This window comes from Impatiens glandulifera, chromosome 1 (genome assembly GCF_907164915.1).
Source record: "Impatiens glandulifera chromosome 1, dImpGla2.1, whole genome shotgun sequence".
NCBI lineage: Eukaryota > Viridiplantae > Streptophyta > Magnoliopsida > Ericales > Balsaminaceae > Impatiens > Impatiens glandulifera.
Genome location: NC_061862.1, coordinates 146,630,764 through 146,702,852, shown reverse-complemented (window position 1 = coordinate 146,702,852; position 72,089 = coordinate 146,630,764). Strand labels below are relative to the sequence as shown.

The 72,089-nt window shown below is 34.0% G+C and overlaps 2 protein-coding genes across 6 annotated transcripts; one reads left to right on the top strand and one right to left on the bottom strand.

The window, feature by feature from the left end:
• Nucleotides 1-32,454: 32,454 nt before the first annotated feature.
• Nucleotides 32,455-33,296, top strand: LOC124913092. Its single transcript, XM_047453716.1, has 3 exons — nucleotides 32,455-32,846; nucleotides 32,927-33,007; nucleotides 33,190-33,296. The coding sequence occupies exons 1-3, from the start codon at nucleotides 32,484-32,486 to the stop codon at nucleotides 33,241-33,243; spliced, it is 498 nt and encodes a 165-aa protein (XP_047309672.1). The 5' UTR covers nucleotides 32,455-32,483; the 3' UTR covers nucleotides 33,244-33,296.
• A 12,097-nt stretch (nucleotides 33,297-45,393) lies between these two features.
• Nucleotides 45,394-51,722, bottom strand: LOC124920044 (histone-lysine N-methyltransferase, H3 lysine-79 specific-like). Of its 5 annotated transcripts, none has more exons than XR_007097623.1 (5): nucleotides 51,511-51,722; nucleotides 50,066-50,190; nucleotides 48,594-49,983; nucleotides 46,779-46,807; nucleotides 45,394-46,408 (listed from the first exon to the last, which is right to left on the bottom strand). XR_007097623.1 is itself a non-coding variant. In XM_047460434.1 (4 exons), exons 2-3 carry the CDS (start codon nucleotides 50,092-50,094, stop codon nucleotides 48,621-48,623), a joined length of 1,392 nt encoding a protein of 463 aa, XP_047316390.1. In that variant the 5' UTR covers nucleotides 50,095-50,190; nucleotides 51,562-51,722; the 3' UTR covers nucleotides 45,394-46,408; nucleotides 48,594-48,620. The 5 variants fall into 5 exon arrangements, 2 of the variants coding, with proteins under 2 accessions (XP_047316390.1, XP_047316389.1); XR_007097624.1 differs by having other exon boundaries at nucleotides 50,066-50,203; nucleotides 51,562-51,722; XR_007097622.1 differs by having other exon boundaries at nucleotides 51,562-51,722.
• Between the last annotated feature and the right edge of the window lie 20,367 nt (nucleotides 51,723-72,089).

The following is a 72,089-nucleotide window of genomic DNA, read 5'->3' as shown; positions in this document are numbered from 1 at the left end:
TAATCCAATATAAACTAATCATCTTCTAACTTTAAGTCGAACACGTTTTTCACACGTTTAATACGTTTTTAATATTTTAAACACGTTTTCACACTTATAGCACGTTTTCACACGTTTAACACATTTTCATGTTTTTGGCACGTTTAACACTTTTTTAACATGTATAACGTATTTTCACACTAATAACACGTTTTTCACGTTTTTGTCATGTTTAACACGTTTTTGACATGTTTAATACGTTTAACGTGTTTTTGACAAGTTTAATATGTTTTTTTTACATTTTTGACACGTTTAACACGTATTTAACACGTTCACACGTTTTTGATAAGTTTACCACGGTTTTCACGTTTTTGGCACGTTTAACACATTTTTGACATTTTAACACATTTTTGATATATTTAACATGTTTTTCACACGTTTAAAACATTTTTCACACGTTTAACATGTTTTTCACGTTTTTGGTATATTTAACACGTTTTTGACATTTTTGACACGTTTTTCACACGTGAACACGTTTTTCATATTTTTGGCACGTTTAGCACGTTTTTGACATGTTGAACACGTTTAACACGTTTTGGCTCATTTAACACATTTTCAGTACATTTAACACGTTTTTCACGTTTTTGGCACGTTTAACATGTTTTTGACATTTTAACACATTTAACACGTTTGACACGTTTTTGCACATTTAATATATTTTTGACATGTTTAACATGTTTTTGTATGTTGACACGTTTTAATAAGTTTTAACACGTTTTTGGCATGTTTAACACGTTTTTCACATTTTGGCACGTCAAACGTGTGAAAAATGTATTAAACGTGTAAAAAATATAAAAAACATGTTAAACGTGTCAAAAACGTGTTAAACGTGTCAAAATGTGCCAAAAACGTGGAAACATGGAAAACATGGAAAACATGTCAAACGTGTCAAAACGTGTTAAATGTGCCAAAAACGTGAAAACATGTGAAAAACATTTTAAACGTGTTAAGAATGTGAAAAACGTGAAAAAACATGTTAAACGTGTCAAAACATGTTAATCGTGCCAAAAACGTGAAAAATTTGTCAAAATGTGTTAAATGTGTCATAATCGTGAAAAACGTATCAAACATATCAAAACATGAAAACAGTGTCCAACGTGTCAAAATATGTTAAACGTGCCAAAAAATGTTAAACGTGTCAAAAACGTGTGAAAAACGTATTCAACATGTCGAAAACGTGAAAAACGTGTTAAACGTGTTAAACGTGTCAAAACGTGTTAAACGTGCCAAAAACGTGAAAACGTGTGTAAACGTGTAAACATGTCAAAAATGTGAAAAACATATTAAACGTGTTAAACGTGCCAAAAACGTGAAAAACGTGTCAAAATGTGTCATAATCATGAAAACATGTCAAATGTGTCAAAAACGTGTTAAACGTATCAAAAATGTGTTGAACATGCCAAAAACATGAAAAATGTGTTCAACTTGTCAAAAATGTATTAAACGTGCCAAAAACGTGTTAAACGCGTCAAAAACGTATTAAAAATGTCAAAACGTGAAAAACGTGTTAAAAATGTCAAAAATGTGGAAAACATATCAAACGAATAAAAATGTGTTAAATGAGTCATATACATGTTAAATGAGAAAATAAAATAAAATAATTTGGGTTACCCAACCCATACTCAACCCAACCCATACCCAACCCATATTAATAAATAATATGGGTTGAATTATAGGTTGGGTAAATTTAATTTGGGTTGAATATGGGTTGGGTAATACGGGTTGGGTTTACCCGTTTGCTCATCCCTAGCCAAAGTGCACTACACTTGTGCAAGAATTCCGTGTTCCATGACAGAACAAAACACGTGGATATTAAACACCGTTTCATTCGAGAGAAGATAGCAGAATGGGTGGTTTCAATCAGTAAGGTTAAAACATAAAATAACCCAGCTGATGTTGGAATGAAGGTACTACCTCTAAGTAAATTCAGACATTGTTTGGATTTGCTTAGAGTTCAAGAGACTTAGTGCAATGAAGGCTTCGAGCAATGAAGTGATGAACGTATTCGATTTCACTAGAACAAGAGAATAACCTTTCAACCCAAGGTGAAGATTGTTGATATTGAGTTGATGGGTCATTCCCAATTAAATAAGATCAATTAAATAAAGTGTCCAAGGCTTAAGTTTGTTAAGTTAGTTAGGATAAGTTGCTTATATATAGATAAGTATCACACAAGATAGTTAGAGATTTTATATATGCATGAGTGATATATATAAAGAACAAGGGTGTAATTGAAACGTTTGATTGTGATAGTGAAATTGAATTCCTAACCGAACTCGACGGAAACGTAGACCATTTTTGGGTCGAACTCTGATATCAAATCTTGTATTGTTTTACTCTTTGTGGTTTTTGCTGTTATATTTTTCAGTTCTTTGATTGATTAGGAGGGAAATTCCCTACCTATAGTAAATTAAAAAAAAGATGATGACGACGATGGAACCAAATAAATAAATATATATAAGGTCCAACTAGACTTAGACGGCTAGTAATTAATGTCCAAACATCTCTTTGCAGGAGCATACTAACAGATCTTCAGGATTCTCATATGACTAACCCATATGTATGCCGACTTCAAGAAATAGAATCTTATACATATTTAATCGAGTAACAGATTATGTGTCAAGAATCAGGAACCGATGAATCAGGGATAAAATTGAGATACCCACCGAGTTTGTGGTCAGATGGTAAAATGAAAATGAATATACCAATTGACATACTTAATTCCAATACCATTTAAGGCGTTTTAACTTGTAATTGTATTTGAAGTCTTGTTTAGGGTTATTTGAAAAGAATAATGTGAATCAAACAAGGATGGAGAGATGGGTCCTATGGCACCTGGCTGGCATACATGTCTGTTTGTGAAGGTTTGTTTGTGATTGATGATCATGAAAGAGCCACGCCAAGAAAAGCAAAAAAGCCCAAAAATGTGACCTACAAATAATCTTATCAAATATGTGTAGGGTTAATAACTAAATTGTCCGATTCCAACAAAAACAGTTGGAAAAAGTTAAAAGAACTGTCCAAATGCAAAAATCATTTGTTTATGAACCTAGAAATATCTGATCTGTTGGCCACTCAATCGACCATATATTTATAATCAAAATAGAATTCAATATCAGACGAGACAACATAAACGGAGAAGGATGTGATAAGGTGTTTCTCCATCTTTCATGCATAGACTACACATCGACACCTAATCTTACTCGCAGGCGTAGTAGTGGCTATGAGGTTTGGGTACCCTAAGCACGAAAAAAATAAATTTGTTATTATTATTTTTATTTCATTAGGTATATTTTTTGTTATGTTTAATAAATATAATATCATTATTAAAAAATCATATTCTAATTGATTAAATATTATGTTATAACATATAATTTGACTGGTTAGAGTTCAACCTTTATTAGTGTACTTTTGTTTCTTATTTTGGGTGATCCTGATTGAGCTATTTTTCAACTCTAAGAATTGAGTTCCTTCTAATCCATTTCAAGAGACTATTGTGTTGTTCCAGATACACATGAAACTCTCCGAAGTTTGGAGGCCATCAACAGAAAAATCAATTTTTTTACTATTTTTTATAGTATATTAAAAATATTAATAATTTTATATTATAATTAAAACAACTAATTTTGTTTAGTTGGTTAAATATCTATTTATATATAATAATGTTTAATTTTTAAAGTGTCCGGATTGTCATGGTCGTAAATTGTGGTTAATTTAGATGTATATGTGAGAGTAAATTGATAATTGGGTCGGGTCGTGAGTTGACTCGCCCACCCATAAGCTTGAAAAATTAAATAAAATGTGATATACACAAGTTTTGAATTTGTAACCTCAGAATATAAGTTTAACATTTTAACCAATTAAGCTAATATCACTTTATATTTTAAAATCAACTTCAAAATTGATGAACGTATAACATTTCTAATAATATAACTTCAACATTTTAAATAATTAAACTAATAATATTTTAAATTCGTTTATATAATTTATTTTATATATATATATATATAACATTCTATATATATAATAGTTAGTCATATCAATTATATATTTATACATAAATTTTTAAAAAGAAATCAACAATCTTAAATGGTGTAATAGTTAAGTGTTCATTCTACATAATAAAGATCGAGGGTTCGAATCTCACTCGGTGCAAATTTATAATAATTATAAAGTGGGATTAAAGAATATATGTTGATTGGTTTACGTAAGTGAGTGAGAATAATATTGTTGTTTGTCGAAAATGAGTTGATAAAGCTCGGTGAAGAAGAGGTGGTTGAGTAATATAGAATATGTTGGCTAACGAAAGTGACTTGGTAAGTGGGTTAAAATAAGATTATTGGTTTCTTTTTAATAAGGAATATGTTGCTTGATTGACGAAAATGAGTCGGTAAATAGGTGAGGATATAAAATTGTTATTTTATTTTTAACCGTATTAATGTACGGAAATCTCGCTAGTAAGGCCTGGTTTGGATTGAGGTTTTTTACAAAATCTAGAAGGAGAAAAAAATAATGATTTCGAAAAGGTGATAATTATATTTTTAAAAAAGACTTAAAGGGTATTGATATATAAATAAAATAAAAAGTAATGATTTAAAATAGGAGTATTTTATTATTTTGATTAATGAAATGAGTAATATGATTGTTGAGAAGTGATTGATTAGAAAATTAATTTTGTTTGAGTTTTTAAAATAATTCAAAGAGAACCGGGCTTGTAATAGTTTCTCTTATATTCCATTCTTGTTAAGGTATTTTTTTTATTAAATGGCTGCATAATATATCTTACCCTAGAACCGGCCTGCAAAAATATCAACTTGTCTTACCCTATAACCATCCTGCAAATATATCAACCGAGATACGCCTATGGACATATGATTTTTTAATGTTTAAAGAAAATTAGTAGTTAAGAAATAACATTAACAATGCATGAAAACATTTGTCACAATAGTTTTTAATTCAGTCTCCAAGACCTTTAGCGACACTTTGTAAAACACCGTCGCTCTATGCATTTGATACTGCCCTGAATGACTTTTAGCGACGTCAAAGAGTTGACCCATATCTTGCTTAAATTAAGCAATTAGGACCTCTTCTACATATTAAAAATTACATCTTATTTCCTTTGGATAAAACTGGTCAAGACTGGTAACATTAGCACTGAATTGGTGAATTAGAGGAATACTACTTTTGGATAAGTTAGTATGGTTATTTTTTAGGCATTTTTTTGTAACAAATCTAAGAATACGTTAATTTGTGACATATATAATAAGAGGGTTTGTCATCATATAATAGATAAATAATAGTCATATTCTTTACCTGTAAAGGGTTCTAACATGTGAGGATATTAATCTATATATAACATCTATCTTAGTTGCCACAACCTAACTAGGCCTAAAAGATGCCAATGAAGTTTTCATTTAACACACATTATAAATCTTGAAGAAATACATAATTTCTCCTTGATATGCAATTTTGTAGATGCATTCACACTATTTCTGTAGGTGACCCTAAAATCTAATAAAAAGATTTCCAAATTGAAAAAAAAAAGAGAAATGAAAGGTATAAACAGTAACTTTTCAATTTCTACACCTCTTTTAGAAGGAGAAAAAGAATACTTCACCATATTTGTTTCAAATTTGAAATTGTGATAGAAATGTAAGTATCTTTCTTAAAATCTTATAACTTTATGAATATACAAATATTCTTAAAATTTAAGAAAGTATTTAACAATTTACTTAAACAATTTAACTCTTAAGAACATCTTAAAATTTTAGAGATTATAAATTATTTTAATTTTATGATTATTTCCAATTTGATAAAATAAAATATATTTATATTTATAAATTAATTTTTTTATTAGTTATTTAAATAAATAATTAATGTATTTTATATTGTAATTATTATTTTTAATGTAATTTTTTTTTATTATATTTAGATTATTTTATCTTTAATAATATATATAAATAATGATAACATATTACATTTTTTAAGTAAACTATTACAATTTAAACTATATTATCAATTTTACTGGACCTTTTCAGATATGGGTTATTTTAATAAATTGGGAGGTTTAAATTTATTTATTTATTTTTTTTTTGTTAAAAGACTTAAAATGTATTAATATATAACGATAAAATAAAAAATAATAATTTAAAATAAAATATATATAAAATATTAGTTAATAAAATAAGTGATGTAATAAAAAAAAAAAAGAGAATGTAATTATGTAATAATATTTTTTAAATTTAAGTTATTGAAATTACTAAACTGCCAAGTTTATAAGTGGTTTAATAATTTAAATTGATTGTGTTTGATCAAATAATTATATTTGTGGCTCCATTTATATTATTATTTTTTTAGTAGAAATAAAAATATTAATTGTGATCAAATCTAGTCTTGATGGCTGTAAAACCCTTCTCGCCCGTGATTGTTGTTTTCTTTTTCAGTTTATAAAATTCAATTCCTTCTAACGTATAATATAATATATTTATAAGATATTATCATAATATTATAAATTGTGATAATATTAATATTATATTATTTAATTTTTTTATAGGTTAATTATAATGTTTATATAATAGACATAATCTATGTAATCATAAATAATAATTCAATATAATATTTCTCTCTTTAGTTTAACATGGTATCAGAACATTGTTATCGTTCTTGAGTTAATCAAGTGATAGTCTTCCACTACCTCCATCAATGGTTACCCTAGCCATTGATGAAGACTCTAATCATTTAGTATTAATATTTTTTTTGGTGGTCTTAAGCAGTTTATCTGGGGTTTTAGATTTCATTTGAGTATATTTGTTTTCGTTTAATTGGATTGTGGTAGTTTGGTGTAAATGAGTTTGGTTGTTTTTGTTTAGTTGGATTGTGGTAGTTTTGTTCTTAGGTTGATTTGGTTGAATTAGCTGATTTAGAAGAATGTTGGTTTTATTATTAGTCTTGGTGGAGAGGAAATCAGAAGTGAGTTTTTGAATCTTGGTTTGATTGGTTTTGGTTTGGTATTTCCCTATATTTGTAAAATTTGGTTTGATTGGTTTTGGTTTTGGTTGTTGTTGAGAATAGAGAGTTGAATTTGGTTTGAGTTTTCCCTAAGTTTGTAAAGTTTGGTTTGGTTGCTGTGGGTTGTTGATTTCAGTTTGGTTTTTGGAGAAGTTTGTGAAACTTGGTTTGATTGGTTTTGGTTTGTTTGTTAATTTTGATTGGTCTGAATCGAAGAATAACTGTTATTTTAGTGGATGATAAATGGATTGGCAGAAGAGAAGAGAAGGAAGAGAAGAAGATTAAGAATTAAGAGTAACTTCTTATTGTTCGCGCTCTCGTTTTCTAACTATGAAACTCTCAATGTTTATTGTTATTACACCGTGAGTTTTAGTAGGGATGTTAGAGTATAATATAATATATTTGTAAGATATATTATCACAATATTATAAATTATGATAATATCAACATTATATTATTTAATTTTCTTATATGTCAATTATAATAGACATAATCTATGTAACCATAAACAACAATTCAACACAATCTTTCTCTCTTTAGTTTAACACTCTCAAATGCATCCATCTTCTTCTCCGCCGACACTTCTCGATTATCTTCTAACAATGGCGAACGGTAAGTCTCGTCTATTCACTACATTTACATCTTTTCATATCTGAAATCTGTGATTTCTCCACTGCAATCCAGCTTAATTGATCGGAATGAGAAAATGGGAAAACATAGATTCTCGATTGTGAAGTGAGAAAATGGGGAATTTATCAAGTTCATTCCTTTCTGGATTTGATAATGCTTTATCAGATCTATTTGGCTCTCCTCTAGATTTTCTTTCAGAAAAGTTGCAGGTATTTACTTTTGGATCTAATTAAACAAACCTTTTTTATTTCTTCAATTAAGGTAAAATCAATTGATTATCGTTTTCAACTCAGTATGTGGAACAACATGAGATTTCATCTATTACATAGAGAATTTCTGTATTAGTCATTTGGTGAAGCTAGCTGTTGCATCTGTTCTTGTCTATCTTGTGTGAGTTTTCAAAATCTAGCCATAGTTGATAGTTGATACTCCATTGATGAATTACTAATCCGAGTTTAAAAATTCTGCAGCCCTGTTATTCTTCTATCTGACTTATAAGCTTGGAATTTTTCATTGCCCTGTATGGACTTGTTGTAGAATTGTATGGGGATGTTTTTCAATGTTTTTCTTTTGTGTAGAGTATTCTTGCACTTCCGTTTGTCGTAGTTTGCATAGGGTTAAACGTGTTCGTAGAAGATGAAGACACGTGAGGGATACTGAAGAGGATGAAGAAGAGATGGAAGTATGAGGATTTTCTGATCTCGATGGGAGAAGATCATTGTCACATCGAGATTGATAAGGATATAAGAGAGACCGGTTTAAGAGATCCTTAGGAGTAATTAGCAATCATCGGATCCGGATCCGTGTTGGGATTGACGGGAATTCTAATAGAAGGAAGAGGAGATATTACACGGGGTATAATTATGATGATGATAGTTGTGTTACAGTATCTTGTACGTCGAAGTTTGCCCGAAAAGGTGGGACGAGGAAAGGTAGATTTGTTTCCAGAAATGAAAAGATAGAACAAATTATTTATTTTGTGCTTGACTCATTTGTGTTATACAAACATATATAGTTTATTTTGCTCAATTTGTTGGAATGAAATTCAAATAAATATAAAGTATAAAGACTTAATTGTATATTTATAATAAGTATAGATGTGTTGTTTTTTATTGGATTTATTGGATTTATGTCAAATGATATGGTATTTTTTTTAATTGAACTTTAAATATATGATTTCTTAAATAAAGACTTATTTTTGTCGCTTTGAGTTATTTTCATTAATTAATAGTGATCCTTAATAATCTGTTATATTAATTTTGCGTAATGAATTAATGCAAAAAATTGTAATAAATATATTTTGTGTTTAAACATAATTTTCTATCAATTATCTTTCTTATTGAATAATAAGCAAAAACGAATAAACTGAATATAAGTTAAATCAGTCGTACCATAAGTTTATAAATTTTACTATAGTTATTTATAATAAGTATGAACAATCTCTCGGGTAATGGCTAGGCTAGGTGAGAAAGTCGAGCCGCGAGAAAGGGAGGTTTGTCAAACCGACTCAAAGTTATCTATAGACAACTCAATCATCGCATAACAATACACGACCTTTCTCGTTAAAAAAATTGGTTGGGTTAACAAATCCAGCAAAATAGTTATAAGAAGATGATTACAAACTGTCAACTTGAAAAAAAATATGATAAGATTGGGCGGATCATTAACTCCACCAATTAGGGCTGTATTTAATTGGAAAAACAAACAAGTCCTAGAGAGGCAGAAGTAAATCAAAGGACATGTGCACATGAGATTTCAGTGTCTTAGGACCAGAGATAGTGAGTCTGATTGAGACCCTACAATTTATTTATTTTTCTTTCCAAACTTCAGCTAGAAAACAGAATATATTAAAAATATTAAAATAACTTTCATTTTCTTTTGAAAAAAAAAAATTCTATTATATAATAATATTTTATTAAGTCTTTTGTAACTTTGGAACAAGCCTAAAACATTAAAGCTGCCATAACTTTGGTGGGTGCTGGCCTATTCTTATTTCAATCAAATAAAAATCCTGCAATTTAAACAAAAACATACAACTTTTATAAGCAAAAGACCGGACAAAAAGTGGGAGCCAAAAACAGTCGATGTCTTCAATTTTTTTTATAAGTGAAAGACAGAGATGCCTCGCTCAAGAGAAACAAAACATATAAGCATCAAAATGATCAAACTTTCCAAAACATGGCTATGAAATATTGAAATACCATGCTAGCTTCTTATCATTTTAAACTTGAGACCCAAAACAACTAATTTGAATACTTATTGATCAAAGTCAATGTTTTCATAACCAATATGATTCACTTCTAAATGGTAAAATAGAAAACCAAATCATGACGCGACGAACAACAATAATAAAAGAAATTTCAATTTGAAGCCCAATAATGGTTAATGTATATGTATTGAATATCGAAGAATACATGACAATCATTATATAGCATTGAGATAATCATTATATAACATACAAGTATTTGAAAATATTGTTTTCAACTTTATTTGAATGAGTCAATGAGTGCAAGTACAATGAAAATTTTCTAACTTTCTTTGAATGTGCATTTGGATTTAATCTTGTTTGTCAATATATGCATAGAATAACACATTTTTGAATGGTATCTTAAAAATTATCATACAAAAGTATTAGGATTAAATATAGTGACGGAAATAAAGTGACAATTATAATGTAGTAGTATAGAAATTTTTGTTAGAGTTTCTCTCTTTCATCCCCATTGTATTCACCATAACAATTAGAGTTCTATCTCATTTCTTTGATTCTTCACTCCTCATCTCAATATAATTCTTTTAACTTTTTATGTTCTAGATTTTGAGTTTAAGCATTGATTGTCAGCAAATTTAAAGTTGTTGGCATTTATTGTCTTTTATTAAATTATGGCTTATTTAATTATTAATGAGCTTGGGCCTGTATGTATAAATAATTTAGGGTATCTAGGCTAATTACTCTTTTATAAGGTTGTTTGTAAAGGTTGATATACAACACTTAAGACTCTTAAGACTTTTCCTCTTTATCAAATATTATTGTCCTTCTCTATTTTTTAGAGTTTCATTTCTTCATAACGTAATGTTCTTAGAAGATCCAATAATCAGAACCAATATTTGATATTATAGCCTATCTAACGAACATGTAGTCAAAATCAACTAGAGATGCGACAAAAATGAAGATTGGAAGAGAAGGGAACGTGGCGCTCTCCTATCCGTTACTCACGAAGAGTAACTACTCGGTGTGGGAGTTAAAGATGCGAGTAAACCTACAAATACAAGGAGTGTGGGAAGCCGTGATGTTCGACGAGGTCGACGAACGTAAGGATAGAATGGATCTTGCTGCCATCTATCAAGCTCTCCCCGAGGACATCCTTCTCATGGTGGCCGAGAAGAATTATGCCAAGCTAGCGTGGGAGAAGTTAAAGCCAATGCAAACTTTGAAGACAAAATTCGAGGCGATTCGCATTAAGAATGGGGAATCGGATGATGATTTCGTCATAAAATTGACATCCATCGTGACTAGTATCCGCTCGTTGGGAGAGAAGGTGGAGGAGATCTCCGTCGTCAAGAAGTTCTTTAGAGCCGTACCATAAACATACATGCAGATCGTTACAACGATCAAGAAATTTGGTGACCTCAATATATGATCATCGAGGAGATCGTCGGTCGTTTTAAAATTCACGAGGAGAGACTTCGCGGCTACGAAGACCAAAAGGAGGAGCACCTATTTCTCATGGATGATGAATGAATGTCACAAATGAAGAAAAATGGAGAAGCCGATTTTTTTCTAGATCGTCGAGTCACAGCGAAAACAATGGAGATAACCTAGGTCATGGTAAAGGGCGAGGTCGTGGAGAAAGCTCACATCGACAAGAAGACACCAATCCCCACAAAGACAAGTGCACAATGAAGTGTTATGCTTGTCAAAAGTATGGGCACTACGCGTCTCAGTTCCTTAACAAAAGATCTGACAATGAGGCAAACCTCACTAGATTTTATGACGAGGAGCCATCATTAATGTTTGTTGAGGTAGTGACGAATGATTTGTCCGAAGATGATGAGGCAAATTTCACTAGCTTCTATGACGAGAAGCCAATATTAATGTTTGCTGAGGGAGTGATAAATGTTTTTTCCGAAGACGAGGAGACAAACCTTGAAGATTTTGTGCAAGAACCGTCCAAGGAGGAACTAGAGGTGGCGTTGCTCAATGAAGAGAAAGTCATAGAGAAACTCCTCACAAGTGACTATTAGTGTACTCACACCGATGTGTGGTACCTTGACAATGGAGCAAACAACCATATGATGGGTCATCGAGAGAAGCTCGATGAGATCGATGAGAAAATTACCGGAAATATGAAGTTCAAAGACAAAAGCAAGGCACACAAGTTTCTTGATCCAACATGTGGAAAAATCTGTGTGAGTAGAGATGCCATATTCGAACAGGAGAAGAAGTGAGAGTGGTGCAACGACAACAATAAGCTCGTACAAAATTCCGTAGAGTTTTGAATCCTATGAGATGTCTATGCGGAGGCACCACTAGTAGAGATGGATTGTGATGAATTATTGTTGCTCACCACCGACGAGCCAATAACATATCACGAGGCGGTAGTCAAAGAGCCGTGGTATAAAGACATTAAGAAAAAGCTCGAGTCCATAAGGAAGAACAAGACATGGGAGCTCATCGAATTACCACCCAGTCATAAGACCATTGGGTTAAAGTGGGTTTTCAAGTTGAAAAGAGATGGAGAAGGAAACATTTTCAATCACAAAGTGAGATTGGTAGGAAAAGGCTATGTGCAGAAGCAAGGTGTTGATTTTGAGGAGACCTTTACACCGGTGGCGAAACTTGACACAATCAGACTAATTATTGCCATTGCAGCTCACCGTGGATGGGAGATTCACCACTTAGATGTCAAATAAGCATCTCTCAATGGTGACATCAAAGAAGAAGTCTATGTCGCTCAACCTGAAGGCTTCATCATCAAGAATAAAGAGCACAAGGTGTACAAGTTATACAAGGCTCTCTACAAACTACGTCAAACACCAAGGGCGTGGAACACTTGCCTCAACAAAAGAATGATAATCTCGGCTTCGTGAAATGTTCTCAAGAATAGGTTGTGTACATTAGAAACTATGGAGAAGAGTACTCATTGTTGGAGTAAACAATTACCACTTGATCGTGACAAGATCAAGCATTAAGGGTGTTAAAGAGTTCAAAAAACAGATGAAGAAGGAGTTCAAGATGAGTGATCTCGGGCTACTCTCATACTATCTTGGTATCGAGCTGGACTAGAAGAAAGATATCATTGAGGTGAAGCAGGCATCTTATGCGAAGAATGTGTTGGAATAGTTTGCAATGGAGGATTGCAACTCGAGCAAATATCTGATGGAAGCAAAGTTGCAGCTCGGAAAGGATGTGGAAGGAAGATTAGTGGATTCGAAGGAGTATAGGCGTATTATCGGGTGTCTCAGGTACTTGGCACACACTCGACCCGATATCTCTTACGCAGTTGGTATAGTGAGTCGATACATAGAGAAACCTACCACTCTACACCAATAGGCAATAAAACACATTCTTCATTATGTGAATGTAACGACGATATATGTGATTTAGGTAAGAAGGGGACGAGAAGTTGAATAACTCATTGGTTTTACTGATAGTGACCTAGCTAGTGACACAGACGATAGAAAAGGCATCGGAGGGATGAGTTTTTATCTCAACGGGAATTTTATCACTTGGAAATCTCAAAAGCAGCGAATTGTTGCTTTATTTTCATGTGAGGTAGAGTTTATGACAACTACTACAACATTTTGTCAATGACTTTGGCTGAGAAACTTGTTGAGCGAGGTTTTCGGATGTGAGACGAGACTGATAACTCTTTATGTCGACAACAAGTCCGCAATAACATTAATAAAGAATGAGGTGTTTCATGGACACAGACATCGACACTCGATTCCACTTCATTCGTGAATGTGTCGAGAACCGACATATTGTTGTAGTGTTCGTAAGCACTAAAGAGAAACGTTTAAACATTCTCACTAAGGTACTAACAATAGTCAAATCCACGGATATGCAAGAGCTACTTGGTATGAAGAATCTCGAACCAAATCAAGCTTACGGGAGAGATTGTGAGTTTAAGCATTGATTGTCAACAAATTGAAAGTTGTTGGCCTTTATTGTCTTTTATTAAATTATGGCTTATTTAATTATTAATGGGCTTGGGCCTGTATGTATAAATAATTTATATTTTTTAAGCTAATTATTGTTTTAAAAGGGTTATTTGTAAAGGTTGATATACAACACTTAAGACTCTTAAGACTTTTCCTCTTTAACAAATATTATTGTCCTTCTCTATTTTCAAGAGTTTCATTTCTTCATAACTGTTCTTAGAAGATACAATAATCAGAACCAATAAAGATTTATACCTAATTCTACTTCAAGATATAACACATTATTAGATTTATGTTGAATTATTTACCTACACAAGGTCTAATCGTGTTTGGCCTTTGATAAGTAATGTGAGTAAATACATGCGTAATCCGAAGAACAAAACATTCATGAATGATGTATTAAAAATTCTTAGATATCTAAAGAGTTATCCTTAAAAAAAAGTAGTTGCATTGATGCTATTTAGAAATGTCGAGTCTTTTATCTCATTTAAAAGATAGACCGTCTATATCAGGTTACTTATCTTTTGTGAAACTAAATGTGCATTGTGAGATATTGTGCTTGGTTAAAATTGATTATACAAGATTGAGTTATTTACATTGAAAAAAATTCGATTATATTTTGACAATATATATATATATATATATATATATATATATAATAATCTAACTTAAACGTGATCGATTTAACCAAAATATGTTTTTCAAAACAGGTATGTTCCATATTTTTAGACAACAGGCATGTTTGACATTTATGTGCCAACTTGAAGATTGTTTTATTTAATTTGTAACATTTAGAGAAGATGCTCTATCATATGCAATTAAGAAATATTAGTGTAATGCCCTCGCATTGCAAGGATAAATAAATTCACATTTATAAAATTGAAATAGACAATACTCACCTTTTTGTCGTCGTCATCATCATTCTCTTTGTCATCAATATCTATGGTCTGAACATGAGGGGCTCTAATAGTTGAGACAGCCTAGTTGTCGTCTTCTTTCTCTCATTCATCGTTGTTTCGTTATTCATCAAAAAAAGAAAGAAATAATAACAAATTTGATAAAGAGATTTTGTGTATGTGGTTTATATACACATGTTAATTAAGTTTAGAATTAATACGTTGTGTCTAGAGTAGTTTAGTCTTTGTGGCCTAATTTACTACTCTATAAATATCATGTAATATTTTCCCCCAAAAATATAATGTAATATAGGGTTTTAACCTTAAGAGTGAAATAATAGTATTTGACGACACTCTCAAAGACGTGGGCAATTTGGCTGAACCTCGTTATATGTTTTGTTCTTTTTTTTCTTTATATAATGTTATTAGTTTATATGGTTACTCGAATTAACAATTAGTATTAGAGAGTCATTAAGATTTAACATAAACTAATTAGAGAGAAAGATGTTGTGCTCCGCGCGTTTGAGTTCTGATCTCAAAAGAGATTGGTAACGATGGTGGAGAAGAAATAGTAAAGCTTGCTTGACTAGTCAAAGTTTCCAGACGAAGACAGATTTCAACAGCGGTAACAAAAAGTAGACATCTTCTTTGTTAGTCTTTGAAAAGCTGAAAAACAGGGTTTTCAATTTTCTCTCTATTGTTGGAAATAGATAATCGCAATTCGAAGGAAAGAGAAAGTGTTAGATAAATTCATACCGGTTCAAATAAACCTAACTTAAACAAACTTCCTATGCAGGAACAAGGAACCGGACCGGATGAATAAGAAAACCAACTGAAGTAACCGAACCGGTCAAGCTACCAAACCGATCGAGTATACTTAGAACATGACCGAACAAAGGAAGGATCGGCCAAAGCTCAAAACCGGAACCATCAAACAGCCGATCAATCCACAAGACAAGCATAACCGGAAGAAGTCCGGTTACCTCTATCAAAAGACATTAGGCCAAGTCAAGTGGCCGACCTGCACAAGAAGACACTTTGGGTATCTGTTGAGAATGATACCAAAGGAACAGACTGAATACTTCCACATCCATGCAAGTCTGAGGAAAGACTGTAGGCTGCAGAAAATAGTACTACCAGATCCTTCTACTTCGGGATAAGCCAGAAAGGAGATCTTCAAAGTACAGACAACTGTCCAAACAGACAGCGCCTACATCGAGTAAAAGACAAACCCGGCAGGTGTGCCTTACAGACCGGCAGGTCTGAAACAGGATGTCAGGTCTGAGATTGACCGTCAGGTCTGAGGAGAAGACCGCAGGTCTGAGATTGACCGTCAAGTCTGAGGAGAAGACCGCAGGTCTGAGATACTGAATCACTGCACCTCTGATCAGCCAATCAGATTCAAGGCAGTGAAATATGACCGTTGGCATATTTCACCTATAAAAGGAGGCAGTTGAAGAAAAGTAAATGCAGTCACCAGAGTTGAAAAAGTGAGACACATAGCTGAGACAAAAGGCATCTACTACAAGTGATAACAGTGTCCTATTCTAGAAAGCCTAAGTGCTGAAAGTTAAAGTTTGTTCTACAATTTCGGTGTAAATTGTAAGAGTGTTATCGAGCAGGAAATAAGTCTCGATCGGATTGTATTTGTATTCCTTAGTGAATATCCTTCTCGCGGTTTCGAGAGGAAGGGGTGACGTAGGAGCTTTATCTCCGAACATCCATAAAATCTATTGTGTTGTTTACTTTCTGCAGGCTTTGATATAAAACCAACTAATCTAACAATACCGCTCCAAACCTAATCTACATTAACTATACCGAATATCCAGGTTATCAAAACCGACCCTCCATCTCCAAACACTCATCATCCGAAACCGATTCCGCCTATCACACAAGCATACCGCTTCAACCTGAAAGCAAATCTCTTCCGCGCTTGAACCTAGTTCAAGGGTTTGTGACAGGTTGTGTAGTATTGAAACCCCGGTGTTAATCTCTAACAGGATTAACCACCACCCTACGAGTGAGAACCGCTAACCGGTCCAACCCCCGGTCCACCAGCGGCGATCTAGATCCTAACAATTGGTATCAGATCGTGGACAGAAACACATACTGCAAGATCAGAGATTGCAAAACCGCGAAGGAGACTTGGAACACGGTCATCCAAATCTTTGAGGGAAATGAAAGAACAAAGGAGAACAAAATAATGGTAGCCACACAAAGGTTTGAGAGCATCAAAATGAAACCAGGGGAAACTATGAAGGAATACAGTGACAGGTTCACTGGTGTATTAGATGAGTTAGCAAATCTGGGCAAGAAGTACGACAACAAAGAGGTCATCATGAAGGTTTTGAGATCTCTTCCAAGTGCTTGGGACATAAAGACGATGGTCATGAGAGAATCAAAGAGCCTACGTAAGATGAAATTATACGACGTATTCGAAGATCTCAAGGCATATGAGTTCGAGATGAATTCCAGAACTGAAGAGGAAGTCTCGGCCTCGACGTCAACCAGAGCATTGATCACATCTACGGAACCGGCTGCACCTGGTTCTGCCCCTATACCTACACCTGCATCGGTACCGACTCCTGCACCTACACCGATCAGAACCGCCGAACAGTTTACTGAGGACGCCATGGCAATGCTTGCACAGAAGTTTGGGAGGTTCATGAAAAGGAGCCAACCGACAAACAACTACTATGGTGACAAATCCAATGTAAGATGCTATAACTGTAACTGTATGGGACATTTTAAGTGGGAATGCAGGAAACCAAGGAGAGATACACAGAAACCAGAATACCAAAATAACCGAAATAACTATCAACAAACCGGTGAAGGAAGTGAGGTACCGAAAGCACTGATAGCCGACGATGGAGGAAGTCTATGGGCTCACAGTGACAGTGACGATGACCTCACATGTCTCATGGCAAATGAGGAACAGGTATTTGACTCTCCTAGTGAAGAATTTACTAAAGATGAATTATACAATGCATTAAATGACATGGTAGAAGAATATAAGAACCTATTGACCATGTTACCTAAGAACCTCAACATCAAAACCGATCTCATAGTACCTATCCCAGTAGAACCAGAGATACCCATCATAACCGAACCGGAGGTCATACAATCTGATGATATCCATACCCTAGAAACCGAATTAGACTCTAAGATCGAACAACCTAGTGAGCCGACTAGAGAACTAACCGAGAAAGAGAATGCCCGATTTCAATATACGATGGCCGCCTATAGGAGATCTAGCGATATAGTAAAGAATTTGAATAAAGAATACAGGCATCCTCATTGTAAGAATGGCCTAGGATACACAGAGAACAGATCTAAAAACCGAAAATCCATATGGAAAGCAAAGCTTACAAAAGGAAACCTTCCCTTTATAAAATTCCTTAAGAGCACCTGTACAGCTGAAGAAGAGGAGACCGCATACTATAGGGAAGAAAAGCTAAAATACGATTATGTTGGCCCAACCGATTCATGGCTTGACCTTGAGAAAAGGAAAGCAGAAATCCTCAAATATAAGAAAGATTTCCCTGAACCACGAAGATCAAACTATAGATCATCAAACCAAAGATCATCACCATTTAGGTCATCTGTAGGGAAACCGAAATACACCAGACCAAGTGTCAAAAGAACAGTTAAAACTTTAGCAAAGAAGACCGTTCGATTTATCAAGGTTTGGGTACCTAAGGGACTAATCGCATGTGGACCCAAGTAAATGTGGGTACCAAATAGTTGTAAATATGTACATTTTGCAGGACCCAAAGAAACGGCTAGGAAACTCCGAATGGTTCTTGGACAGCGGTTGCTCCAGACACATGACCGGAAATAGCAATCTGCTAACCGACATTAGATCAGTAACCGGTGCTCCTATCACCTTCGGTGACAACTCTAAAGGTAAAACCGTGGGCAAGGGTAAGATTGTCCATGGTAACCTAACTATTGATAATGTACTTCTAGTTGAAAACCTACGTTTTAATCTACTTAGCATTAGTCAGATGTGTGATGCTGGATACACGGTAGAATTCCTTAAACATGCATGCTTAGTTAAGAACTCTCAAGGGATAGTACTGCTAACCGGAAATAGGATAGGTAACATCTACAAGGTAGACTGGAAAACTAGAGTAGAACACCCTATATGCATGATAGCTAAGACTGATCAAACCTGGCTATGGCACAAAAGACTAAACCATCTAAACATGAAAACCTTAAACTACATTCGTGGTAAGAAATTAGTTGAAGGCATCCCGGATATAGTATTTAACCAGGATAAGGTTTGTTCAGCATGCCAAATGGGTAAACAAACTAGGTCATCATTTAAAAGCAAAGGAAATCTCCAATCCAGCCGATGCCTAGATCTTCTTCACATGGATCTATTTGGACCAATTCAGGTCATAAGCCTAGGAGGTATGCTTTATACCATGGTAGTTATTGATAATTACTCTAGATATACATGGGTAATATTCTTACCATCTAAACGTGAAACGGTATCAAACCTGATCAACCTTCTTAAGCGTTTGCAAAATGAAAAATCAACTCGTATTAATTGCATTCGAAGTGATAGAGGTACCGAATTTACAAACAGCACGTTAACTGCATATCTTGATGAATCCGGCATTAGACACGAGTTGTCTAGTGCTAGGACTCCTCAACAAAATGGTCTGGCCGAGAGAAGAAACCGGACTCTCAAGGAAGCCGCACGGTCCATGATAGCCGACTCCGGCATTGCTCAGAAATATTGGGCTGAAGCTATCAACACTGCATGCCATACACAAAACCGGTCCTTGATTAACAGATTTCACAACAAAACACCATATGAGGTTTATTTTAACAGAGTTCCTAAACTTAAATACCTCAGGATTTTCGGTTGTAAATGTTATATTCATAATAATGGTAAAACCCAACTCACCGCTTTTGATGCAAAGACCGACACCGGCATTATGCTAGGATACTCGTCAGTAAGTAAAGCATATAGAGTATATAACAATAGAACTGCAACCATGGAGGAAACAATTCACGTTGTTTTCGATGAATCGGTTGAAAGCAACACTGCTTCATGCTTTGATCTACACAACAGACTGGAAAATAACGATATTCATTCTGATAGCGAAGATGAGACCCCGGTCTTCAGGCGGTTTGTCCATGACCTAATGGGTAATATTGATACCCAGCCGGATCAAGCTGTTCCAAGGCATATGAGTTCGAGATGAAAATATATGATTTGATTCTCTCTCGTACCGTCTCATTTTTAGATCTAATTTTTCAATCTATAAAAAAATAGAGATTTAAAGATATATTTTAAAAAAAATGAGACGGTACGAGAGAGAATCAAATCAAAAAGCTTAAAGTTTCCTTGATTTCCTATTTGTTTGTCAAAATAAGCAAAAGGCTTATTTGATTCCAAATTTCAACAGTTTTTAAGGCTTTGTTTAACTTTGGTTTTGAACTTGTTTTATTTTTGTTGGAGTTTGTTGAGATGTCTTTATGTACCAGATTCGAAGTTGGAAACTTTAATGGAACGAGTAATTTCAGTATGTGGCAGGCGAGAGTTAAAGATCTATTGACGCAACAAGGAATATTTAAAGCCTTGTGTGCTGAAAAACCAATAGGAATAAAGTACGAAGATTGAAAAGAAATTCAATAACGGGCATTGGGGACCATACGACTTTGTATGACAGATGAAATTATGTATCATGTGATTAATTTGCAATATCCAGTTGATATATGAAAAAGTTAGAATATTAGTTTATGTCCAGATTATTGACGACCAAGTTGTATTTAAAGCAGATGTTTGTTGATTCGAGTAACCACGTAAACTAATAACAATAGAGAAAAAAAACACAAGATATAACAAGATTCGGCTAAACTGCCTACGTCCTCGGGAGTGACGTCAAATATATTATTTCACTCTTAGGGTTAAACCCTATATTACATGGTATTTATAGAGTAATATATTTGATCACAAAGACTAAATTACTCTAGGCTCAACCCATTAACTCTAAACTTAATTAACATGTGTATATAAGTCACATACGTAATAATCTCCACATTGACGAATATTCCATCTCATAGGAGATGAATCATATATCTCCACCTTCGAGAAATTCAAGCCTTCTTAAAAGATAATAGTATATAGTTTCAGACACTCCAAGTGGATTGGCCTACCCCCAATCCTTTAGCAGCTTGAGACATTTAACAAGCCCAAACAACGTCTAAACTTATCGATAGTGACTGACTTCATCAATATATCAACTGTATTTTCACTATTATGAGCCTTTTGTAACAACATCTCACCAGATACGATCAATTCTCTGATATTGTGAAATCTCATATCTATATACTTCGTTCTAGTATGGTACACCTAATTTTTTGACAAATAAATGGCGCTTTGACTGTCACAAAGTAACTGAACTCTACCTTGCTCAATACCCAGTTCCTTTACTAGCCCATTAAGACACAACACTTTTTTAGAAGCTTTAGCTACTTTCATATATTCCGCTTCAGTTATTGATAGTGCCACGATAGATTGAAGTGTTGATTTCTAACATTAGGAAGTAGTCGAATGGATCTTAAAGTATCTGAAAGGCACTTTAAGTTATGGTATTATTTTTGGTGGTCAACGAGTTGATTATGTAGTTGATGGATTTGTGGATTCAGACTATGCTAATGATATATATGATAGAAGGTCTACAATTAGGTTTGCGTTTAATCTTTGTGGAGGACCTATATGTTGGAAATCAATACGTCAGCCTATCGTGGCACTATCAACAACTGAAGTATAATATATGACAATAGCTGAAGCTGCTAAAAAAGTGTTCTCAAACATTCCCCAAAACCCGCTCAAAACGGGTATGTTCCATATTCTTACACATTCTAGGCATGTTTGACATTTATGTACCAACTTGATGGAATGTTAAAATTAAGATATTTTACTAAATTTGAAAAATAACAATTCGAAGATCGTTTTATTTGATTTATATCATTTAGAGATGATGCACTATCACATGCACAATTAAGAAGTATTAGTGTAATGCCCTCGTGTTGCAAGGGTAAATAAAATTCACATTTATAAAATTGAAATAGACAATACTCATCTCTTTATCGTCATTATCATCATTTTCATTTCATTGCCTTCGTCATTATTTTCGTCGTTAACATCTATAGTTTGAACATGAGGGACTTCAATGGTTGAGACAGCCCAATGGTCGTCTTCCTCCTCTCATTCATCGATATTTTTGTTATTCATCAAAAAAGTGAGAAAGGATGACAAATTTGATAAGGAGACATTTATTTAACTTTTTTCTCATCAACTCACCGACCTCTTCCTCTTCGATCTATTACCCACATTTCTCGGTCAACCAACAATATCATTTCTTACCTAATAGACCTATCATATTACTAATCTTGTGCTCACTTCAACACCAAACCAACTTAAAAGTACCTACATCTTTTACCCTCATTTTTGTCAAACTAACCTCTCATCATATCACTAACTCTTTACCCCAATTATTTAGTAAATTAATAGTCTCATTCATATATTTAATCACCAATATTTTTATTCTCTAATAAACCTCTCATTACTAATGTCGTGAGCAAACAAGCTTTCACATGTCTCTTATCTCTCGCCAAACCAACCACCAAAATCTCAATTGACTTCTCCATCTCGTGACCTCACACTTTCAGACGCTCTTATCCTCCCAAAAATCAACCACAATTCCCAATCAACCTATAATCTCGTGACCTCACACTTTAGTCAATCAACATCTCATTCACATATATTTTTAATTACCAATCTCAATCGACCTCTAATCTCGTGACCTTACGATCATTTTTTATCGGCCTCCTATTACTCAACAAACCAACTACCAAAATATCAATCTTATCAACCTCTTATCTCTTAGTAAACCAACCACCAATCATAATCGACCTCTTATCTCGTGACATCACTACTTCCACATTTCATTGATCCCTCGACAAACCAACCATCAAAATCACAATCAACCTTTAATCTCATGACTTTACGATCATTTGTTATTGGTTTTTTATCCCTCGGTAAATCAACCACCAATTCCAATTAACCTCTCATCCTATGACCTCATTACTTTCACACACCTCTTATCTCTCTTCAAACCAAGCACAAATCCCAATGAACCTCTCCATCTCGTGACATCACACTTTCATACAACTCATATTCCTCAGAAACCAGCATCAACTATCAATCTCAATCACATTTTCACATGCCTCTCTTATTCCTCGACAAACCAACCACCGAATTGAATTAATCTCCCATTCAACCCGACCTTACAATCATTTATTATTGGTATCTTTATCCCTTGGAAAACAAACCATCAACCTGAATGTTACCGACTATTTATCTCTCAGTAAACTAACCACCAATCACAATCACACTTTCATACGACTCTTATCCCTCGGTAAACCAACCAACAATCTCAATCAACCACTAATTTTGTAATCTCACAATTCTTTGTTCTCGGCCTCTTATCTCTCGACAAACCACATCTCAATCACACTTTCACATGTCTCATATCTCTTGGCAAACCAACCATTAATCTTAATCGATCTCTAATCTTGTGACCTTATGATACCTTATTACTAGTCTCTTATCCCTCGGAAAACCAACCACCAATTCCAATTGACCTCTTATCTCGTGACCTCATTACTTTAACACACATCTTATCTCTTGTCCAACCAAGCACCAATCCCAATGAACCTCTCCATCCCATGACATCACACTTTCACATAACTCATATCCCTCGGCAAACCAACCACAACCATCAATTCTAATCATACTTTCATACGCCTCTTTTATCCTTTGACAAACCAAGCATCGACTTGAATTAATATCCCATTTGACCTCTAATTTTGTGACCTTACAATCATTTGATATCGGTCTAATTATACCTCGGGTAAACCAACCACCAATCCCAATGTTACAAGCCTCTCATCCCTCGTCAAACTAATCACCAATCACAATCACACTTTCACATGCCTCTTATACCTCAGTAAACCAACCAACAATTAGAATCGACCTCTAATTTTGTAACCTCACAATTCTTTATTATCGTCCTCTCATCCCTCGACAAACCACATCTCAATCACACTTTCACACGTATCTTAGCTCTTGGTAATACAACCATTAATCTCAATTGACCTCTAATTTCGTGACCTTACAATCTTTTGTTATTGACCTCTAATCTCTCGACAAACCAACCACTAATTACAATTAACCTATTATCTCATGACCTCATTACTTTCGCACATATCTTATCTTTCATCAAACCAACCACCAGTCCCAATAAACATCTACATCCCATGACATCACACTTTCACACGCCTCATATACCTCGGTAAACCAACCACAACCATCAATCTCAATCACACTTTCACACTCCTCTCTTATCCCTTCGTTAACCAACTACTGAATTGAATCGATCTCCCATTTAACCTTTAATTTCGTGACCTTACGATCATTTGTTATCGGTTTCTTTATCCATTGACAAACAATCACCAATCCTAATGTTACAGACCTCTTATCCCTCGACAAACTAACCACCAATTACAATCACACTTTCAAACGCCTCTTATCTATCGAAAAATCAACCAACAATCTTAATCGACCTCTAATCTCGTAACCTCACAATCCTTTGTTATTGGTCTCTTATCCCTCGACAAACCACATCTTAATCATATTTTCACACGTCTCTTATCTCTTGGAAAACCAACCATCAATTTCAATCGACCTCTAATCTCGTGACCTTATGATCCTTTATTACTGGCCTCTTATCTCTTGGTAAACAAATCACTAAATGCAATTGACCTCTCATCTCGTGATCCATTATTTTCACACACATCTTATCTCTTGTCAATCCAACCACTAATCCCATTGAACCTCTCCATCTGTGATATCACACTTTCACACGACTTATATCCCTTAGGAAACCAACAACCAATCATCAATTTCAATCACACTTTCACATGCCTCTCTTATCCCTCGGCAAACCAACCACCGACCTAAATAGATCTCCCATTCGACCTCTAATTTATTCATCTCATGATCATTTGTTATTAGTCTCTTTATCCCTCGACAAACCAATCACCAATCCCAATGTTACCAACCTCTTATTCTCGACAAACCACATCTCAATCATACTTTCACACGTCTCTTATCTATTGGCAAACTAACCATCAATCTCATTCGACCTTTAACCTCGTGACCTCACACTTTGGTCAATAAAATATTTAATTCATTTTAATATCTAATTTTTTACCAACCTCTTATCCCTCTACAAACTAACCAACAATCACAATCTTATCAACCACCGATCCCAATCATATTTTCACATGTCTCTTATCTTTTGACAAACCAACCACCAATCTCAATCATTCTTTAACTATTGACATCACACTTTGGTCAATCAAATATTTAATTAATATATTTTAACACTAATACTATCTCATCTCGTGAGCATTTTGTACTCAACCATCTCATCATTTTTGTCTTCACTTCCACAAATTAACATTATTATTCAAATATTTAACCACCATTGTTTATTCATAATTTTTTTATAATAGTTTGAAGGTTGCGTCTAGTGGAATTTAAACATTAGTTTTTATTATTTATCATAAACACTTTAACCAATAAATCACTTAATATTATTATTTATATTTATAATTATAAGTATGAATATATAATTATTTATATGACTATTAATTCAAAAAACACCACTAAATTCAAATTAAAAATTCTCATTCTTAATATTAAAAGGATCTAAACTTATAAAAACTAATAAAAATAATTAAAATGTTGCAAGTGTTAGTAATCTTGTCTTGAAATATTTACAGAAAATATATAATAGAACGATGTTACAAAGAAATTAAATAAAATACAATTTATATATATATGAAGAATAAAATCACTGAATTTGATGATTGATTCGAAGCATGTGTTAGACACATTTCCTTTAAAACAGTTTAATGATCTCCTCTTGTGCTAGAGTTTATCGTAGATGGTTGTCTCTCAGGGTACAACGAATCTAGTAGTGATTCATCACTAGAATCACTACACAACGAATATGAAAAGTATTTGAATCCTTATCGACGGGGTCAAAAGAGAAATGTAGAGAGAATTATCTCTTCGAATTATAGAGAGAAAAAGGGAGTGAGATTATATGATGTAAGATTATGTGTATTATATAAGAGAGTAGGGATATATGTTAAATAGATAAACTATAATAAAAATAAATTCATCCATTAATTATTGATCCAACTGGTGGTTTGACTGTCTTTTCATTACCCTTACATTTTCTCATCATTGAGAAAAGCCATGTTATATAATATATATGGATAGCAATCAATTCATTAATGTTAAAATGACGATTAACAACATTAAATTCATTCAATTTATTAATTGATCTTCAAACTATTAAATGTTAATTAAACAAATTAACATTTACATTTGGATTAAATTTCACTCAATAATTCACGTTTAAATTTCATATGAATTTTATTTGATTTTATTACTCATAGTGGAATTTATATAATTAATTTAAAATTCCAACAGCAAATATGTACATAAAAAATATATGGTTGAATATGAAACATAAAAGTTATATACCTTAGTTGAGTATAGTCTTACCTCATAAAGTACATGTTTTAAGTTTAAAACTTATATATTTCATTTTTAATCTTATTTTTTAGTGAACTATTTCAAATTTATGGGCGGGTCAACCCGCGACCTGACCCAAATATTCATTTATTTTCACATATATATTCAAATTAACCACATCTCTACCTCTCAAACATAGAAAACTTTGTTTAAACATTACTATTATGTTTAGAAGTAAACATTGATTACTAGGACTCCATCAATAAACAAAAAAAGAAAATTATCTTCAAAATTAATGGACTAGATGTTAATTAAGAAGATTGTTAAATCATATATTCCTACACATTAATTATGAAAGATGTGACACATAGGATAAGGAATCTTAAGTTAGGTTCATTTTTAATATTTTGCATTATATATTTATAACCGCCTATTTGTTGGGCCTTGTTGGTCCACCCAATTAGGTACTTAATTAAACAAGCAAACCATAATATGTTATTCATTCTATCACTTATCGAGAGAGAGCATATTTTATTAAGAAGAGAAGAAACAGAGAAGAAGAAACAGAGAAAGAAGAAGAGAAGGAGGTAATAGAGATCTCCTTATATTTATCACATTCAAGTTCTAATTTCTTGTTGTCTTATATCTAGACTAGCTTGGGTCTGAATGAAATTGGTTTTCTCTATGTGTATACCTCAACTTTATGTTTAATATTGAGAAGAAAAATTTATATCTGTTTCCTACTTATAGTGAAATTTGCTAGTTGGTCCCGTAGTTTTTTTATCCTCCAAGTTTAGAGGGTTTTCCACGTAAATCTAGTGTTGTTTTATTGTGTGTTTGAACTCCTATTTTAGATTTGGATAACCTGTGCATTTACCCATCTCACATCAATTGATTACAATATAAAAGTAATCTTCGTCACAAAATTTCTAACAAGTGGTATCAGAGCTGTTATGTTTATTTTTTTAAGAGTGCTTTTGTAGGTTGAGATGGAAGGCAGTAGCACAATGATCAGGTTGGTAAATAATAACTAGCAGATTTAATAGAGGATATCATTTACTGTAAAGATTTATATGAGTCGGTTGAAGGAGAGATAGTGCGAAGCCAAAAGACATGTCTAACATTAATTGGACAAAATTGAACCGGAAATTAGTCGGCACAATTAGATAGTGGTTTGATGATAGTGTATACCACCATGTAACAAGTGAGAAGAGTGCCCATGAATTTTGGAAGAAGCTGGAGTCATTGTATGAGTATAAAATAATAAGTAACAAAGCGTTTCTGATTTTAAAAGTTAGTAAATCTGAAATTCAAAGAAGGTACATGTGTTGATGAGCATTTAAATGAGTTTTAGAGCATGATTAATCAATTGTCAGTGATGGAGATGACATTAGAAGATGATCTACAAGACTTATTTCTCTTGGGATCATTGTCCGACAGTTGGGAGACCTTGCTTATGACAATTAGTAATGCATCTCCGAATATCATGCTTACTATGAGTATAGTTACTAGAAACTTGTTCAATGAGGAGACAAGAAGGAAGGCAACTAATACAAATAGTGCACATGCCCTAGTCACAGAGAATAGGGGAAGAATTGAATACCGACAATAATCAAGAGGTCATAGAAAGTTCAGAGGCAGATCAAAATCTAAGGGAAGACAGTGTTATTACTATGGTAAAGAAGGTCACATGAAGAAAAATTGTAAAGCCTGAAAAAGACTACATAATGAAGGCAAAAATCAGAAGAAAGATGTTGAGAACAGAAATACCACAGCCACAGTAACTACAGATGATGTAGTGATTCTTTCTTATGAGAATGAACAATATCTATATGTAGAAGTTCACCAAGGAGTTGAGTGGACAGTTGATATAGGTGTTTTCTATCATGATATACCGAATAGAGAGTTCTTCATGCAACTTACAAGGCTGAAGATCTTGGTACAGTGAAGATGGGTAATACTAGTCACTCAAGTATTATGGGTATTGGTGATATTTATTTGCAGACAGAGTTGGGACATTAGTTAATACTAAAATATGTATGACATATTCCTAATTTGCATCTAAACTTGATATCATGTGATTCATTGGACAAAGATGGATTTAAGCATTACCTTAATGGTGGAGAGTGGAAGCTCAATAAGGGATCAATAATTGTAGCAAAAGGGAATGGACTGAATGCAATACAAGCTGAAAGCTCTCTAAATCTGTGGTATCAACGTCTCGGTCACATGAGTGAGAAAGGGCTGCGAATTTTGGCAAGGAAGCTTCACATCCCCTCAACCAAAGACAAGGTTCTGGATCTATTCGACTACTGCCCATTTGGTAAGCAACTTAGAGTTTCTTTTAGTCAAACATCATAAAGGAAACATAATGTGTTGGACTTAGTTTATTTTAATGTGCGTGGTCCTTTTGAGGAGGAGTCATTGGGTGGCAATTGATATTTTATAACATTTATTAATTATGAATCTAGAAAGGTGTGGGTTTATTTTATGAGAATGAAAGACCATGTATTTAATTACTTTCAAGAGTTCCATGTCATGGTAGAAAGAGAGACATAAAATAAGTTAAAATGTCTTTGCTCTGATAAAGGGGGAGAGTATACCTCCAAGAAGTTTAAAGCATATTGTGTAAAATATGGAATTCGGCGTGAGAAGACAGTGTCTGGAACTCCACAACACAATGGTGTGGCTGAGAGAATGAATCGCACCATTGTAGATTAAGGTGAGATGCATGTTGAAGATGACAAAATTTCTAAAACAGTTTTGGGTAGAAGTAATTCTTACAGCTTGTTATCTCATAAACAAGTCACCCTCTATTTCTTTGAAGTTTGAAATACCAAAAAGAGTATGGTATAAGAAAAATATTTCATACTCGCATCTAAGGGTATTTGGATGCAAAGCCTATGTGCACATTCCAAAGGAACAAAGATCCAAGTTGGATGATAAAGCAGTTTCATGTATTTTCCTTGGATATGGAAATGAGGAATTTGGGTACAAATTATGGGACCTTGAAAAGAAGAGAATTTTCAGGTGTAGAGATGTTGTGTTCTTTGAAGGTCAGAACGGGATAAATTCGGAAATCAACGAGAAGTCATGGAAAGTTGATGAGTCCATAGAACTTATACCAATTTCTTCACATATACGGTCAACAATAATAAATGAAGATGAACATAATGAAGAAACCATAGAGGAAACCTCTAACATGAATGATAGTAATGATGATGAGACTGTTTATGATGATCCTGAGCAGGGGGAGCAACATCATCAAGAGGAGCCAAAAGAGCTCCCAGTAAGAAAGTCTGAAAGAGAGAACCAACCTTCTAAAAGATACCCTTCTTCATAGTATATCTTATTGATAAAAGAATGAGATCCAAAAAGTTTCCATGAGGCACAAATTCATAAAGACAAAGCTAAGTGGCAGAATGCAATGTTAGATGAGATGAAGTCATTGCGAAAAATGGGCTCATATGAGTTGGTGGATATTCCTAAGGGCCGATAGGTATTGAGAAACAAATTAGTGTTCAAGATAAAGAGAGATGAAAATGGAGAAATTATGAAGTACAAAACCTGACTGGTTGTAAAGGGATTTGGACAGAAACAGGGCATCGACTTTAAGGAGATTTTCTCACTAGTGATAAATATGACTTCCATTCGTATAATGTTAGGTCTTATAGCTAGCTTAGATCTTGATCTTGAGCAACTTGATGTAAATACTGTATTTTTTCATGGTAACTTGTAAGAAGAGATCTACATGGTGCAACCAGAGGAATTTAAAGTGAAAGAAAAAGAGAATATTGTTTGCAAATTGAAGAAGAGTCTATACGGTTTGAAACAAGCTCCGAGACAATGGTACAAGAAATTTGACTATTTTATGATGAGTCATGGGTACTAGAGAATCAAGTCAGATTTGTGTGTTTACTTTAAAAGATTTTTTAATGGAAAGTTTTTAATCCTTTACTTTATGTTGATAATATGTTGATTGTAGGACATAATGCTCAAATAATAGCTATTTTGAAGAAGGAGATGTCCAAGACATTTGACATGAAGGACATGGGTCAAACACGTTACATATTGGGCATCCAGATTACTCGTGATAGAAAAGCCAAGAAACTTTGGTTGTCACAAGAGAAATACATTGAAAGGGTGCTTGAGAGATTCAACATGCAAGGAGAAAATGAAGTAAGTTGTTCACTTCCTAGCCATTTGAAATTGAGCAAAAAAATGTGTCCATTAATAGAGAAAGAAAAGGATGAAATGGTAAATGTGTTATACTCCTCAGTTGTAGGGAGTTTAATGTATGCAATGGTTTGTACTAGGCTAGATAAAATGCATGCAGTCGGTTTGGTAAGTATATTCCTCTCTAATCTAGGAAAACAACATTGAGAAGTAGTAAAGTGGAATCTTATATATCTAAGAGGCACTTTCAAATTGTGTTTTAATTTTGGAAATGATGAAACTATGTTAGAAGGTTACACAGATACTGATATGACTAGAGACCTGGATCACATAAAATCAACTGCGGGATATGTGTTTACTTTTGTAGGGGAGCCATGTCATGGAAATCTAAGTTGCAGAAATATGTGGTGTTGTCAACAACAGACGCAGAATACATTGCAACAACTGAAGTTGGTAAGGAGTTATTATGGGTGATTAGATTTTTCCTAGAGTTTGGTATGCAACAAGAAGATGCAATTATTTTTTGTGATAGTCAGAGTGTCATAGATTTGAGCAAAAATGTTACATATCAATCCAGAACTAAGCATATTGATGTAAGATTTCATTGGTTAAGAGATGTAATAAAAAAACCAGTAGATGAAGCTGAAGAAAATTCACACGGATAAGAACCCGTCTGACATGTTTACAAAGATAGTTCCAAAAGATAAGTTCGAGATTTGTTGTCGGTATTAATACCAAGTGATGACTTGAAGATCGATGTGCCTCTCTCTGTGGGCTGGAGGGGGAGATTGTTGGGCCTTGTTGGTCCAGCCTAATGAGGCACTTAATTAAACAAACAAATCCTAAGATGTTATTCATTCTATCACTTCTAGAGAGAGAACATATTCTGCTAAGAAGAGAAGAAACATAAAAAAAGAAACGGAGAAAGAAGAAGAGAATGAGGTAATAGAGATCTCCTTACATTTATCACATTCAGGTTCCAATTTTTTGTTGTCTTATGTTTTAACTAACTTGGGTCTGAATAAAATTGATTTTTTCGGTGTGTATACCTCAACTTTAGGTTTAAAGCTGAGAAGAACATTTATATTCATTTCTTGTTTATAGTGAAATTTGCTAGTTGGTTTCGTGGTTTTTTACCCTCTAGGTTGGGAGGATTTTCCACGTAAATCAAGTGTTGTTTTAATGTGTTTGATCTATTATTTTAGATTTGGATAACTTGTGTATTTACCTATCTCACATCGATTGATTACAATATAAAAATATTATTCGTTACCAAATTCCCAACACTATTAACCCTCAAATCACCTTTAATAACTCATTATCATATTCTAAACCAATAAAGTTATTTTCGAAAATAACCCATAAATCAACAAACATTTTGCCGTTTTTTGTTTACTTAACCTAGTTTTTAACGGTTTCTATAATTTTGTTTAATGTTCGAAACTACTGACTGACGTAAAACAAACTCGTGTAATTCCTCGATAAAGAAAGAAGTCGGGGTCATGGACACAGGAAGACAACTGGCAATTATTGATATTATTCATCAATGAAATGAAAGCACTATCTATATTATTATTATTATTATTATAACCTTACAATAAATAATAATAATAATAATAATAAATGAAATCGAAGACATCATAGTAACGGACAAAAATCATTTATTGATATTAAGTGGGATCTCTCTCATTTGTTGCCTTTCCCTCCCAGTTTTATAATAAATAAAATAATTTATAAATTAAACTCCCCCTCATCCCTACCAACATCAACAAATTAAATATATACAAGTCTAAATCACTATTTTTTTTCTGCATGTTGTTTATTATAACTCTGTACAGCTCTAATTGAAACATAAAACTTTCAATATTTTTCTTCTCTTTTAGGAAATGAATCTTTCAAGTTCAAAACACAACAGTGAGAGTGAATCAGGTTGGACAATGTACTTAGATCATCAATCTTCAATCTGTTCTTCATATGATCAACATCATGATCATGATCAATACCCATCAGCAATTAGTAATGGAAGATGGAATTATGAAAACAATGAAGAATTGGATCTGTCCATGGTTTCTGATGCTTCATCAATGCCTAATCCTTATTATTATAGTCTCCAAGAGGAGAATGAAGATCAAGATTGTTGCAGATTCAACTCATGTGAGAAATCTTCAAGAAATCAACCAAAGAAAGATATCATCAAGAGGATGAAGATGAAAGATAAGATGTTTTATAATAATAATTATCAATCTCTTGATGATACTGCAAGTTCCCATCCAATTAGCCATAATCTTTCAATTCATGAGGTAAGTTATATATTAATATTATATTTCATCTTAATTATTTGTTCTTGGTCAATAACTTAATTAATTTGATTTTTTTTCAGCATGAAGCTATATACAGCAGTAACAATGCTTCATCTGAATTATATTCCATGGAATCAAATGCAAGAAAACAGACTTTTAAGGTCAGTCAACATTTAGAGCTTGTTTGATATTGTTCTTTTTTTAAGATTTTTACCTCAAACCCAAAATTTTCCTAAAATAAAGATTTTATTCAAATCCCAGATCAAACCCAGATCAAACAAGTTCTTAATTTCTTGATCAAGTTCATGATGAGAAAGATTCAATTTTTATGTATATTTTGTAGGGAAAATCATCAACATCTGTGAAGAAAAGTTACTCCAGGTCCTCTCTCAAATGAGAGATAGGATATAGAAGCTGGTGGGTCATTTAATTTTCCATTTATTAGCCATAATTAAGTACTCTCTCAAACCAAACTTGTAACTTTCATTTTGAACTATCTTTGGTGGTTAACTGGTTTGATTCAAAATTGTAAATTTGTTTGTCAATGATGATGATGTATAAACATTTATTATGATGTTTGGTTTTGAAAAGGAAAAGGGAGAGAGAGAAAGAATGTTATCCTTTTTATGGTAAGAAATTAGTATATTATAATTGAGTGCATCTATTTGAAGTTTGACGACAAATGCTGCCTTTGATACTCTCAAAGAATATGAATGAATGAATATCCACATCCTTCTTATTATGTTATGTTTGTTTGATAGTCTAATTTGTCATTTTCACTTTTAAGGACCATCTCAATTTTAAATTTACTCTTAATTATTGATCTTTTTTCTTTTCTTTTTTTTAACTAAAACACAAAAACTAAGGAAAAACAAATATTGTTGTTATAAGGAATACTCATTATCCAATTTAAATTTAAATTAGAGCATATCTAGTGTGAATCGAATTTGAGAGGGCCTCGATTAGCTTATAAGATAAGGTCTCGTGTATTTAAGACGTGACATTTTATGAGTTTTTCATTGTCATTGGCAGGGATGTCACGATTAAGGGCATGTTTGATTTTTTAAATAACGATTTTGCTAGCCACATCAAATATAGAAAGAAGTTGAATGCGAGGGAGTTCTCGTGATAGGGTGTTGATCATGGTGTAGAATAATGAGGTGGTATCATCTAACTATGATGTTATGCGGTGACAAAATATGAATGATTTTCATGTGAGACATTATTAGAGAATTTCAAACCGATACCAATACCAAACTCAAAACCTTTTTACCCTCCAACCGATACCAATACCCAAACCCAAAATGAGTTTTTCTGATTCTCCCTCTTCTGCAAACGCATACGTTCATGAATCACAAAACTTTTTTTTTTAAATTTAACCCCTAATTTTAATTTATGTTATACATTAAACTTATTTATATAATTTATTGTTTTAATTTATTTATATAATTTAATTAATTTATATAACATAAATTTATAAAAATGTTCAAAAATAATTATAATAATGTTCAAAAAAAATTATAATAATGTTCAAAATAATTATAATAATGTTCAAAAATAATAATAATGTTTAAAAAAATTATAATATTATTAAAAAAATTATAATAATGTTAAAAAATTATAATAATAATAATAAACAATGTTTAATGATGTTTAATTTTTTAATAAGGTTTGTTTTATCAAAAAGTATTAAAATATTGTGGTGTAATTTATAACATTTTAAAATATATAGGGTGATATTAAAAAGTTATAAAAGTTGATGTAAGAAAGAATATTATAAGAATATTCTTTTGGATTTGAGAATGAGTCTTTAGGATGGAAAAGAATTACTATTTTATGTGACATTTACACAAAAATGAGTTTGAAAATGGGTTTTTCGATTAGAGATGGTTGTCTAGTATGATTTATGTTGGAAGAAGATGTGAGAATCTAAGATTCCTTCAATGACTTTATTCTTGGTCGGAGTGCTATTTATTAATGATGAGATTTTAATAGACAAAATGAAAAAAATATATTATGGTTAGTCGTGGCAAGATGCACCATACGAATGTTGAATCGATGTTTCATATTTTTTGCATTGTTGTGGGGTGACGAATATTTAGAGTTTTCTTTAAAATATGACTAAAATTTAGTGCATGGATGATGCCCGAGTATCTCACAATATTTTGAGATGTTTGGATTGAGGCGGCAAATATGACGAGTCTAAATCGTTCGTTCATCATCATCCTATTATCATTTGGTAAACTACCTCTAGAAATGAATCGATCAATTTGTATCATCTAACAAAGTTTTTGAGATTTGTTCTAGAAAGCACAATTTCTTTTTTCAAATGTATACAAAAGTATAGGTATTTTGAAGGAATATTCCTATTAAATTCTTCGATTTCTTCCGAAAACAGATGGTTAATCATCGATTTTAGAGTTCATTATTCTTCTTAAAGACTAATTGCTCTAATAAATATAATTAATCTAATATATTGGAACCAAATCGATAACTTACCGGATTCATTTTACTAGTTTATTGGTTAACCGGTTCTAATGGTTCCGGTTAACAGATTTTTTACCAGTTAAACGATTCAATTTTCGGTTGAACTTTTTTCTAGCGGTTTAATCGGAAATCGGTAATAATTAATCATATATATATTTATATTAGTTATTTTCTAAATATTAGATATATTATAAATAATATTTAATAATATATTAGTTATTTTACAATTTTAAATTACAATTTTTATAGAATTGTTTTTAAAAAAATCTAATTTATATAGTTATTTGTTTAAAAAATGGAGACATTTAAAATATATTATATTGTTGCAATAATATAATATATAATAAGATAATTCTAAATATATCTAAGAAATATTATTATAATATATTATAACAATAATATAATATAGATAAAAATGGAGAAAAACATAAAATTACAATACAAGCAAGGAATTTGAAAAAAAAAACATTTAATAAATTTAATATTTAATTAAAAAAATTGAATTACGGGTTCACGGTTAACCGACCGGTACTAACCGAAACCAATAAAACCAAAACCGGTAAAACCATCGAGTGGAACAAGGCTCTCACCTTCAAACATTTGTGGGTTTTGGAGCGCAATCATGAGTCACTATGGATCAAATGGAGCGTAATTAAAAAAATTGAATTACGGGTTCACGATTAACCGACCGGTACTAACTGAAACCAATAAAACCAAAACCGGTAAAACCATCGAGTGGAACAAGGCTCTCACCTTCAAACATTTGTGGGTTTTGGAGCGCAATCATGAGTCACTATGGATCAAATGGGTGCATACGAGGTTTATGAAATACGAAACCAGCATCTGGACCTGCAAAATTCATAAAGGTATGAGCTGGTCTCTGAAAAAGATTCTTAAATTAAGAAGCGATATTGCAGATCTTTATGATATCTGGCTAGGGGACGGGAAAGACACTCTATTCTGGCACGACCCCTAGTTCGAAAATCAGCCTATCATCCACAAGGAAGAGTTTCAAAATACCCGCATCAAAAGGGACTGCACAGAAGCAAAAATTAGAGACATTAAAGACGGGAATTGGGACTCACTCCTGAGAAGAAATCCAAAAGGACTGAGAATACTTGATCATATAAGTAACATACAACTATACGACAGACCAGATATTCATGAATGGAAAGCTGAGGACAATGGGAAGCTGGTATCGAAGAAAATATGGTAGGTAACCCGGGAAAAGCGTAGAAAATAAAATAGACTCCTCTTGTATGGTCAACGAATATTATTCTTAGACATCAGTTCATCCTATGGCTCGCCTTCTGGGAAAGACTCAGCACTCGTGATCGTATCAGCAAGTATATGAGCATCCCGGATGCGAGTTGTCTTCTATGTAGAGGAAATGAAGAAACCATAGATCACCTATTCGGGAGCTGCTGTATTGCTTCAGAGCTTTGGGACAGATTCTATAAAAGCCTGGAGATGATCAGTTTCTCGAGTGAATGGAATGAAATCAAAGATGCAGCACTACTCAAAGCTAAGGGAAATAGATTTGTAACAAGCGTGTTCAAGTGCGGCTTTGGAGCAGTGGTGTATAATATTTGGCAAGAACGGAATGCAAGGTTATTAGACAAAACTCGCAGGAGCGTTGGAGAGTTATGGAAAGATATTGTATCAGATTGCGACGCCCTCGCGGGAACGTGGAGAAGAATTCCAAGCACGAAGTAGAACTGGAATTTACCGTTTTTTAAACTCACTAGAATTGAAAGCATTGTAATCAGATAATTCATTTATGTTTTTATCTTTTTTTATCTTTTATTCAGAATATTACGACTTCAAAATCATTCTAAGCCTGTCTAGAATGATCTCTTAAACTCGTGGTTTTTTTTCCCATTTTTTAGAATTTTTAATGAAATGATGCTAAGTCATTTTTTCCTAAAAAAACCCAGTAAAACCGATACCAATACTGGTCGGTTAATCGGTTGGTAAAATAAGAGGTAAAAAACGGACTTAATCGGAACCGTTTAACCGGCTAACCGACCGGTTAAACACCCAAGATATTATCACAATAATATAGAAGGAGATTGTATTGAATGATTTTTGAACATAAGGTATGTCTCTTATATAGACATTAAATTATACTTTTAACGAAACTAATATAATATCGATATTATCACAATTTATTATATTGTGTTAATATCTTACAGATATATTATCTTTATATTATATCTTTAATATATTAGATTGATTATATTTATTAAATCCGCAATCGAAACAGGTGAGCGATGTATGCTGAGATTTGATCGAAACTCTTCAAAAAGAACCCGGTGAAACCCTAAACAGTGATGGTGTAGCAGCTGAAGCCGTAGAAAGTGTCACAAATAGAGTAGCAACAGATGAAGATCCAAGCGCTACTGAGGTCACAAATGATTTGAAAGTAGATGCACCAAAAGAAGACGACAATGCACTAGTTATCATCCTAAAAGGAGGAGATGAAGAAGAACTAGCAACGGCTGATCCAAATCCAAAGGAAGGTACGGAAGCGACTGAAGCCGAGACACCAGTTGTTCCAAAGAAATGTGTGGAAGCGACTAAAGCTGAAGCATCAGTTGTTTCGAATCTGTAGGCAGGGGCACCACTTGCTCCAAAACCAAAGGAACTAGCGGAACCGGATGACGCTGAGATTAGGGTTTGAAGAAGACATAGGAAATGATGAATCGAACGACGAAAAAGATGAGGTAGTGGACAACGCAAAGGAGAATAGCAAAGGGGATGAAAAAGAAGAAGAAGAATAAATAGAGAGATGTAGTAGAGTTTTATTTGGGTCCTCCATCAATGACTAAAGTAATTATTGATTGAGACAGAGAAAGACTATATTTTGTGTTCAAGGACAAAAGTTTGCCTCTGATACAATGTCAGAATATAGAAAGAAATTATATTGAATAATGTTTGAATTACTAAAAATATCTCTTATATATACATTAAATTAGACTTATAGTATAATAATATAATATTAATATGATCACAATTCACAACTTATGATAATATTTTATCGATATATTATCTTTATATTATATCTTTAATATATTAAATTAATTATATTTATTATGCTCGTTAATTCTAATATTATACTTAATTTTTGTGTTTAAATATGACTAGTTAAAAAAAAGAACACGTCTAGGATTTGTTTGACAAATAATTATTTCAAAATAAGTATTAGTTTGGTTATTAATTTTAATTGTTACTCAACTTTTCATATCTTAATCAACAATTGGTTTATTTAATCTTTGTTAAAATAACAACTAATCTTGGAAAAACAAGACCGGTTTGAACCTCCAGTTCTGGAGCTGGGTTCAGGCACACAAAAAATAAATTAACTAATTTAATATTATTTTTTTATTAATATTTTATTGAGATATTAATTTAAATAAAATAATATTTATTTTATTTTAATTATATATATTAATAAATTTAATAATAATTATTCGTTCAAATTCAGTTTTACTCCAAATAGTTTTAAATAGATTCAATATAATGATCCAAATAATATTTAAAGAGAAGTATTTCATAACTTAAAAAAGAGTTTAAAAGAAATATGATTATATCATTTATAAATTACACATATATGGTACAAAAGCTTTAAGTAGGAGGTAGGTTAGAGGGTCATATTTTATTAATGTGAAATCAATATCAAGTTAAATATCCGGAACACTTGTGGACAAGTTGGAAAGGACAAATCATATAATATATATGTATATTATATATGCATAGAAAATTAAAGAAGATGATGATGATGGAACAAAATATATATATATATAATGTCCAGCTAGACTTAGACTGCTAGTAATTAATGTCCAAACAGCTCTTTGCATGGGGCATACTAACAGATCTCCAGGGTCCTCATATGACTAGACCCATATGCATGCCGACTTCGAGAATCTTATACGTATTTAATCAAGTAACAGAATACATGTCGAGAATCAGGAACCGACGAATCAGGGATAAAATAGAGATACCCGCCGAGTTTTGGGTCAGGTAGTAAAATGAAAATCAGGTTCTCGGACGGGATAAAAATAAAGACATCCCTACTTCCAATACCATTTAAGGCGTTATAACATGATATTGTGTTGGGCCTTTTTTTTGGGTCCAGCCCAATCAAGAAATTAATTAAATGAGCAAAACCTAAGAATGCTGCTCATTCTATCACTTCTAGAGAGAGATTATTTTCTGCAAAGAAGAAAGAAACAGAGGAAGAAGAAGAGAAGGAGGCAGTAGATTAGTTTTCCCTGTTTGTATACCTCAACTTTGGGTTTAAAGTTGAGAAGAACATTTGTATCCGTTTCTTGTTTATAGTGAAATTTGCTGGTTGGCCCGTGGTTTTACCCTCCAGGTTGAGAGGGTTTTCCACGTAAATCTGGTATTGTTTTGTTCTGTGTTTGATTTTCTGTTTTAGACTTGAATAATCTGTGCATTTACCCATCTCACATTGCTAGATTACAGTATAAAAGTAATCTTCATATCAAAATTCCCAACAAGTGGTATCAGAGCTGCTAGGTTTATTTTTGAAGAGTGCTTTTGTAGGTTGAGATGGAAGGCAATAACACAATGATCCGGTTGACAAATAATAACTGGCAGATTTGGAAAATCCAAGATGGAGGATATCCTTTACTATAAAGACTTGTATGAGCCGGTTGAAGGAGATAGTGCAAAGTCAAAAGATATGTCTGACGGTGATTGGACAAAATTGAACAGGAAAGTAGTTGGCACAATCAGACAGTGGCTTGATGATAGCGTGTACCACCATGTAGCAAGTGAAAAGAGTGCACATGAGTTGTGGAAGAAGCTGGAGTCATTGTATGAGAAGAAAATAGTAGGTAACAAAGCGTTTCTGATTCGAAAGTTAGTAAATCTGAAATTCAGAGAAGGTGCAGGTGTTGCTGGGCATTTAAATGAGTTCCAGAGCTTGATTAATCAATTGTCAGTGATGGAGATGACCTTAGAAGATGAGTTGCAAGCTTTATTGCTCTTGGGATCATTGTCCGACAGTTGGGAGACATTGGTTGTGACAGTCAGTAATGCAGCTCCGAATGGTGTTCTTACTATGAGTATAGTTACTAGCAGCTTGTTCAATGAGGAGACAAGAAGGAAGTCAACTAATACAAATAGTGCACGGGCCCTTGTCATAGAGAACAGGGGAAGAGATGAATACCGACAACAATCAAGAGGCCATAGCAAGTCTAGAGGCAGATCAAAATCTAAGGGAAGACAGTGTTATCACTGTGGTAAAGAAGGTCACATAAAGAAAAATTGTAGAGCCTGGAAAAGACTTCAGAATGAAGACAAAAATCAGAAGAAAGATGATGAGATCAGAAATACCACAGCCACAGTAACTGCAGATGATGTAGTAATTCTTTCTTGTGAAAAAGAACAATATTTACCTGTAGAAAGTCACCAAGGAGTTGAGTGGATAGTTGATACAGGTGTTTGCTATCATGCTACACCAAATAGAGAGTTCTTCATGACTTACAAAGTTGGAGATCTTGGTACAGTGAAGATGGGTAATACTAGTCACTCGACCATTGTGGGTATTGGTGATATTTGTTTGCAGACAGAGCTGGGACATCAGTTAACACTGAAAGATGTGTGACATATTCCTGATTTACGTCTAAACTTGATATCAGGTGATGCATTGGACAAAGATGGATTTAAGCATTATCTTGGTAGTGGAGAATGGAAGCTCAGTAAGGGATCAATGATTGTAGCAAAAGGGAAGTCATGGAACTCCTTATACCGAACCCATGTGAAGATACTCAAGAATGGGTTGAATGCAGTACAAGCTGAAAGCTCTTTAAATCTGTGGCATCAACGTCTCGGCCACATGAGTGAGAAAGGGTTACGAATTCTGGTGAGAAAGCTTCGCATCCCCTCAACCAAAGATGAGGTTTTGGATCTATGTGACTACTGCCCATTTGGTAAGCAATACAGAATTTCTTTTAGTCAAACATCAGAAAGGAAACAGAATGTGCTAGACTTAGTTTATTCTGATGTGTGTGGTCCTTTTGAGGAGGAGTCATTGGGTGGCAATCGATACTTTCTAACATTTATTGATGATGCATCTAGAAAGGTGTGGGTTTATTTCATGAGAAACGAAAGACCAGGTATTTAATTACTTTTAAGAGTTCCATATCATGGTAGAAAGAGAGACAGACAATAAGCTGAAATGTCTTCGCTCTGATAACGGGGGAGAGTATACCTCCAAGGAGTTTAAAGCATATTGTGTAAAATATGGAATTCGACATGAGAAAACAGTGCCTGGAACTCCACGACATAATGGTGTGGCTGAGAGAATGAATCGCACCATTGTAGAAAAGGTGAGATGCATGCTGAAGATGACAAAGTTGCCAAAACAGTTTTGGGCATAAGCAGTTTGCACAACTTGATATCTCATAAACAGGTCACCCTCTGTTCTTTTGAAGTTTGAAATACCAGAAAGTGTATGGTCTAAGAAGAATATTTCATACTCGCATCTAAGAGTGTTTGGATGCAAATCATATGTGCATATTTCAAAGGAGCAAAGATCCAAGTTGGATGATAAAGCAATTCCATGTATTTTCCTTGGGTATGGAAATGAGGAATTTGGGTACAGATTATGGGACCTAGAAAAGAAAAGAATTGTTAGATGCAGAGATGTTGTGTTCTTCGAGGGTCATAATGGGATAAATCCAGAAATCATTGAGAAGTCAGAGAGAGTTGATGAGTCCATAGAACTCATACAAATTCCTTCGCATGTACGGTCAACAGTAATAGATGAAAATGAACATAATGAAGAAGCCACTGAGGAAACCTCTGACATGAATGGTAGTAATGATGATGAGACTGTTTATGATGTTCCCGAGCAGGGGGAGCAACATCATCAAGAGGAGCCAGAAGAGCCCCCATTAAGAAGGTCTGAGAGAGAGCACCAACCTTCTAAAAGGTACCCTTTTTCAGAGTATATTCTATTGACAGAAGAAGGAGAGTCAAAATGTTTTCAGGAGGCACAAGTCATAAAGACAAAGTTAAGTGGCAGAATGCAATGAAAGATGAGATGAAGTCGTTGCAAGAAATGGGCACATATGAGCTGGTGGAACTTCCTAAGGGCCGAAAGGCATTGAGAAACAAATGGGTGTTCAAGCTAAAGAGAGATGAAAATGGAGAAATTATGAAGTACAAATCTCGACTTGTTGTAAAGGGTTTTGGACAGAAACATGGCATCGACTTTGAGGAGATTTTCTCACCAGTGGTAAAGATGACTTCCATTCGTACAGTGTTAGGTCTAGTAGCTAACTTAGACCTTGAGCTTGAGCAACTTGATGTAAAAACTGCATTTCTTCATGGTAACTTGGAAGAAGAGATCTACATGGTGCAACTAGAGGGTTTTGAAGTGAAAGAAAAGGAGAACATGGTTTGCAAATTGAAGAAGAGTCTATACGGTTTGAAACAAGCTCCGAGACAGTGGTACAAGAAATTTGACTCTTTTATGATGAGTCATGAGTACCAGAGAACCAAGGCAGATCTGTGTGTTTACTTCAAAAGATTTTCTAATGGAAAGTTTCTGATCCTTTTACTCTATGTTGATGATATGTTGATTGTAGGACATGATGCTGAGAAAATAACAATGTTGAAGAAGGAGATGTCCAAGACATTTGATATGAAGGACATGGGCCAAGCACGTCAGATATTGGGAATGCAGATTACTCGTGACAGAAAGGCTAAGAGACTTTGGTTATCACAAGAGAAGTACATTGAAAGGGTGCTTGAAAGATTCAACATGCAAGGAGCAAAGGAAGTAAGTTGTCCACTTCCTAGCCATTTTAAATTGAGCAAAAGATATGTCCATCAACAGAGAAAGAAAATGATGAAATGTCAAGTGTTCCATACTCCTCAGCTGTGGGGAGTTTGATGTATGCAATGGTTTGCACTAGGCCAGATATAGCGCATGCAGTCGGTGTGGTAAGTAGGTTCCTCTCTAATCCAAGAAAACAACATTGGGAAGTAGTGAAGTGGATTCTTAGATATCTAAGAGGCACTTCCAATTTGTGTTTGAGTTTTGGAAATGGTGAAGTTGTGTTAGAAGGTTACACAGATGCTGATATGGCTGGAGATCTAGATCACAGAAAATCCACTTCGGGTTATGTGTTTACTTTTGCAGGGGGAGTTGTGTCATGGCAATCCAAGTTGCAGAAATGTGTGGCTTTATCAACAACAGAAGCAGAATACATTGCAGCAATTGAAGCTACTAAGGAGTTATTGTGAATGATTAGATTTCTCCTAGAGCTTGGTATGCAACAAGAAGATGCAATTGTTTTCTGTGATAGCCAGAGTGCCATAGATTTGAGAAAGAATGCTACATATCATTCCAGAACTAAGAATATTGATGTGAGGTTTCATTGGTTAAGAGATGTAATAGAAAACCAGCAGATGAAGTTGAAGAAAACACACACGGATAAGAACACGTCAGACATGTTTACGAATATTGTTCAAAAGACAAGCTCGAGCTCTGTTGTCGGCTTGTCGGCATTAATACCAAGTGATGACTTGAAGATTGGTGTACCTCTCTTCGTGGACTGGAGGGGGAGATTGTTGGGCCTTTTTTTTTAGTCCATCCCAATCAGGAAATTAATTAAATGAGCAAAACCTAAGAATGCTGCTCATTCTATCACTTCTAGAGAGAGAAGATTTTCTGCAAAGAAGAGAAGAAACAGAGGAAGAAGAAGAGAAGGATGTAGTAGATCTCTTACATTTTCACTTTCAGGTTCCAATTTCTTGTTGTCTCATATCTAGACTAGCTTGAGTCTGAATAAAATTAGTTTTCTCTGTTTGTATACCTCAACTTTGGGTTTAAAGTTGAGAAGAACATTTGTATCTGTTTCTTGTTTATAGTGAAATTTGCTGGTTGGCCCCGTGGTTTTTTACCCTCCAGATTGAGAGGGTTTTCCACGTAAATCTAGTGTTGTTTTGTTCTGTACTTGATCTTCTGTTTTAGACTTGAATCATCTGTGCATCTACCCATCTCACATTGCTAGATTACAGTATAAAAGTAATCTTCATATCAAAATTCCCAATATATTGTATTTGAAGTTCTTGTTTAGGGTTATTTGAAAGGAATAAGGTGAATCAAACAAGGATGGAGAGATGGGTCCTATGGCACCTGGCTGGCATAAATTAATGTCTGTTTGTGATAGATGATCACGAAAGAGCCACGCCAAGCAAAGCCAAAAAGCCCAAAATGTGACCCACAAATAATCTTATCAAATATGTGTAGGGTTAATAACTAAATTGTCCGAATCCAACAAAACCGTTGGAATAAGCTAAAAGAACTGTCCAAATGCAAAATCATTTGTTTATGAACCCAAAAATGTCTGATCTGTTGGCCACTCAATCGACCATATATTTATAATCAAAGACGAGACAACATATTTTTTTAGTATTAATATTCTTTTGTTACATAAATGGAGAATTGGATATGATACGGTGTTTCTCCATCATTCATGCATAGACAACACGTTGACACCTATTCTTACTCATAGACTGCTACAACGTTTTGGTACCCTAATAAGAATTTTTATTTATTTTTTATTTGTATATTTGATGCTAGGTTGAATAAATATAATTTTGTATTTTTTTTTATATATTCTAATTGATTAAATTTTATGTTATAACATATAATTTGATAATTTGAGGTAAAGGTCAACCTTTATTAGTGTATTTTTATTTTGGGTGTTGTGCTCCTGATTGAACTATTTTTCCATTATAAGAGACATTGTGTGTTTCCAAAGACAGATTGTGTGTTTCCAAAGAAAGATGATTGTCCTGAAGTTTGGGGCACAAAAAAAAATTACTATTTTTATCTTATATTGAAAATATTAAAAAAATTGTATTGTATTTAATATAAATAGTTTAGTTTAATTGATTAAATATTATAATAATTTCCTTAATTTCAATTCATGCTTATTTAAGTTTTTATGGATTGATTCAGAGATTCACATATGAATAATGATTTTTTTGTTTACTACTGTTTGAATTTGGACCAATTTCATTTTCAACACTTTCACTACCATTTTCAAATGTCTCATGAGCAACAGAGTCAGTTTTTATCACACTTGGATTCTTCTTTAAACTTTTTTGTTTCTAATGCTCCGATACTCCAATTTAGGTTTTTCAATTCTATTCTATGTATATATCACCTTTCTTTTTCTCTGATCATTCTTCTCAACCTGCTCGGGTGAGATCTTGAAAATCTCTTTCACCGCCATGGGCACCTGCTCCGAAATGTTACCATTTCTGGCAGCACAAATTTCACTATTAACAGTTTCCCTTCCATTTTCAAATGTCTCAAGAGCAACTGAGGCAATCATTTTGTCAACTTTGCATTGATCCTCTGTATATATCGCTTTCCATTTCCTCTGATTTGGTTGGACAAGTTCATCGTCCTTAACAAGGCCGGATGTGAACTTGAAATCCACTTTCATCACCATGGGCATCTACTCCAGCACCGGGTCAGAAATGTAAGGATTTCTACCATTAGAAATCCACCAATTTCACATGTAGGGTTTTCATTCCTTCGATTGTCTGTAAATATCTCTTTCCCTATCCTCTGATTTGGTTGGGCAAGTTTGGGCTCATTGTCCACAAGGCTGGATGTGACCTTGAAATCCACTTTCATCGCCATGGGCACTGGCATTATAATTTTGACCAATTTCATGTTTAACACATTCCCTTCCATTTTCAACTGTCTCAGAAGAAAATGTGGCAGTCGTTTTGTCAACCTTACCTTCTACTGAAGATTGTTTTTTGTTTTCTTTGCGACAATCCTCCAATATATGGTTTCAATTCCACTGATGTGAATGGCCAAGTTTTAGCTCATCTTCCTTAACCAGTCGGGATTTAAACATGAAATCCATCTTCTTCCTTTGTTCTTCCTCCTGCTTTCGGTTTCTTTCTTCTACTTTCTGCTTTCGAATTAGTTCTTTCTTGCTCATCTTTTTCCCTCTGCTTCTGTTTGTTCATCCATTTCTCCTTAAGCTGCAACAAAGAGACGTAGTCTCCTACAACCACCATAAAAAAGAGGAGGTAAGAGTAACGTAAATAGTAACAGAAAAAACAGTGGCAAAATAAGGTAAAAATAAATACAAAGTTATTGTAAATTATTGAAATGATTATAATCAACTTAGATAAAAATAAATAAAAAATAACACATGATACACTGGTAACGTTTGGTTAATGTGGAATTATAATTACATTGTTTTAACCTTCATGTTATTTTTTATTTAAAATTATATTTTTTACAAATTTAATACAAGTAAATGTAGTGATAAAATAAGAAAAAAATTGAAGAATGTGTACAAAGTTGAAAAGCAAAATTATTGTCACATGCATGTAATGAAATTTGATAAAAGAGTTTTATAGAAGTATTACCAAATTATTGCTTAATGTCTTGACATTTCCTGCATCAAGAATGACAATGTTGGTTAATATGCTGGAATAAAATAATGCAACAAATAAATTGTAATGAAAAAACATGATTAAACCAAAAATAAATGGGGTTTGAAAGATTTTAAAATATGAATAGAGCTATGTTAACAAACAATCTTGGAGATTGGTAAATTGGTAATTGGGATTAGAATTGGAATTGGGGTCCAATTTCAAATCATTTGTTCATTTAATAACTTAAAATAAGGAATTGAAATTGGAATTTGAATATAATTCCAATGGAATTGAATCTTCTTCAATTCCATTATTTTCTCTTCAGAATTATAATTTCATGACTTGTCTGAACTTGAAATTGAATTTCAATTCCAATTTCGGTTTTATTCCAAATATATACATACAAACATAACTTATAGTTCTAGAAACATGGTAAATTCTACTTGGAAGATCTAGAATTATAACCTTGTGCCAGGGGACAGTCTCAGGTAGACAGTTTCTATGGGACGTGATATCTTTAAGTATTCTTTTAGGAGGAGAAGAAGATTGTGTGGTTGTATAATGTAAAACCACACAATCTTGTTATCTATTAGAAATTTAACTTGAATGAATAATTATAAGTTTATAACCATGATTATAGGCAAATGTGGAAATCAATTAGAGAATTAAAGTGAACAACTAAGATTAAAAATCTTATGTGGAGAACATTAAATGGTGCAATTGCAACAAAAAAAGGAAACATTTTCAAAAGGAATGTCGCAAAAAAAAATGTAAACTTGACCATGAAACCACTAAGCATGCTTTAATTATTTGCCTTTGTGTTAAGAAAATCTAGAACAAGTCTAATTTAGAAATTAAATTTTCTAAAAATACTGATTTCGATTTCATGATTGGTTCATGGCCAACTAAGGGATCGAGAAGTGAAGGAAAAGGTAAATATTGCATATATAAGCTGACAAATATGGAAAGCAGGAAATAACCTAGCATTTAGCAAGCAAGGTATGGACCAAAACAACAACCTAAGTCCTCCAGTACAAAATGAGAAGATATTGAGAGAAGAACGAGTTTAGATCGTTGTGAGTGCCATGTTGCAACTAGAAAAGTCAGTATAAACAAAAGCTTTTATGCTTCATTGCCATCATTTTCAGCACATTACAAGGAAATATCATTACTCAAGGAAAAAAGAAATGCATGGCATCGATGTTGGTCTAGCAAAGATGTGTGCTATTAAACTTGCAGTGGTCATGGTTGATGAAATAAATCTCGGAGAAGTAATTCTGCAATTACATTGTCTAAATACAGTAAAGGACCTTAAAGCACACAAAGAAAATACTATTTGAGTGGCTAGGCCAATCAAATATCACATATTGAACATTTTGGTTAATATTCAGGGATTAAAAAATGCATGGACTTAGCAGCGCATTGGGTTGTTAAGAAGTGCAACGAGATAATGTTACCATGGAATGCTCGAACTAGATTTAACATGAATAAAAAGATTATTTCTACAAGATCAAAACAATTCATGAATTAGCCCACTATGAGTCTACTGCATATATATAAATATATAACTCAGTGAGTAATCAAACAACAAGTGAAACCACTTTAAAAGAAGAGTGTAATTGATCTTATCAAATTCCTGTAAATTACAGCTGGAAGATCAAACACTTCTACAAATTGCAGGTTTTCAATAAACATATCAACAAGAAGAAACTTGTTTGAATGCAATGTGCTCTTAATGATTAATATTTGTGTTGGTTCAGTGACAAAGAACACTTTAAGGTTCATCAATACAATTGCAGAACTAACCTGTCAAGTTACTGAGGTCCATTCAGATCAACGTTTTGAGCTGATATCTTCTTTTCTAACCCATACCAGTTTACTCCCCTTGGGCTCTTCATGCTTAGACCTGTTGAAAAACCTACTGCCATTGCCCTTCAATGACAAATTCTGAAATCTTTGTGGAATAGCTTTAGGAGGAGGAGGATCAACCACAATGCCGACATTATAATTTCGACCAACTTCACGTGCAACACCTTCCCTTTCAATTTCAAATGTCTCAGGAGCAACTGAGGCAATCATCTTCTCAGCCTGGCCTTCGGTTCGAGACTGTTTTTGGTTTCCATTGTGCTCATCATCTGATATAAGGTTTCCATTTTTGTGTTTCTGAGTATATATCTTCTTCTCTTTCCACATCTTTGAATGGCCAATTTTTGAGGTTGAGATCTTCAAAACCTCTTTTACCTCCATGTCAACATTTCTAACATTTGAATTTCGACCAATTTCATGTTCACTTTCACTCCCATTTTCAAATGTCTGGGGAGCAACAGAGGCAATCGTTTTGTCATCCTTATATTCTCCTTGAAACATTTTTTTGTTTCCTTTGCTACAATTCTCCAATCTAGGGTTTCCATTTCTTCTATTCTCTCGATATATCTCCTTCCCTTTTCTCTGATTTGGATGGCTAAATGCTAGCTCATCATTCCCAACTGGGTTGGGTGAGATCTTCAAATCCTCTTTCACTGCCATTGTCAGCTGCTCCAGCACCGGCTCCAAATTGTTAGCATTTCTGGCATTAGAATTTCCACCAATTCCACGTTTAACACCTTCCCTTCCATTTTGAAATGTATCGATCGTTTTGTCAACCTTACCTTCTGCTGGAGATTGTTTGATGTTTCCTTTGCGACAATCCTCCAATATAGGGTTTTCATTCCATCGATGCGCTGTATATATCTCCTTCCCTTTCCTCTGATTTGGTTGGCCAAGTTTTAGCCCAACATCCTCAACCAAGCTGGATGCAAACTTGAAATCCGTCTCAGGATGGGGAGGGCGGACCACTCGAAAAGCTGTCCCAGACACGTTTCCTTGATTCCAATGATGCGACGACGGAATATTCCTCCTCCTATCTTTCTTAGCTCGGTTGTACCGATTCTCTGATGCTTTCACATCTTTCCCCAGTCTCTTCTTCATTTGTTCTTCATCCTGCTTTCGGTTTCGTTCTTCTACTTCCTGGTTGCGTTTTTGTTCTTCTACTTTCTGCTTTAGAATTAGTTCTTCTTGCTCCTCTTTCTCTCGCTGCTTTAGAATTAGTTCTTCTTGCTCCTCTTTCTCTCTCTGCTTCTGCTTCTGCTTGTTCATCCATTTCTCTTGAAGCTGCACTAACGAGACGTAGTTAGCTGGTAACGAACGGACAGTTTTCCTACAATCACCATAAGACAGAGGTAAGAGTAATGTAAAATCACAAAAGCAAAATCAGTTGCAGAATAAGGATGTAGAGATACCGATCGATTTCTTTAGTTGCAAGATTCATTGAAACTGGAAGTAAAAGTCCCGAATAGCAGCAGAAACAGGATGAGTTGTTCAATGAAAATCAGTCAAATATTAACCTAGATACTCCAGGGCCAGCCTGCACCAAAAAACTGGTTAAAGAAAATGCAGTATGAAAAATCATCTCAAGTATAAATAAAGAGATTTGAGATTAAAAAAATGATTGTCTTCAAGTATTACTCTCCAGAACATGTAATTACCCTCTTACAAAGGTAACATTTATCATAGATAAGGAAAAACTAAAAAAGAAATTGATAAAAATACTTATCAAATGGATATTGTAATTGAAATCTTAACTATTATTTAAGGTGGAGCAGAAAATTATGTAGTTGTATGGCCACATGCCATAGATGACAAATATAATGTAAAATCTCGTTATCTATTAGAATTTTTAAATTGAATGAATAATTATAACCATAATTATAGGCACGTGTGGAAAACAGTTTGAGAATTAAAGTGTAAACCTACGACTAAAATTCTTATGCGGAGAACATTAAAAGGTGCAATTGAAACAAAAAGAAACATTTTCAAAAGGAATATCTATAATCACATGCTTTGCAAAAACAAATGTCAAATTGAGAAGCAACTAAGCATGCTTTAATTGATTGCGCTTTTGTAAGAAAATTTAGAACATGTCTAATTTAAAAATTAAATTTTCTAACAATACTGGTTTCAATTTTCATGATTGGTTCATGGCTAACCTAAGGGATGAGGAATCTAGAAGTGAAGGAAAAGGAAAGCATTACAGACATATGCTCATAAATATGGAAAGTAAGAAATATCCTAGCATTTAGGGAGCAAGATATCGACCAAAACAAAAATCATACTATATATTCAAATAATAATAAACAAAAGAGCAAAAATATATGAAAATATTCAGAGCTGCACAAGTTTAGATGGAGTGATTGACATGTTGATGCATCTATTCAAGTAATAACAAAAGCTTATAAGCTTCATTGCCTTCATTTACAGCACAATACAATGAGAAATGCATGGCATCAATGTTGCTATTAAACTTGCAGTGGCCATGGTTAACGAGATAACCTCAGAGAGATATTTGAAGCACACAATGGAAACACATTTTGATAGCTAGGTCAATCAAAATCACATGCTAAACATTTTGATTAATAATCAATGATTGAAAAATTGCATGGAAAAACAGAAACATAAACTTAGCAGCACATCGGATCGCTAAGAAGTATAACGAGAGCAAGCTACCAAAGAATATGTTCGAACTAGATTCAACATGAATAATAAGCTCCATTCTACAATATCAAGTATCAGTTAGCATCAAACAACAAGTGGAAACCAGTGAGAGCAATCTGTAGCAGTTCAACTTATTGATATAGAGAATCCAAATTATGAATAAATCAGATCTAGTGAAGAAGAAGTTACTCACTATAGATCGAAGGATTAATAATAAGGAATGCAATAACAAAGAATCATTTACCTGAAACAAGTATAGAAAGCTAGTCAATGATCCAAAAACGAACTACGAATTGAAGAAAGACAAAGATCTTGTGCAAGATTATATACATTGAGTGGAAAAAGAATAACGATACATTGAAGACGATTGAGAGCTAGTGTAGGCGGAACGGAGAACCCTAGCAATGGAGATTAGAGAGTTCTAAAAACTTGATTTCGTTTAACCCTAGGGCTTAAATATGCCGAGGTTTCTTAAACATTTTCGTATAAGGGCTATTTGGACATTTTGAATTTGTACTCTTTATGAACAAATTGTCACCGAGTTTGAAAAGTAAATTTCAACTTTAACAACAATTTTTTTATTATTTTTTATTACTCTTTAATATCTGACTTTAAAAATAATGTGACTTATATACATAGGATAGGAGACAAACAATACAAGATTAAGGTCGAGTTCGACTCAATTAAGTATTTTTTATTTTGATTCAAACGAGTTTATAAATTTGAGAAGTTTATAAATTTGAGTTCGAGCTTGACTTGAAAATTTTAAACTAAAATTAAATTTTCAAATATTTTTAAAGAAAAAAAATATTTATTTTAAATTTTAGGTTTTAATATTAAAATAACCAAAAATATATTATTTATTATTATACTAAAAAAAACTCAACAAGTGAACAAATATTATTTGAGTTGGAGATGAACTCGAATATTTGAAGCTCGACTCGAACTATGTCAAAGTCAAACTTATGTTGAGTTTTGACCGAACACATGATGGTGACTCAATGAACTATAATTCAATTATGATATATATATATTCGATGATTAAAGTCAACTAGATACAACAATTATTCATGTCATCAATTCTCTCTCCTTTCTCTTATTCTTTTTTTCTTAAAATCCACAAGAAATTGCAATAATACACTACATCAATTCTCTCTCATCTTTCCTACTCTCTTTTTTAATTTAATTTCCAAACAAGGTCGAAAAAAAATTGCAACAACAGTTTTAAATTTAGTTGGAACCAACACTAATGTATGTACGATAGTTGAGTTGTCCAAATCATAACATACATAAACATGTAAATAAATAATAATAATAATACAAGTTATTTTCCCTTTTTATAATAATAATACAAGCCAAAAAAATGGAACTAGGCTAAAGTGTAGCAGATTTTTTATTTATTTTTATTTTGTTACTATTATTATTTTTTTTTTTTTTATAGATTTTTAACTTTATTTTTCTATTTTTATTAATTAGTTATTTTCTTTAACTAATAAAACCGACCAATAAACCCGGTTGACGGTTTGGGATTAAAAATATTGATGTATTTTATTGTGTATTTTTTCAATTGAAATTATATGTAATAGATTTCCAGAACCCTATTCCAAATTATAAAACGATGCTTCACTCTCTCTCTCTCATTCAAAATTGCATTGTTTTATAATTTAGAATTGATTGTTATTTTTACTAGTACTTTTTGGGGGTATTTTTATTTTTTTTCATGATATATATATATACTAATTAGTGTCTAATTTAATTTATTTGTTGAATTAAGCATTCATGTTTTTCAAATAATTTCAGAAAATCACATGATATTTTTTTTACATCTTATGCATAAATGATCCTATTTTGGTATGAAAAATGTAAGAATAACTATTTATTTATCTTAATAAACACAATTTTATAATTAAATATATATTTAAAATTAGGGATATCAATGGTCAATATTCAAATTCCAATCCAAACTCATGAGTACTCAGAAACTGATTGCAATTAGTTATGACATATACACATTCAATAAGAATATTTTTAGATTTATAAGTGTGGTTGCCACGTCATATAATAAATCTGGATTTTATTGGAAGAAAAATAAATTGTGGAGTACAAGGATACAATAATAGTGAACTAAGTAATGTTTTTGACGAAAATAATTTTTAAAATATAAAAAATCACGAATTTTCACTCAGAATAAGTTAAGTAATGACTTATTGAAGTAGAAATAGAAGTGATGAAGTTAGATTGTTATCAATATTCTATTATCTCAAATAGAGGTGAGTTAGTATAAGAAAATTCACACTGTCATTTTAGTATACGAAATCTGATACAAGTAACATATCAATCATATAATATATAATAGTGATGGTATACCGCGATTTCGGTATTATTTAATATACGAAATTTGATACAAGTAACATATCGATCATATAATAGTGATGGTATACCGCGCTTTCGGTACTTTATCGGTATTATATCATTTATATTGAATAATATTAAAGTTTAAATATATTTTGTTTTAATTTAAAAAATTTTGTATAATTAAGTTAGTAGCAAATTTGCTTATAAAAAATAAAAAATCTATTAAAGTTATTGAGAAAAGTAGACACTCTTATAGTTAAGTTTTTAAAAATGAAATAAATTCTAAAACTTGTTGATTCGATTACCGTTTGAGTTTGATTTTTTTGAAAAGTTCATAATAATTAAAGATTAAAGCTCACCTAATTTTTGAAACGTAAATTAAAACTTAATTATTTATAAATATTATATATATAAACTTAATTGTTTATAAATATTATATATATATATATATATATATATATATATATATTGTTAATTTACAATATCATTACAGTATATATACTAATGTACCGAAATTTTAAAAATCATATGCTTTTACCTTATCGATAATTTTAGTATCGATATTATACTTTACTATTTTACAATATATCAAAAAAGTCAAAATTTTAGAATTTTGTGATACGTTATTTTTTATATATCAAAAATATATAATGTTTTAACTCACATATATAATAATAATAATCCTTAAATTTAAAGTGTTCGGACCGTAGGCTTGTTGTTAATTTGAATAATCGGGTTGAATTTTTATTATAATCCCGACATTAAATTAATAAGTATGAGTATAAGTTATGTCAAAATATTTTTTTTAATTATTAATTTTTATTTGTCAAACTTATAAAATAGTATATGAAAAATTATTTAATTTTTTAAACTCTATTATATATTTTTTTAATAAATAATTATATATAATTTTATTTATATTAATTATTTTATAATATATAATTATATAATATATATATATACCAATTTAAATAATTTGTTTTATTATTATTTGTCAAATTGTATATTAATGAATGCTTATCATTTTATCTTTTAACTCTATTTTATAATTTTTTAATAAATAACTATATATAATTCTATTTTGTATTAATTATTTTATTATTTGTCTACATTTTATACTATTTTTATAGTATTAATAAAAAGCAAAATGTTATTTTTGAATTATATAAAAAAAAAATCAAAAAATCAAAATTTTAAAATTTTATTAGTTTACAAAAATATGTAATATGCATACACGAAATTATAAATAAAATCCATTAATTACAAGTAATCTAATAGTTAAAGTGATCATCTTCCATACTTTAGACTAGAGTTCGAATCATTGCAAATGCAAATTTAAGTGAATTATATGTATGGATAAGAGGTCGGTTGTGGTTGGTTTGTCGATGGATAAAAGGTCTGTAATAAGAGATCGCGATGTCACAAGATTAAATGTCAGTTGAGATTGTGGTTGGTTTGTTGAGAGATAATAGACGTGTGAAAGTGTGATTGTGAGGTCACGAGATTATAGGTCGATTGAGATTTGGTGGTTGATTTATCGATGAATAAGAGGGACGTGTTAAAGTAATGGAGGTCAATTGTAATTGATGATTATTAGTTTGTTGATGGATAAAAGACCGGTAACAAAGGATCGTAAGGTCACGAGATGAAATGTCGATTGGGATTGGTGGTTGCTAGGAGGGATAAAAGGTTGGTAACAAAATATCGTAAGCTCACGAGATTAGAGGTCTATTTTTAAGGGGTGAAGTCTTCTCAATCCAAAATATCTCGCAAATTTCATCTAAAGTTTTATCCTTCATGTCAACTACTTTCAATAAATGAAAGATGAACATATTCAATTAAAATATGTTATAACTAAAAGGATAAAAATCTTATATTTGAGTTAAACGAAAGTATCTTAAGGTCGCAATGCCGAGTTGAAAATAAATAGACGATAAGACACTTTAATTCAAGAGAGTTTTAAAGGCCAATATGACTTTTTGGTTCAAATATCAAATCTCTGACGTGGTAAATAAAAGAGAAACTAATCGCTGAATTTAATTATAATAATTCATATAAATTAATATTTTCATATAATAAAAAATGCAACATATGAGTTCTAACTAGTTTAAAATAAATTTAGGACAATCAGATTTTCCACTATACCGTGTAAGGTCCCAAATTCATGGCTGTCCAATCTCGAATTTTATCATTTTAATTTATTATATTTAAAATATATATATTTATTATTTTTTACAAACAAATACAAACAATTTTTATAAAATAAATAAAATTTATTCATATAACCACTAACTAAACAAACCCATAAATTTATTATTTTCATTTGATTGAAAATTTAAAATGTTGGATAATTATAAAATTCCCTATAAACATATGTTTGTATAAAACTAGCATGTATCTCGTGCATTTGCAAATGCACGAGTATTAATATAAAAAATTGTGGAAAAAATATTAAGATAAAAATATTATAGTATTTTAAAATTTATTTTTAACCGTTTTAAGTTTATGGGCGAGTCAACCGACAATCAGGCCCGACCCGGAGGGGTAGGCAGCCTAGGCCACGGCCTAGGGCCTAGGACCAAAAAGGGGCCCATTTTTTTTTTATATGCTAGGTATTAGTAAGGATTTTTAGTTTTTTATTCTTTCATTTTTTTTATTATGTTAGATTTTTTGGCCCATGGCTCTATAGCCCAAATAGAGAAACAAGCTAACACTATCAGAACAAAAAATTGAAAACCCTACTATCTGTCTCACTTTCTGTCTCTCTCAGTCTCTGTATCCTACATCGACAACGAAACCGACAACGAAACCGACAACAAAATAATTTCGACGGTGGCTCTGTTTCGCTGGGTTGAGCCTTGACGTAAGGTTTAACCATTAAAAGTGAAAATTCAACATCAGGGTTTGATTGTTATTTATTTTTATGCTTTGTTTTGAGATCGTGTATTTGTGTGGTTAGGCGTAAAGATCTTTGAAAATAGTTTACTTGTTTGATGGCACCGAAAAAATATTTATTTCGATATGAAAAACGAAAAAGGAAAGAATTAGAAGAACAATTTGTTAAATCTCAAAGTGGTGCGCTTGACAAGTTTGTTAAAAGAACAAAAACTTCTGAAAATTTAGACTCCACTGAAGCGATAAATGCTGAAGAAATTAATATAGTTAATGTAGATGAGAATGTGGAGGAAATAAATATCATTCTTGAAAACGATAGTCAAACGAACAACCATTCTATCTCTCTCGTGGATAAACCCCTAGTAGATATATATGATCCTATAAATTGGGATAATCTTGATAATAAAATAAGAGATTTATTGGTTGAAAAGGGTCCTAGATGGTAATTAAATCTTGAGTTTCCTTATGATCATATTTCTAGGCACTTTTCTTATTTTCACTATTCTCAAAAGTTAAGTAATGGAGAAGAAAGGGATAGGAAATGGTTGGTTTATTCAAAATCAGTGGATAATGTGTTTTGCTTTTGTTGTAAGTTATTTAAATTAAATCACAATAGCAGCTCACTTGCAAATGAAGGATGCAGGGATTGGAAAAATATTAGTAGGATTCTTGAAGAGCATGAGCGCAGCGTTGAACATTACAAAAATATGAAAACCTGGTGGGACTTGAAGAAAATGTTAGAACAAGATGAAACTATTGATAAAGAATTGCAACTTGAGATCAAGAAAGAAAGGGACCGGTGGAGGCAAGTACTAGTAAGAATATGTGCTATTGTTAAATATCTTGCAAAAAATAATTTGGCATTTCGTGGTTCAAATGAAAAACTTAATCAAAGTTCTAACGGTAATTTTCTAGGATTAGTTGAGATGATTGCTGAGTTTGATATAATAATGTAAGATCATGTTAAACGTGCTATGAACAATGAAATGCATTATCATTATCTTAGCCATAAAATTCAGAATGAATTGATCATTATGTTGGCTAATAGTGTACAAAATTCTATTATAAAGAATGTTAAAGAGGCCAAATATTTTTCTGTTATTCTTGATTGCACTCCTGATACTAGTCATCAGGAACAAATGACTCTACTAGTGAGGTGTGTGAACATATTAGGTACGAAATGTAAAGTTGAAGAATATTTTTTAGAGTTTTTGCAAATTGATGATACCTCTGGATTAGGTATTTTTAACAAACTTATTTCTGCCCTAAAGTCTTTTGATTTAAATGTTAATGATGTTCGTGGTCAAGGATATGATAATGGTTCAAATATGAAAGGAAAACATCAAGGGGTTAAAAAAAGGTTACTTGACATTAATCCTAGAGCTTTATACATGCCATGTGCTTGTCATAGTCTTAATCTTACTTTATGTGACATGGCTAGTTCTTGTGTTACGGCCGTTAGCTTTTTTGGAATTGTACAACGCATATTTGTATTATTTTCTAATTCTACCAAGCGATGGAAAGTTTTACTTGATAATGTTCCTAATATGACTGTAAAGTCTTTATCTAACACTCGATGGGAGGCTCGTGTTAAAGCATTAAAGCACTCAGATTTCAAGCTCCTCAGGTAAGGAAAGCTTTGCTTGAATTGTATAATATTTGTGATGATGCTAAATCAAAGAGTGAATCTGAAATTTTGGCATCAATGATTGAAAGTTTTGAATTTATACTTGGTATGGTTATTTGGTATGAAATCTTGTTTGCTATAAATATGGTTAGTAAGAAAATGCAGTCCTTATCTATGTGTATTGATTCTGCCATTAATCAATTGGAAAGCTTAATTGCATTTTTTGAGAAGTTTCGAATAAATGGGTTTGTCTCTAGTTTAATTATTGCAAATGATATTGCATGTGAAATGGACATAGATCCTGTTTTTTCGACTAAACGTGTTAAGAAGATCCCTAGAAAATATTTTGATGATAATACTTCTAATGTTGAACAAAAATCGCCAGAAGAATCTTTTAGGATCAACTATTTTTTAGTATTGGTTGATATGTCTCTTGCATCCCTAAAACATAGGTTTGAACAATTGAATGAGTTTAATGACTTATTTGGGTCCTTATGAATTCTGGAAAGTTGAAGGCATTGAATGAAAGCAAATTGAAAGAAAAGTGTAGCACATTTTGTAATGTATTTTCTCATGAAGGTATGTGTGATGTTAATTTGAGTGATTTGTTTTCTGAACTAAAAATACTACAAGTTTTTTACCTAGTTTGGATATGCCCGCTACTGAAATTCTTAATTTTGTAATGTCAATAGATTGCTATCCTAATGTCTCTAGTGTATATCGAATTTTACTAACATTGCTTGTTACGGTAGCTTCTGCTGAAAGAAGTTTTTCTAAGTTAAAATTATTGAAAAATTATCTAAGGTCTTCGATGTCTCAAGATAGATTGAATGGACTTGCTATTTTATGTATTGAAAAAGATTTTTTGGAATATATTGATTACGATACAATTATCAATGATTTTGCATCTAAAAATACAAGAAGAAGTCACTTTCGTTAAAAATTTATGTTGCATCTTTGTAGATATTGGAAGGTTATTGAAGATCAACGGTGAAACACAAGTGAAGTTTATGCGTAGGGCCCCAATTTCGTGCTTTCGCCTAAGGCCTAAAAAATCTCAGGAACGGCATTGCCGACAATTCAACCCAACTATCCATTTACTCTTACATATACCAAATTAATCACAACTCTCGACCCGGCCATCCGGACACTTTAAAAATTAAGCATCATTATATATATATAGATTAGTTAGTTAAAAAGTTGAACTTATATTATTAAAATGTCCCGCGTTCATCAAATTTGGTGTTGAATTTAAAATATAAATTGTTATTAGCCTAGTTGGTTAAAGAGTTTTACTTGTTTTTGTTAGGTTGCAAGTTTTAACCATACCTATAGCATTTTTTATTTTATTTTTAACCATTTTAAGTTTATGGGCGGGTCAACCCACAATCCGACCCAAGTATCCATATACGCTCACATATATATTCAAATTAACCACAACTCTCGACCCGGCAATCCGGACACTTTAAAAATTAAGTATCATTATATATATAGATAATTGACTATCTAACTAATCTTTGTGAATTCAACTTGAGACTATTGAGATACCTGACTCATACGAAGAAGTAAAGAAAGTAATCTAGAAAGAATTGGAAAGAAAAAGAATTAATGCAGAAAATTTGGGTGAAATAGGAAAAACGCAAAGAATGGCAGCAAAAGCATTGAGTAAAGAAACAGACCCGAGGAAATGGAGGGTTGGTTTTAATGAAAGGGGCAATCTGAAAGGGCTTAGAAATCAGATAACAAAATTATTGATATTAGGAAAGAAATGCCAAATCGTTTTAAGAAAAGAGAAAAGCCAACAGTACACAGAGCAGCTCAACCTACATTACCTACAAGACTGGAATCTCCTAAAAAAAGAGGAGTACGATACTATTGTGAGCTGGTCTGTTGAAACTTTGAGAGAGCTCTCTAAATGCCCCAAAACCAGAGTCTACTTCATCAAGAACAATTCTAATTAGAATGTAGACCAGGTCTGGAAGAAAGCTGAAGAACAAAGCAAAACTCAAGAGAAGGATTAGAAAACAGGGCAAAACCAGAGTAACGAGCAGAATGAACAACAGAAACAGAATGCACGACAGAAGAACAAAGGGGAAACAAAAGCTGACAATCCAGTTCAAGAGAGGGGAAAGATTTTCCTTGGAACATTTAAGGCAAAAGTTGAAATTATTGGTTTCCCGTTTGAATTCAAACTACCCCAAAAAGTTGAGGAAAACTGCGTAAAGTCATGGAAGAATGTCATAGTGGGCAACTTCATCGGAAGAAACAAGGTGCCATTTATAGTAACCAAAAAAACCCTAATGGAACAATTGGGGGGAAATGGTTTAGAAAAGGTAACATCAAACATTCATGACTTGTACTTTCTCAAATTAAAATAAGGATCAGATCTCGAAAGTATTCTGATCAACGGACACACATTTGTTGGAAAAAACTACATGAAACTCGAAAAATGGACAGAAGGTATGAACCTCTTCAGCAAGCCCAAAGAAACTGTGCAAATTTGGTTCCAATTGCGCAATATCCCTCCCCACATGTATAACTCTGAAGCATTAAGTCACTTTGCGAGCCTATTGGGGAGTCCACTTTACATGGACCCAACTACAGAAAAATGTGAGCATATGACTTATGCTAGGATGTGCATTGAAATACACCCGAGATCAAATCTTCCATACTAGATGAAGGTAACAGACATAAAAGGTGAACCCACAATTATGAGAATCTCATATGAGTGGAGGCCGAATAGATGCTTTGACTGTAATACATTCGAACATGTCTATTACAAGTGCCAGAAAATAATTGAAGAAGAAAGGAAAAAGAAGATCGAGAAAGAGACAAAGACAGAGAAAGAAAAGAAACAGAAAGAAGAACAAGAAAGGTTGGAAAAGGAAAAGGTTGAGAATGAAAGGCAGAAAGAGGTTACTAAAGAATCAGTATTGAGTAAATAGAAGGATCAAGATAAGGAAGGAAATTCAGAACATGATTTTGAAGAACATGGGAAGGAAGATAGAGTGGTAAGAGATTCAGAATCAAAGGCTGAGAATGAAGAGGTAACAAAGAAACTTGAATTAGAAGCAAGAATCAATACCGAAGAGGTTGTGGAAAGAGAAAGCGTGGGAGAAAGCAAGAAAGGGGAAGTGGGTAAAGGAAATGGGAAAGATAAAGAAGAGACAGTTGAATCGGTTGAAACTGTACAATCTCCAATTCAAAAGAAAGTTGACTAGAGAAACACAAAAATCCCAAAACAGCAAGGTAAGCAAATTAAGGAAAATACAATTCCTTATAGCCCTGCTATATGGGAAAAACAGAATGGAAGAAAAAGTAAAGGAAAGGGAAGTAAAGCTGGAACATCTTCTTTTCATTAATAAATTTAATGACATGGAATATTAGAGGGTTAAATGACCTTATAAAAAGAAGAGAGGTTAGAAGAATAACAGAAAGGAATGAAATCACAGTATTTGGAATTATTGAAACAAAAGTCAGACAAAGTCAAATAGAGAATGTTGCCTAGGGTTGTTTCAAAGAAGAATGAGAATTTATTCATAACTCTGATGGGGTTAAAAGTAGAATCTAGGTAGGATGGGATAAAAGAAGGGTTGAAATCAAGAAATTTTTTGAAAGCAAGCAAGTTATTTTGACAGAGGTTATCAATCTGGTGACAAGGATAAAAATATTATTTGCGGTAGTCTATGCAAGCAATTCTGGGACAAAGAGGAAGACACTTTAGAATGATTTGAGAAGAAACATTACGAACGACGAACCATGGGTTATTATGGGAGATTTTAACGCTACAAGATTCAGAAATGAAAGAGAGCTTGAGACAGACATAACACAAGACATGCATGATTTCAATGAATGCATTCGAGACATAAGTTGCATTGAACCGTCTTCCTTAGGTAATCTATTTTCATGGTCAACTACAAGAGGGGTGGACAACATTAGAAAGAGCAGAATTAATAGAGGCCTGGTGAATGAAAAATGGGTGGAGTTTTATCCAAGAAGCCAAATCCAGGTTTTGCAACTAGGTATCTCTGATCACTGCCCTTTGAAATTCTTTTGGGAGAAGGAGAAAAAATAGAAAAGACCCTTTAAGTTCTTCAACTTCTGGATGAAAGATGAAGAATTTAATGAAATCCTTAATGAAACTTGGAACATCAGAATTAATGGAACAAAGATGTTCAGAGTTTGTGAGAAACTAAGATTACTGAAAGGGAAGCTAAATAAGTTAGACCAGAAAAAATATAGTGGGATTTCTAAAAGAGTAGAGAAATCAGAACAAAACTGGAGGAAATACAAAGCAAGGCACTAAGAGCCCCAAATCTACCTTATAACAGAGAAGAGGAAAAAGAGGCTCTTATGCGATTTAGAGACCTCTGTTCTAAAGAGGAAAGTTTTGCTAAGCAAAAATCTGGAGAAAATTAGCTTTCATTAGGAGACAATAATACTTCTTTCTTCTATAAAAAATGTTCATCAAGGAATTTCAGAAATCAAGTCCTAAGGTTCACAAACTCAAATGGAGATGTTTTATAGGGACAAAAGGCAGTTCATGAGAAAACAATAAGTTTCTACAAAGAGCTGATTGGAATAGAAACGAGCACAATAATAGAGGACAACCAAATATTGCTTCAACAGATTGTGCAAAGAAAAATCAGTGAAGAAAGTGGTAACCAATTGATTACAAGAGTTAGTATGGAAGAAGTCAAAAAAACTGTATTTTCGATGAAAGGAGATAAATGCCCAGGGTCAGATGGTTTCAACGCGAACTTCTTCAAAGAAAACTGGGAAATAGTAGGTAAAGATGTAAGCGAAGGGGTTTTAGAATTCTTCCAAAACAGGAAAATGTTGAATCAATGGAACGTCACAGTGTTGAATTTGATTACTAAGAATTCAATTCCGGAAAAAATTCAGGACTTTCGTCCTATTTCATGCTGCAATGTTATTTACAAAATTATTTTAAAAATTATTTTGCAACGTTTGAAAACAATTATTGATAAGCTTGTAGGATTAGGGCAATCAACATTTATTTCTAAATGCTCTATTTCCCATAACATCCTACTCATGCAGAGCTTATTGAATGAATATGGAAAGAAAAACATATCGCCACGTGTGGCTTTCAAATTTGACATTAAAAAAGCTTTTGACTCGATCAAATGGGGATCAATCCACAAATTTCTTCTTGCTGCAGGGTTTCCAATTATTTTCATTGATTGGATTATGCAATGTGTTTCCACTCCTCACTTTGTTGTGAGCGTGAATGGTATTCATGGAGGCTTTTTCAAGGGTGAAAGGGGAGTAAGGGAAGGAGACCCTATATCTCTTTACTTATTCGTCTTGATAATGGAAATTCTTGACTGCATTTTAAAAATGCTTTTGAGAAGTCATCATTTTAAATTTCACCCGTACTGCAAAGAAGAAGCAATAACTCATATATGTTTTGCATATGATCTATTTTATGTGGCTTATGCGGATGTTGAATCTGTTAGTATAATCAAATAAGCTCTAACAATCTTTTCAAGCATTACAGGTCTATACATCAATGAGGACAAAAGTCAGGATTTTTATGGAGGGGTTAATGAAGAAAGGAAAGAAAACATATTCAATATTATGGGAATCAAGGAAGGTAAACTACCAGTGAAATACCTTGGAGTACCCCTGTCATCAAAACAACTCCGATACAATCACTTCAGACAACTCGTAGAAAAAGTTAGAAATTCTGTCTTGGGTTGGGCTACGAAAAAACTGTCTTATGAAGGTAGAATCGAGCTCGTTAAAAGAGTCATCTTTGGAATTATTGGCTACTGGGCACAACAGATAGTCATCCCAAAGAAAGTAATGGCTGAAATCGATAGAATCATGAGAGACTACATCTGGGGAACACAAGGCAGAAGAAGAAAAAAAGTCAAATGGGAGGATGTTTGCACTCCCATAGAAGAAGGCGAACTAGGAATAAAAAGTTGTGTTGAATGGAACAAAGCCCTCACCATCAAGAGCTTATGGGAGTTGGAGCAAAAAGCGGACTCCATATGGGTCAAATGGGTGCATACAAGATTTATGAAAGAAGAGTAGATTATCTGGAGACGAAGCATCAATGAAAGAATGGCATGGTCATTGAAGAAAATCCTAAAAAGAAGAAAAGATGACTTTCAAATGGTGAAAACGACAATTGGAAATAGAAGATGGGTACTATTCTGACATGATCCTTGGCTGGATAATATTCCCATTATATTCAAAGAAGAAATGCAAGGAAATAGAATTAGAAGAGAATACATCAAGTACTCATTTAGAGACGTCTATGAAGGTAAATGTGATTAACTTTTGAGGCGTATTCCAGAAGGTGATAGAATCCTAAACCTAATGAGGCAAAAGCAACTCAATGAAAGTAATGATGAAATGTGCTGGAAAATAGAAAGCAATGAGAAGTTTATTACAGAAAAGGCATGGGAAATGGTTAGAACAAGAGGACATGAGGTAGATTGACATAATGTGGTATGGTCTCCAAAGATTATTCCTCATCACCAATTTATTTTCTGGCTGGTATATAGGAAAAGGTTGACAATAAATGACAGAATTCGAAAATACATAAACATTCCTAATATCAACTGTGTTCTATGTTCGGGAGTTGAGGAAAGCATAAACTATTTATTTAGGGAATGCTCTTTTGTAATACAAATCTAGAGGATGTATGCTGCAAACATGAACATCATCAACTTTCTAGGAATATGGGAAGAAATCCAAGAGTGGATGAAGAATAAAGAAAAAGGAAGATCCTTCTATGTAAGTATGTTGAAATGCTATTTTAGAGTAGTAATTTACAATATCTGGAAAGAAATAAATTCAAGAACTCACAGTGAAAGAAGTAGAACCGCTAAAGATATTTGGAGAGATATAACTTCAGATGGAAATGCACTCATTCAATCCTGGAGAGGAATCGAAAGGAATGAAGAGAATAAAAAACTCTGCCAGATATGAAATATTTCGTTTGAGAAGGTCACAAGTAGAATAAAAGTAAAAACGCTGTAGGCTCTAATTGATTATTGTTATTGTCTGTAATTCAATTATTGTTTCATTGTCAAATCTAGAAATTGTCTAGATCTGATCTTAAACTTTTGTATTTTTTTCTCCTCTTTTGAGTTTTTTTAATGAAATTGCACTAAGCTGTTTTCCAAAAAAAAAAAACTAATCTCTGTAAGAGACTATAAACTATTTAGTTATAATGGAAAATTTCTTAACTAAGAGACTATTATAAAAAAATTGATAATTTTGTTAGTTTATTTGGAACATAAATTATAATCAAAATAATGTTTATTATAGTTAGCAACATTAGAACTGTACTTGATACAACTTTATTTTAAGTAAAATAAATTCATGTTTTCTTTAAAATAAAGGCAATATTAAATAAATTCACGTTTTATATTTTAGTGATAAAAATAGTTGGATATCCTTATCCTCTATGTCGTTCTGGGTTTGAGCTCATCAAATGATAAATTTCGCATGTCTAGTTAATTGATTGAGTACGTTTGCAAACTTTGTACTTAATTAATTCGTGAGGATTAGAAATACTAAAAACTAACAAACTTTTTAAATAAATGCTCAAACTCTTTTTTTTAGTAATGTGTATAATTCTTAAGAGATTTTAATAGAATACTTTTTTAATTAATCGTTTTAAATTTAAATAATAATTCAACCTTATTTTGTTGGGGGTAATGACATTAGGTTAAAAAAAGAAGTGACAAGTGCTATAATAAATGTTAGCTGATAATCAATGGAGTATGGGGAGGCTCCCCATTAAATGAATAATACACTACATTCTTCATAAAAATAATTTTAATTATATAGTTATTTATTTTCAAAATTTGTTAACACAAACCCTTTCAATCAAATAATTTTTATTTTATTTTAGTGAGAGTTAAACGTAATATATGAATTTTTACGTAACATATTTATCACTTGAATTAAATATAATTTAGATTCACTTGTAAACTAATTAATTTGTTCATTAAACTTGTAAAATTATTTTAGATAATCATTTTTCTCTCATTCAACAACTTCTTTGACTTTGAGTGTTTTGAATTAGTTTTTCAAATTCACTGAAGTTTAATTGTCAATTTGAACTTGCTTTCTTTTCATTTAAAATTGGTCATATTTTCTTTGACTTTTGGTGTTTTTAGTTACTTTTACAAATTTAATGAAGTTTAATTGTCAAATTGAACTTGTTTTCTTTTCATTTAAAATTTGTCATATTTTCTTTGCCCATCCAATTCCATAAATATATATGTATTAAATTTTACATATTAATAAATGTGCAGTTAATAAGATAATGAATGATCACCAAAATGTCACGGGCTAACTTTCGAATGCTTGATTTTCCTCGGTCCCGTGCGGTCCTAGATTAGTATTGCCACAATGCTAACTAGTCAACTTGTTTGAAAGTGCAAGAAGGAAACTTTTAGAGTGAGAGTGAGAGCTTGGAGAATGATTTGTATTCAATTACTTGGTGCTTGGCTTAATGACCAAGGCTTGTTTATATACATGGGAGGAGATCATTCTAGATACTCCTTTATCCTAGGTCTTTCTAGAGACTTCTAATATTTAATTATATTTTACAAGTCCTAGAGAATTCTAGAGACATCTTCCTACTTATTTACATTAAGGACTTCCTAGAGAATTCTAGAGAAATCCTTGGAAGGAAGGACCTGGGCACTTCTAGAATGTTCTAGAGAACTTTCTAGATATTTCTCTTTTGTGGGCTTGATTTTTCCATCCAACTTAAGTGGGCCGTGACATGCTCCCCCACCTAAGTCGTGGACGTCCTCGTCTCGACCTTGGACCGGTACTCTTCGATCTTCTGCTTGAATTGCCATAAGTGATCTTCACTTTCCCAGCTACTCTCGGCATCTGGTAGGCCTTTCCATCGTACGAAGTACTCGGTGTAAGGTGGAACGCCCCTCCTTCTAACCTCCCTATGGGATATAATTTCTTCAATGTCTTTATCGAAGGAGATGGTGACGGCTGTTGCTGCCCGATTTGATTCTCCCCGTCCGGCATCCTCTTCGTCTTCGTGGAACGGCTTGAGTTTGCTCACATGGAATACCGGATGGATTTTTAGTTTGGGTGGCAAATCCAGCTGATAGGAGACATTGCCTACACGCCGCACAATTTTGAACGGCCCCTCGTATCTTCGCACTAGCCCCTTGTGCACGGACCGGAGGGACTTAAATTGTTGCGGGAGTAATTTCACCATTACTCGGTCTCCCTCCTTGAACTCGACTGCCCGCCTCTTTAGATCCGCCCATTTCTTCATCTTCTTTGTTGCTTTATCTAAAGATGCCCGAGCAAGGTCCGCTTCCTCCTCAAAGGACTTAGCGAATGTGAAGGCAGCCGGACTTTGACCCACGTATCTGGTGGCCAAATTATGTGGAGTGGATGGCTGTCTCCCCATCACGAGTTCGAACGGACTTCTTCCGGTCGATTCACTTTTCTGTAAGTTGTATGAGAATTGCGCCGTGTCCAAGAGTTTTGCCCAGTCTCTTTGGTTGGCGCTCACGTAGTGCCTCAAGTACAACTCCAGCAAGGCATTGACTCTCTCGGTCTGCCCATCAGTTTGGGGGTGGAAGCTGGTCGAGAATGCTAGATTGGTCCCCAATAACTTGAACAGCTCGGACCAAAACTTCCCCGTGAAGCGGGGGTCCCGGTCGCTCACGATCGTCTTTGGGACTCCCTAATATTTCACCACGTTCTTTAGGAACAGCTTGGCCGTCTCGACGGCTGTGACATCGGGTGGTGCCGGAATGAATGTGCCATACTTTGAGAATCGATCTACCACCACTATGATGGAACCGAACCCCTCCGACTTTGGCAATGTTGTGATATAATCCATTGAAACGCTTTCGAATGGATATTCCGGCACTGGTAGTGGTTGGAGTAACCCGCCCGGTTGTTGCTGCTCCACCTTGTCTTGTTGGCACACAAGACATGTTCGCACATATGCCTCCATGTCTTCCCGCATCCGGGGCCAATAGTATGAATCCTCCATTAGCGCCATAGTGCGATGCATTCCGGGGTGTCCAGCCCATCTTGAATCGTGACACTCCTTCAAAACATCACGTCGCAAGCTTCCCCATTTGGGCACGAACACTCGTTTCCCTTTTGTAAGGAGCAACCCGTCTTCGACCCAAAACCTTCGGGTCTTGCCACTTCGAGCAAATTCCATCATGTCCTTCGCATGGGGATCTTTTTCTAGGCCTTCCCGTATGCGTTCCCTCAGGTTGGTCTCGGGTTGGCTTATGGCGGCCAGCTCCGCCTTACGGCTTAGTGCATCGGCTACACGATTGGTGACCCCAGGCCTGTACTCCAATGTGTAGTCAAACTCCGCTAGAAATTCTTGCCACCTAGCCTGCTTTGGTGTGAGCTTCTTCTGCGTCTGGAAGTAGCTAGTGGCAATGTTGTCCGTCCTGACCTTGAACTTGCTCCCGAGCAAGTAGTGCCTCCATGTGCGTAGGCAATGCACGACCGCGGTCATTTCTTTCTCATGGACAGTGTATCGACGCTCTGTGTCATTCAGCTTCCGGCTCTCGAATGCAATAGGGTGCCCCTCTTGCATCAATACACCTCCAATGGCGAAGTCTGATGCATCGGTCTGGACTTCGTATTCCTTAGTGTGGTCGGGCAGTGCTAGCACAGGTTGTTTTGTAACTTCGGCCTTGAGCCCCTCGAAGGCCTCCACGCACCGCTCGTCCCAGCTCCATGCTCGGTCCTTCTTCAAAAGGTCGGTCAGGGGTGCAGCAATCTTGGAGTACCCTTTTATAAACTTTCGGTAGTAGTTGGCCAGGCCAAGGAACGACCGGAGTTGGGGTACAGTTTTGGGCGGCTCCCATTCTCGAATGGACTTGACCTTGGCCTCATCCATCATGATGCACCTGGACTTCACTCGATGACCCAGGAACATCACCTCATCTTGGGCGAAGGAGCACTTTTCCAGCTTTGCGTATAACTCATTTTCGCGCAAGGCCTGGAAAACCAATCTCAAATGTTCCACGTGCTCATGCAACGTGGGTGAGTATACCACAATATCGTCGAGATAGACTACCACAAACTTATCTAAGTAAGGGTGGAAGACCTTGTTCATTAGAGTGCAAAACGTGGCCGGTGCATTCGTAAGGCCAAAAGGCATAACAAGGAATTCATACGATCCATACCTGGTTACCATGGCGGTTTTGGGCTCATCTCCCTTGGCAATTCTCACTTGCCAATAACCGGATCGTAAGTCTATCTTCGAGAACCACTTGGCTTCTCCAAGTTGGTCGAACAACTCACCAATGAGAGGAATCGGGTACTTGTTCCGAACGGTGAGTTTATTGAGTGCTCTATAGTCCACGCACATCCTCAGTGACCCATCATGTTTCTTCTGGAACAGCACCGGGGCACCGTAGGGCGATTTGGATGGCTGGATCATGCCGGCATCGAGCAACTCCTTCAACTGCCTTTGCAGCTCCTTCAACTCGGGCGGTGCCATCCTATAGGGCGTGCGAGATGGCGGCATAGCATCGGTCACCAACTCGATCTTATGGTCCACGTCCCGTTCTGGTGGTAATCTCTTTGGGAGTTCATTGGGCATCACATCTTTGAACTCCTCCAGCACCGCTTGGACCTCCTTAGGTATCTCCCCTTTTCCTTTGGGCTCATCCTCATCATCCACCATGGGAAAAGCCGCAAACGTTTCTTCACAACGTTTCAGACCTCGGCTGAATTGCATCGCCGAGAGCATGCCCTTCCCTTCTGATTCTCTCTTTGCTGGTATTGCACTAGTCTTCTCGTGGTCCAAGATAATTAGAGAATCAGAGTAGGGAATGATACAAGCACGTACCTGGTCGAACCATCGCAGCCCCAACACTATGTCGTAATCATCCATAGGGACTACGGAGAAAGAGACCACTCCTTTCCAGTCTCCGATCTGAGTTGGTACGCTCTTCGCCTCCCCGGCCACCGGCTTGGCTGTTGTGTTGACGGACTTGATGGTCCCCTTTGTTGGGTTGATGCTGAGACCCAACGTTTTGGCCACACCTTCACGCATGAAGTTGTGGGTGGCACCCGTGTCGACTAGTGCTTTGACGCGCTTTCCTCCGATCAAGGCCTCCACGAACATCGAGCCCCTCTTTGTTCCCTTGACCGGTTCTACCACACTAGCCTTGACTGCATTAAGCAGTTTTAGGGATCCCATTTGAGTCTCTTCTTCTTCTTCCTCGGCTGGCTCGGTCCCTTGCACAGCCGCAACCTTCTTTCCTTTGAACGGGCACATAAATTTCAAATGGTTAGTAGCACCGCAAATATGACAAGCTCGCTTACCCGATTCTTCGGTTTGCTTCCCCGAGTTGCTGTTTGGATGCCACTTCTTGGATGGGCGGTCTCCCCCACCTTTTTCCTTGTTCTCCTTGCTAGACTTCGGCCTATCCGTGGACACTTTCAGCTCGATCAGTCTTTCCGCGACCGCAATGGCTTCGGAAACATTCTGCACTTTGGCCCTCTGGAGCTCTAGTTGTGCTCATGTCTTCAGGCCGTTAACGAATGTGAACAAGGCTTCCTGTTCGGTGAGACTTGGCAACTCGAGCATCAATTCTTGGAACTCCTTCACGTACTCCTTGATGGACTTGTTGTGCACGAGTTGGCTTAGTCGTTTCCGAGCTTCAAAATCCGCATTTTCTGGGAAAAATTGGCGTTTGAACTCGGCCTTGAAATCTTCCCAAGTCTCCATTCGTAATGTGCCACGTTCGATGTCCGTCTCACGCCTCCTCCACCATAGAAGCGCCATGTCTACTAGGAAGAAAGGTGCTGTATCCAACTTAGTTCGATCATCGAGTATGTTGGATGCCCGAAAGTACCTTTCCAAATTCCAAAGGAAGTCTTCAACTTCCCTTGCACTCCTCGAACCCTTAAATGGGGTCGGTTTGGGAACATCCACACGATGAGGTGCCGCACCTCGAATTTCCCCTCCATTTAAGCCAATCCGGGCTTCGACCGCCTCTTGCCTTCCCATCATCTCCCTCCGAAAGGCGTTGATCATCGTTTGGAGTTCACCCCGGACTGTTTGTAGTTCTCCTCGAACTGTTTGTAGTTCACCTCGGACTGTTGTGAGGATCTCGTTCTGAATAGCATTGACATCACCTCGAACCATTCCAAGCACTTCGTCCCGAATGCTACGATTTGAGTTGTTGATGATGCCCATGACTTCATTCTCCAATTTTTCACTTGCCTCGTCCAACTCCGCCACCTTGTCGGCCACCGTGCTGAACTCCTCGAGAGCTTCTTGATGCTCGCTCATGCTTTCCTCAAGCCGGGTCACCCGCGCTTCCATGGCAGCATTCCTCTCAACGGACCTTCCCCTCTTGGGCGCCTTGTCCTTTTGTTCGCCGGTCGGAACCTTTGTGACGTTCGATCCTGAATCCATTTCTTGCAGCGTGAGTGCGGAAGTACAAAACGCTTGCTCTGATACCACTTGTCACGGGCTAACTTTCGAATGCTTGATTTTCCTCGGTCCCGTGCGGTCCTAGATTAGTATTGCCACAATGCTAACTAGTCAACCTGTTTGAAAGTGCAAGAAGGAAACTTTTAGAGTGAGAGTGAGAGCTTGGAGAATGATTTGTATTCAATTACTTGGTGCTTGGCTTAATGACCAAGGCTTGTTTATATACATGGGAGGAGATCATTCTAGATACTCCTTTATCCTAGGTCTTTCTAGAGACTTCTAATATTTAATTATATTTTACAAGTCCTAGAGAATTCTAGAGACATCTTCCTACTTATTTACATTAAGGACTTCCTAGAGAATTCTAGAGAAATCCTTGGAAGGAAGGACCTGGGCACTTCTAGAATGTTCTAGAGAACTTTCTAGATATTTCTCTTTT

Bases quoted from the DNA above. Each gene is read 5' to 3' on its own strand.
- LOC124920044 (XM_047460434.1), bottom strand. From the start codon at position 50,094: ATGAATCTTGCAACTAAAGAAATCGATCG. The intron at 49,984-50,065 runs GTATCTCTACAT...TGGTGATTGTAG, and splicing joins GCAACTAAAGAAATCGATCG to GAAAACTGTCCGTTCGTTAC.
- LOC124913092 (XM_047453716.1), top strand. From the start codon at position 32,484: ATGTACTTAGATCATCAATCTTCAATCTGTTCTTCATATGATCAACAT. The intron at 32,847-32,926 runs GTAAGTTATATA...ATTTTTTTTCAG, and splicing joins ATAATCTTTCAATTCATGAG to CATGAAGCTATATACAGCAG. The intron at 33,008-33,189 runs GTCAGTCAACAT...TATATTTTGTAG, and splicing joins CAAGAAAACAGACTTTTAAG to GGAAAATCATCAACATCTGT.